At 38.1% G+C, this 62325-nt stretch overlaps 1 protein-coding gene and 2 long non-coding RNA genes across 3 annotated transcripts; 1 reads left to right on the top strand and 2 right to left on the bottom strand.

The window, feature by feature from the left end:
- The first annotated feature begins 13170 nt into the window (after positions 1-13170).
- Positions 13171-32688, top strand: LOC124264569. The gene is made up of 3 exons (XM_046699319.1): positions 13171-13257; positions 28279-29162; positions 32132-32688. Exons 2-3 carry the CDS (start codon positions 28361-28363, stop codon positions 32686-32688), a joined length of 1359 nt encoding a protein of 452 aa, XP_046555275.1. The 5' UTR covers positions 13171-13257; positions 28279-28360.
- LOC124264570 lies at positions 30595-31463 on the bottom strand. The gene is made up of 3 exons (XR_006895170.1): positions 31450-31463; positions 31031-31100; positions 30595-30620 (listed from the first exon to the last, which is right to left on the bottom strand). It is a non-coding gene; the product is annotated as an uncharacterized LOC124264570 (long non-coding RNA).
- Positions 32689-42921: 10233 nt separating the features above from the next.
- On the bottom strand, positions 42922-61707 carry LOC124264553. The gene is made up of 3 exons (XR_006895167.1): positions 61696-61707; positions 54332-54337; positions 42922-43015 (listed from the first exon to the last, which is right to left on the bottom strand). It is a non-coding gene; the product is annotated as an uncharacterized LOC124264553 (long non-coding RNA).
- Between the last annotated feature and the right edge of the window lie 618 nt (positions 61708-62325).

Genomic DNA, 62325 nt, shown 5'->3' with positions numbered 1-62325 from the left:
TTTCTTGTGAGAATTGCATCATTTCAGCTTTCCTGTGAGACGTGCATCACTTCAGCTTTCCTGTGAGAATTGCATCACTTCAGCTTTCCTGTGAGAATTACATCACTTCAGCTTTCCTGTGAGAATCACTTCAGCTTTCTTGTCAGACGTGCATCACTTCAGCTTTCCTGTGAGACATGCATCACTTCAGCTTTCTTGTGAGACGTGCATCACTTCAGCTTTCCTGTGAGACGTGCATCACTTCAGCTTTCCTGTGAGACGTTCATCACTTCAGCTTTCCTGTGAGACGTGCATCACTTCAGCTTTCCTGTGAGACGTGCATCACTTCAGCTTTCCTGTGAGACGTGCATCACTTCAGCTTTCTTGTGAGACTTCAGCTTTCCTGTGAGACGTGCATCACTTCAGCTTTCCTGTGAGACGTGCATCACTTCAGCTTTCCTTGTGAGATGTGCATCACTTCAGCTTTTCTGTGGGACGTCCATCACTTCAGCTTTCCTGTGATGATCGTTCATTGCACTTCAGCTTTCCTGTGAGACATCACTTCAGCTTTCCTGTGAGAATTGCATCACTTCAGCTTTCCTGTGAGACATCACTTCACCTTTCCTGTGAGCTCACTTCCCTGTGAGACGTGCATCACTTCAGCTTTCATGTGAGACGTGCATCACTTCAGCTTTCCTGTGAGACGTGCATCACTTCAGCTTTCTTGTGAGACGTGCATCACTTCAGCTTTCCTGTGAGACGTGCATCACTTCAGCTTTCCTGTGAGAATTGCATCACTTCAGCTTTCCTGTGAGAATTACATCACTTCAGCTTTCCTGTGAGACAGGCATCCTTTCTTGTGAGACGTGCATCACTTCAGCTTTCCTGTGAGACATGCATCACTTCAGCTTTCCTGTGAGACGTGCATCACTTCAGCTTTCCTGTGAGACGTGCATCACTTCAGCTTTCCTGTGAGACGTGCATCACTTCAGCTTTCCTGTGAGATGTGCATCACTTCAGCTTTCCTGTGAGACGTGCATCACTTCAGCTTTCCTGTGAGACGTGCATCACTTCAGCTTTCTTGTGAGACGTCCATCACTTCAGCTTTCCTGTGAGATGTGCATCACTTCAGCTTTCTTGTGAGACATGCATCACTTCAGCTTTCCTGTGAGACATGCATCACTTCAGCTTTCCTGTGAGAATTGCATCACTTCAGCTTTCCTGTGAGACGTGCATCACTTCACCTTTCCTGTGAGACGTGCATCACTTCAGCTTTCCTGTGAGACGTCCATCACTTCAGCTTTCCTGTGAGACGTTCATCACTTCAGCTTTCCTGTAAGACGTGCATCACTTCAGCTTTCTTGTGAGACGTGCATCACTTCAGCTTTCTTTTGAGATGGGCATCCCCTTAGCTTTTATGTAAGACGTGCATCACTTCAGCTTTCTTGTGAGACGTGCATCACTTCAGCTTTTGTGCGAGACGTGCATCACTTCAGCTTTCCTGTGAGACGGGCATCACTTCAGCTTTCCTGTGAGACGGGCATCACTTTAGCATTCTTCCAATGTGATAGAATTGAAGTACCATTGAAAAAGACATTAATCCCAACTCACTAACTCAAAGGCGTAGGATCATGCCCACGATTACTTCAAACAAACTTTAGTTAATGAACTAAAATTGATAATAAACTCAAACTTAGTAGACAGTTTGAGTTTGGTGGATAGATTACTTAAGTTGTTTGAGCTTTTGTATTTTAAAAATGCAGTTGGGTTAAAAATTCAGCTGTTTCAAATTGTCAAACTCATTTTGAAATTTGAGTAAAAATTTTGATTCGAGAAATTGGGGCCTGGATGCATGAAAACACTTTGAAAAAAATATGATATATGTTTTATTAGACATCATGAACAAAATTATGATCAGGTGAAATATAATTGAATTTCCAAAGGGTTTGGGTTAATATTAACAGTCAAAGTGTTATTTAAACAATTATGAATGATTCAGACAGACAGACAGGTTTATTCAGTAATTTAGGCCCAACGTCCATAATACATACATTTGGCAAAAGTAAATACATACTAAGTATAGCTGAGTATAGTTTAGTATTAATTAATGTTATATTTATACATTCCTTATACAGCGAACTTGTGAAAGATTTTACTCAATGATTTTAAAATATGGATATTGTCCGATGACAACAATCGGATGGAGGTTTCAGTTGTCGGTGGTTGAGTGAGATGAATTGAAGAACAGATCTTTGTTGGGAATATTTTGGACATATTAATAAAATATGGAGTTCATCGTCAATGTAATCAAGGCCAGCAGCATGACAAAAGAGGCGTTCATTATACGGGGTGTATGTATGACGGCCACATTCCACTGCGAATCTGAAGTTACAGCACTGAAACTGAGGTATGATTTTAAGTTGATTTGGTAGCAGTTCACTAGTTAAATATGGTTCGAAGCTGAGAGTTGACTTACATTTGGATGACGAAAATAGTGATGCAAGCCAGGTTGAGTGAAGCAGTCGTAAAATCTCTGTTTAAACATTTCCATGAATGTGGGTATACAGTCTGTGTCTTGAGTTATCCATAAGAAACCAAGTCCATATTGAAATAATATCAACCTAATATGAAAATGATTCTATAATATTTCTTCTGCTATTTGACAGGATCTGTAAACAAAGTGATGTGAAAACCACCTCAAAATGCATGATTTCTAGAAATTAAAATTAAAAAAAATAAACGTTAACAGTAGACATGTCAGATTGATTATATGCCACATTTTACCTGTCTTTCTTCATGCTATTGTGAAGACCCTACATGTTATCAACCCTTGTGATAATCTCCTTCATTTCCTTTCTTTCACCCCTCGATGTAGTAAATATGAATATCATCATAGACTTCTTAGGGACAGTGAGGTAGCCTGGAAGTTCAAGTGTTTGCCCATCCGTGACGACTCAGGTTCGATTCAAGTGTTGAAATGATTTTTTTTATTCTGGGTATCCTACTTTGCAGTATTAATACATATGACATTATCTGCATATGTGCAGTGTTCCATTCATTCATGACTGACCCATAAGGTTCGGGTTAGACTTGTCCTTCAGTAACCCATGCATGTCGTAAGAGGCGACTAACGGGATCGGGTGGTCAGGCTCACTGACTTGCGTCATCTTATCCCAATTGCGTAGATCGATGCTCATGCTGTTGATTACTGGATTGTCTGGTCCACACTTGAATATTTACAGACTGCCGCTGTATATCAGGAATATTGCTGAGTGTGGCATAAAAATATACTCACTCAGTCACTCATTAATGATTGTTGATTAGAATCCCAGATTCACCCTGAATAAGAGGCAACTAGGAGAAGCAGGTGGTCAGACTTTCTGACTTGGTTGATGCATGTCATCAGGTCCCAAGTGTGTAGATTGATGTTCGATGCATGTCATCAGGTCCCAAGTGTGTAGATTGATGTTCACGATGTCAGTCACTGTATATTATCATCCAGTTTTGATTATATAATCAAAACTGGATGACTTGGTCATCATATAACTTGAGCAAAAGGTATCTAAATCGTGGCAGCCATTACTAAACCCTGCCTTTCATCATAAAAGCTGCATTGTGTTTTGGCCTTTGGAACTAAGTTGTGGAATTTCAGCGAAATAAAGCTGAAGTTTAGAGTAAGTTTAAAACTATTTTTTAGTCACAACTAAGAATCTGACATACACAAGGTTGGCATGCCCCAGCTTACATAGTGAAAAGTACAGCAAGAGTTTCCCAGACGGGACTTTGAGGACGAGTATGAGATAAATTCAGTTAACGCATCAAAGTCCTAGACAGCTAGATGAACTGTACTTTTAACATATTTCCAGTTCTATCAATTGATAATGAATCTGTTTTATCCGAAAATATTGCTTAGGTATTGGTTGTTGTTTTCTGTTTAATAGTGTACTCTGCAATATTCATGCTATATAATGCTGGCTTGTTAATACTTGAGTCTGGGCCAGACAATCCAGTGACTGACATCATGAACATTGATCTATGTATTTGGGAAACTATGACCTGTACCAACCAAGTTAGTGAGCCTAACCCCTGATCCTGTTAGTTGCATTTTTCCACAAGTATGGGATTCTGAAGACCCACTCTACACCATGGTTCTATACTGGGTATGTTTGATAGTGAGACAAAACACACTGAAAGATAGAGATTACACCAAGTCTTAGATTTAAAGGCTGAAATATTGATGAATGCAGCATTAAACAAAAAAGCACCAGCACTTTGTTATCATCAAAATGTATTTACAACATAACTTATATGATTTTCAACTTGATATACCTGTACTTCAAGACACAAAAAGGTCTCTCTGCAGTTTGTCTGAATTTGTTAAGAGAACCAGTTGTTTTTTGTTATACTGACTTTATATATGAGATTGAGGCTATTGCATGTGTTAATATATTTTACAAGGTTAACTGTATACATTAAATCACAATGAGTATGCTAATGTTGATACTGTTTGTGATGTTAATTGGTTTTACAACAAATGTTACATGTTAACTGTATACATATTGCTTGTAATGTCAACAAAGTTATTGTTTATACATTTACAACACTATACTTTAAACCACAATGAGTATGATAATGTTGATATTGCTTGTAATGTCAACATAGTTATTGTTTATACATTTACAACACTATACTTTAAACCACAATGAGTATGATAATGTTCATATTGCTTGTGATGTTAACAATGTTATTGTGTTTATACTGCATGATTGTTATTGAGAGTTATTCGCAGCTGGTAATAGTTATCAATCCCACTATTCCTGTTGTATGGTTGAAGCATTGAACCTGTGTTTAAAAGCCTGGTTCTTGGCAGTCTATGCACTGCATCACATTCATGATATGTACTGACAGAATGTTTTTGTTATGTCAGATGAATCTCAGTTTAACTATTAACCATATTGGATTTTTTTCTGAGATATCATGATGCATGTAAAATGTAAATAAATGCCAAAAATTGGGATTGTTTTCCTGCATCAAATGAAAATAAGTTAGGAAATGTGATCTTTTTGCTGCAAAATTTACCTGTTTCAGTGATATTGAATTTTATGTTGTGTTGTAATATGCATTAGAATACTTCTTTTGAAGGGATGCCTGTTTGCCATATATCTGTGTATGTCATAGAACAATTGATATTATTAGAAATGGCTTATATTTATGTGAACAATCATATGTCATATTTATAGTCAACCTTGTTATTTCTTTGTGTCTGTTTTTCTATTATAAAATATATGAAAATGACATGTCTTTTGTCTTGTGTCAGACTGACGTGATAATACTTGGCCACTTATATAGCACTGGACTCCGCATGTTCTAAGAGCTTACAACATGATGGACATTATTACCCTGGATATCCATGCTGCCTAGGCACTAAAAGGTTGATATTCATATGACTTTTACCACCGGGTAACCATTTTCTGATGGTGAACAGAGGCAATTTTGAACATACTCACTTGCCTCAGGTGTGACAACATGTGCTTTGTTGTGGGCAGGACAGAAGTCCTAGATACTCTCAGGACTCAAGCTGCTAAACATGGTCACCCATCCATGGACCTTAACTTCACCAGATTTGTGACATGAGCTCTATGCACAAGACCACACAACACCATGCATACAGGCGCACATGCACACTTGCCATAGCCCCCATTCATTTTAGAATATTTTGTATACTTTCTTCCGTGTTGAAACAATGAGCCAAGGTATTGAAAAATTATGTATATCAAAGGACATCAAATGTAATACTTCTTCAACAAAAATGCTCTTTGACAAATGTGCTTGTCGCTTGAGGCAAGGATGTCTTGCAGTGTTAGCCCTTAACCCTGAAAAGCTGCAGGCCCTAAAGACTCGGAATCATAAAAGTTTGTGGGTCCTGATCAGAATGTGTAATTCCCAGCAAACAAAACATGCGACAACTAACAAAATGAATTAACGAGTTTAATTTAACTCTAGTGACTGACTAGTCCTCATTTTTACAAATCTATGCTAAGATCCAGGAAAGTCAGAATCCGACTATTCACACAGGGATATGTCAAGAGTCCTGCAGAAAACAAAAGCTGTGGGTCCGAGTGGTTTCCTGTCGGCTTCGGGCCTAAGGACCAACGTTAATTTCGAACCCTGATGTCTTGACTGACAGGTGTCATCGTATCCCAGTTGCATAGATCGATGCTCATGCTGTTGATCACTGGATTATCTATCCCAGACTCCGTGAGTTACAGATTGTCGGAATATTGCAGAGTGCAGCGTTAAACAACAAACTAAATAGGTTAAATACTTGGGTGTTTTGTTTCAGGGGGAGTTACTCTGTATATGCTCACAACCTTTGGCCAGGAAATGACTTCAACCTCAACTTCAACTTGTTTATTCTCATAAAACCACCATCGGTTACAAGAGCAAAGAATATACAATATTTACAAATGTACATAAACATGCGTCATGATGATGAGTTGTTTGCGTAACGATTTATACAAGTGAGATAAAAAGTGATAAACATTTGCTAAGTTTATAATTGGCAGGCGACATGACCTTGTTAAGTGTTGATAAATTGGCCCATTCTTGATATTTTGGGGGGATGAATGATTTTCTGAAAGAATTAAGTGATGTACATTTAAAAAGAAAATGGAATTCGTCACCAACTAAATTGCAGTTACATAGTTTACATAATCGTTCTTCTCTCGGTATGTTCTGCCATCTGCCGGTTTCAATCGGAAGGTTTAGATTTGAGGTTGTAAATTTCCAAATTGGGATATTTATAGATTTTGGAAATAATATATATTTTTCAAAAGCCAGTGGTTTTTTTTAAAATGAATGGGGCAACTGTGTTGGTGGGGTATGAGTTTAAACCTGTCAACCTGGGTGTCCGGTGGGGAAATGCAGAATTTAGAGAATCTACATCTCAAAATGATCATGATTTCATTTCAGATGATGAAAGTGAGGCGTCTTGTGAAGCAAGGAAATCACAAGATGAGAAAATAAATACGTTTGGTTTGTCAGGGGGGTTCGAAACACACACACACACACACCTCTTGGCTCCGCCAATGCTAAACATTATCTTCAAGGTGGTCTTTAGAAATTCTCTCTCTCTCTCTCTCTCTCTCTCTCTCTCTCTCTCTCTCTCTCTCTCTCTCTCTCTCTCTCTCTCTCTCTCTCTCTCTCTCTCTCTCTCTCTCTCTCTCTCTCTCTCTCTCTCTCTCTCTCTCTCTCTCTCTCTCTCTCTCTCTCTCTCTCTCTCTCTCTCTCTCACACACACACAAGAAATATTTCTTCTCTTGAACAAAAGCAGCCATTGATGACTTTCTTGATTGCGTTCTCGTTAATGTAAATGATGTTGCCGATACATTGTCTACCCAGTTTCACATCGTTTGTGCCTGTAAAGAAAAGATTTGACTTACTACAGAACAACCAGAAATTATTGAGAATTTATTATTGTAATTTTTTTTTACAAATTCACTCATTACTCAGGTATTAAATGTGAATATTAGCAGAACATAACTCCAGATTCAAAGACAGGTGAACAGTTAGTATTTTGTCAAGTCACCATGGGCAGCAATGCAGGCTTCAATGCGGCGGGGCATACTACTGATCAAAGAAGTTAGAATGTCGTGGTCCATGCTGTCCCAATATCGGACCACCTCTTCTTTCATTTCAGCAATATTTGTCAGATTTTTCTTATTGACACTTTCCTTCATAAGTCCCCAAACATTTTCTATTGGATTTAGGTCAGGGCTATAGCTTGGCCAATCTAATAATGTCATATTTTGGGTCGAAACCAGGCCTGTGAATGCTTTGAACGATGTTTTGAGTCGTTGTCCTGCTGGAAAATCCGACAATTCCCATAGAACACGTGAGCAGATGGAAGTAAATGTCCCTCGAGAATATCTGTGTACCGCTCACTGTTCATATTCCCTTCAAATACACCGAGGGGCGTTGCCCCTAACACATATATGCCATCCCACACGTTAAATTTCGGACTGTACTTTGGGCGCTGATACAAAGGTTTTTCAGTTTGTTTGGTCCAGAATTTCAGTGTATTAGGAAACAGCCACACAGAACTTTCATCTGAGAAAATCACATTGTCCCTGGTAAAATTTCTATGCTGTAAGCACCAGTTCAACCTTTGCTCCTTTTGCTCAGGTTTCATGATCGGTGATGGAATACCTCGACTTTTCTGCCAACCCATTGCATGCAGCTCGGTTCTAATTGTCTCCTTACAGACAGCCACAGTTCCTCTAATAATCATATCCAGTCTTCAGTTTTCCAAACTCTTTCGTTTGTTTTTAGAAACAAGAATAGCAAGCCGCCTACTGTCACCGACAGTCAATTTTCTGGGCCTACCTTCGCCTCCCTGGTGTTCAATGCCATATCCATTTGCAATATTTTTCAAAACACGATAAACAGTGGACAAAGGGATGCCTGTTCTACTTGAAATCACTTTAGCTGATCTGATGTCCTTGTTGTAATACTCTAAAATCACCTTCCTCTTCTCTAAATCATCCAAACTGAGGATCACTGAAAATGTCGTCTGCTAGCAAGTAAACAAAGGGGGATAACTCTTCACAAACTAATGAAAAAGGATTAACGGAGTTGTCACTCTTGAATGAAACCAAGCACTTGATAGCTGGTCAAGGTTGTTTATACTAGAAATCCAATTAAACATATTCCTAATATTCTCAATAATTTATCGTCATACTATATAAGGCTACCGACAAACAATGGTTTGATGAGGAGTGTCAGATGGAAAAAACACACGAATTAAATAAGATAAGAGAATACATATTCTTAATAAATCAAAGATCTAAACAAAAGGGGCGGTGGGGTAGCCTAGTGGTTAAAGAGTTAGCTCGTCACGGCGAGGATCCGGGTTCGATTCCCCACATGGGCACAATGTGTAAAGCCCATTTCTGGTGTCCCCCGCCGTGATATTGCTAGAATATTGCTGAAAGCAGCGTAAAACTAAACTCACTCACTCATTCCAAGATAAAATGGTTCATCCAACGTTCTGTAAGAGCTCCGCACTCTTTGTTAAATATACATCAATTGTTACCTGAACAACGAGGAGAGTTCTATGGATATACAACTTCTTTAATATAATATGAGCGACGTTTCGGTGTAGCTACTAACACCGTTATCAAGCAAATGATGTGTTGAGTTTGTTGATGGCTGACACTGCCACGCCTCTATGTGCCCTTTTCAAAACGTAAAAAATGAGTCACCCCATTTTCAACGCTTATGTGTGTGTTGATATTTCGTGTTAACTTGCTGTTGTCACGAAATTGCACACGCGGTATATGGAACTGAATGGCCAGATGAAAACAGTGTGTTACTGTTAACATGACGCCCATGATTCGACAACAAAGCAACACATACCAGCCAGTCATTGACCGAGACCAGGGCCAGTGTATGAAATCAGGCCCGTCTAGATTTCTAACAGACGGTTTTACAGCTAGCCAGCCCTATGGTCTGGTAAACAATTTATATGTTCCATACCATCTCAGTCAATCAATCAATCTTAATTCAGAACTGAAGGCCACAGGCCTATAGTACAAGTATATACAAAGTTCAAAAGCAGAGTGGATTTCTCTTCAATATAGCATGATATATATACAAAGCAATATTTTCAATAAATATACGGTTAGAAGTTGACAACAGATGGATAAATTTATGTTTTGACGGTTGTTTCGTGAAATAACTGGGTATATATTTGCTTCTAATGTTTCTATAATAATCACAAATGAGCAGAACATGGTATTCATCAAAACCAGGGAGACTATATAACTGTATGATATCTTTCAGTGGCATTTAGAAGTTGTACATTGATGTCCAAGATATTTTTATGGATTAAACTTCTTTTTAATTTCTCTCACGACGTTTCGAGACCATTCCAGGTAGTTCGATTAGACAGAGATTCAGATGCTACATGGAAATCTATTGGAGGAGGTGTATGTATGTATATAAATGAAAAATGGTGTCGTAACTTTCTTGTGAGAGAAAGGATATGTTCACCAAACATCGAACTTCTATCAGTGTCTATGCGGCCTACTTATCTACCACGTGAATTCGGTCAGATCTTTGCTGTGAGTGTCTACATACCTCCCAGTGCCGATAACAAACAAGCAGCTGATGTAGTTCATAATCATGTTCAATCCCTAGAGCTGATTTGTCCTGATGCGCCGAAATTCATACTTGGAGATTTTAATGGATGTACCCTGAAGTCTGTGCTCCCCACCTACAATCAGTATGTAACATGTTGTACACGGAAAGACAAGATCCTTGACTTATGTTATGGTAACATCAAAAACGCCTACAAATCATATAGTAAACCACCCCTAGGAGCTTCGGACCATAATTCTGTGTATTTGCTGCCCACATATCGTCAAAAGGTAAAAACAGAGAAGGCTATTGTTAAGACTGTCAAATCATGGAACAGAGAATCTATTGAAACTCTACAAGGATGTTTTGCGTGTACAGATTGGGACATGTTCTATGATGCAGAACAAACATTAGAAGGAATGTGTGACGTCATTACGGATTATATACATTTTTGTGTCAACAACATAATACCAGAAAAAGAAATCAGAATTTTCCCAAACACCAAGCCCTGGATCACAAAAGAAATGAAATCTTTATTAAACGAAAAGAAACTAGCATACATGAAGAAAGATAGAATAAAACTCAAATGCATACAGAAGGACATCAATCTTAAAGCTCGTGGATGTAAACTAGCGTACAAAGAGAAAGTTGAGAGACAGTTTCAGCAAAGCAATCTGCAACAAGCCTGGCAAGGCGTGAACACGATGATTGGCAAGAGCAGGCGACGACAGACAACCAACGCCGGGGATAATAAACCTTTGCTGAGGACCTCAACACTTTCTACGGCCGCTTTGATTGTCACGACTTTACCGATGAGAGAGCCCAAGTTAGTGAAGCCGTACAGGATGGTGAAAGTCGTATCCATATATCAGAAGCTGACATCATTCAAAGCTTCTCCAGAATTAACATCAGAAAAGCAAAAGGACCTGACAGCCTTGACGGCATTGTGTTGAAGGTGTGCAGACTTCAACTGTGTACAGTTTTCACTAGGTTGTTTCAATTCTCAGTGAATACACACGTTATTCCTTCGGTCTGGAAAACATCAGAAATTGTACCAGTTCCTAAAAAGACACAACCTAAAGAACTCAACGACTACAGGCCAGTTTCTCTCACATCTATAGCAATGAAGTCGCTGGAACGTATCTTGTTGAGACATCTCCGTCAGGAAGTTGCCGACATACTGGACCCGCTTCAGTTCGCCTACAGGTCAAGGAGAGGAGTTGTTGATGCCACACTGTCACTCCTGAATAATGTCTATAAACATCTAGAGACAACTAAGTCATACATCAGGATCCTCATCAAGTGGATCGAAAACTTTCTTGTGGACAGACAGCAGTACGTGAAAGTTAACGGGGCTGTATCGAGTAAACGTAGTGTAGAGGGGGAAAAGAACAGGAGTATTACACAGCCTTGTGGTGCACCAGTGTTGGTGGTCCGTTTACTCGATACAGTCCCGTTAACTTTCACGTACTGCTGTCTGTCCACAAGAAAGTTTTCGATCCACTTGATGAGGTATGAGTTAACGCCCATGCTTAACAGTTTCTGTATCATGATATGTGGCTGGATAGTGTTGAACGCAGATGAAAAGTCAACGAAGAGGAGTATAAGTATCTGGGAACCTTCATTGACTCTAAGCTGAACTGGAATTCAAACACTGAAGCCCTATACAAAAAGTGTCAACAACGTCTTCATCGCATGCGTTAACTGAGATCTTTTAATGTTAACCCATCTGTGATGTCATCTTTTCATGTAGCATTTATTCAGAGTATTTTAACATTTTTCTTCCATTGTTGGTACGGGTCTCTCTCAGTTCATCTCAAATCTAAAATAGACAAAATTGTTAACACTGCAAGTAAAATCGCTAGAGTCAGATTTGAATGTTTATCATCAATATATGAGCGGCAAATCGTGAATCAAGCTGTCAAAATCATATCTGACCGTACTCACTACTTAAATTCGGAATACAACCTTCTCCCTTCAGGCCGCCGATACAAAGTTCCAATTGTGAAAACTAAGAGAGCCCGTACATCCTTTATTCCAAGTACCATATCTCTCTTTAAACAAATGTGAAGATGCCTAAATCAAAGAATTTATGTAAATATGTTGGGTATCTCTCTAATGTGTCAGTAGCTCTGCTGATGTAACACAAATTCCTGAAAAGGCATTAAAGTATTATTGTAAACCAAAAGTCACTGTGTTCTTTAATCTGATTGGTTGAAAAACGTGATCAAATGGTATTCGATTCCCGGACATTTGCTGCGTATTAATACATACAAACATCGCTCACACCATTGTATTGTTACGTCGTCAGCTGAGATGACGTCATTCAAATCATATTGTGACGTAAAGTCCGAATGACGTCACAAATGAGCAGTTCCAGATGCTACCATGGGAGACAGCCGAAACGGCCGGCTGATGACATTGCACTGCTGTACCCGTACTCTATGTCAATGAGTGCAGACACAAAAACGTGTGTGGACCTTTTGGTTTACTTTTGTGTTTACAATGTCGATAAACATCATGTGTTGACGCCGTAGGTTCCAAATGAATTCCCGTGCTTCAAATACTCAATAACACCCGGAAATTGGCCAACACATGATGTTTATCTCCTAATTCTATTCTATTCATCAGGTGAACTGGCAGTTAGGACTATGACGTCGTCACTATGACGTCATAACTCAGTTATGACGTCACAATGCAAGTGACATGCCAGTTCACCTGATGAAGGGACCTGGAATGGTCTCGAAACGTCGTGAGAGAAATTAAAAAGAATTTTAATCCATAAAAATATCTTGGACATATATAACTGTATATTATACCTGGCAAAACATACCAGCCAGTCATTAACCGACACCAGGGCACCTGCCCATTTCTTTGCCCCGCCCCCATCGTTCTACGTTGTCAGTCCCATTAGCTTACATTTGCCCATTACTATCCCCCAATCAGTACCAAATCCAGATTGATAATCAATCCATGCCGCGCTTCTCATGAGCTTTAGTTCACCAGTTTTCTTTGGTAGGCCTGTTCACGTTCCCGAAAAGTATCGCTTCGCGCAAACGCACCAACAAATTGTCTAACGCTGAGGCCCCCGTCACACAATTCGGACGTACTGCGCGCTTGACTCCAACTGTTTATGAGGTGAGATGTGTTTCATTTATAAATGAGATTCTTTACACTATTAAGTGGATACTAACTACATGAAGGGTGATTTTCTTATGTTCAAGGATGGTAGTTCAAAACGAAATTGTTTCCGCTTATATAACAATAGTTTGAGTTGCATTTTTAAATCTGCATTGTGAACACATTCTCCAGCCTATATCCAGGCCGATATGATGACAACGGAAAAGTCTATTACCAGAGACCATATAATCTATTATGTGGTCTCTGCTATTACTAGAGTCCATCTGTAAATCAACTTCAGTATGACAAAGTCACAATCAACTCCATCGTCTAAACAATGGACTCTTTCAATCAACTATTTAATCAGCATTCAGTAAGCTTGTTTATCGCTTGTACAGCAAAGCGTCTATCACTCAATATAAGAAGTCATTATCGCTAACGCTGACATATCCCCGTACTGTTTATTTGCATGACATAAATGGCGGCAAGAAGCCCTCGGAGTTCTGCTTAAATATGTCAGTTGAGTATAACCGACATAAATCTACCTGTCCCAAGTTGAAGTTTCTGGTCATGCGTTAATTAACGTAGCTATTATATATTTCCCATCATAACATGTGATTAAAACAATATTTTATTTCCATCAATGTTTACATTTTACATGTTCCGTGATATAGCAAAATGGAAATAGGATAAGCAAACGGCAGGGCAAAAGGCCTATATCAACGCTCCTCCGCATATAGTACGTCATGCCTTATAATCAATTCTACTGAGCAAAGACATTAATGGATTTATCAAAGTAAAAATGAAATAAAAATAAAGAGCAGGACATCAAATGCATTTTATATCCTTAGGTTGTCACTTAAATTTCGTAAAGCGGTTAGTTCGAGGTATGTAATTTTGAACTGATTTTATAATGTTTTCATGGTCTGAAGGAGATGAATCGTCACTGCAGTGAAGTATACATGTAGTGTATTGGTAACCATTTGTAAACGCAGTTTGTAGTCATGTAATTAAATATATATACCACACTCCATTGTTGCTTACAAAGCTGTGGTATGTTATTTACTACTATCTGTTTTAGATATAATATAGTGCCTTGTGTCTCATAGGCCATATGGCCGGATGTTATATTTTATTGAATGTTTTAAAGTTTATGTATGTTTTATATATAACATGTGACACAAAAATAAAAATATTTTCTTCTTCTTCTTCTCATGTAGTATGTGTGATAAGTAGGCTTACTAGTACACTCAATGTTATTTGTAAATTCACATAGCCGAATTGACCGGAATGACGTCATATGGTCATTAGCGTTGTAAGGTCCATCTTATGTTGGTAAGTTAAATTGTTTGGTTTTGGGTTTTTTAAACCTGTACGTTTCTAATGTTATGAAATTGTCATAAGTGTACATGAATTGTCTAAACTATGTGAAAACTTTGAACTTTAACCGATCTGGTTTCTTTATACTTTCATTGGTTTGATATGGTTTCCGTCACATTTTGCCTTTTGCACCCGTAGGATCGTGTTTCGACAGATACCGACACTGATCGTTGGCAACAATGCTATTTCTTGGACGCATATTTCCACCTGCCCGACCATGTCTCCGCGTTCTCATGTTACCTCATTGTGTTTGGGCTTGCTACACACAACGCCCTATGTTGGATCCCCATGAGGGCAAACATCCCATTACTATCACCGGGCGCAGAACGTCTGGTTAGTGACGTTAGGCCACAGGAAAATAGTTTCTTGTTTCTCATTACCGACCGAACATAAAAATGGTCCAACCCTATTTTTTTGTTTCACTGGTAAATTTGCCTGTATAGGAAAGAGAGTATTTATGGATGTCATTTTCTTTATTATGAGGACTGACTGACTGACTGAGTTTGGTTTTACGCCGCTTCTAGCAATATTCCAGCAACATCACGGAGGACATTTTTACCTGTACTTTTTTCACCGAAAACGGCTAATGTACGGAGATATATTAATGATGAACAAAATCCGTTTAGTTACACAATGAGTGAGTGAGTTTAGTTTTACGCCAAGATTCCAGCAATATCACGGCGGGGGACACCAGAAATAGGCTTCACACATTGTACCCATGTGGGGAGTCGAACCCGGGTCTTCGGCGTGACGAGCCAACGCTTTACCCGCTAGGCTACCCCACCGCCCTTATTATGAGGAACACAGCGTTTCGGAGTATGTGTGTTGTGGTCCTCAAAATAAAGAAGATGACATCTCTAAAAACTCTCTTCCATATGTGTATCACTTCTAAATGCCATTCAAAGACCTTGCCTGTGTAAAGCTGGCAGAATTCCTAGATCCGTCTCAGCTTCCGACATTCCAAGTTTTCAACTAACATTGTATAGGAAGTCACAAAAAAACAAAAACGAAAAATCCGCCCTACCTATTTATAGGGGTGGGTATTGCAGAGAATATTCATATTGCGATATATTGCGATGCAAAGCATGTATTGCGATATGCATTGCAATATATTGCATGAAGTATTTTTAAACAAAAAACTACTTATAATCGAGTTACTGCTTGATTTATAGAGCAAAAACACAACAAAATCACTATGCTTGATTAAGCTTAAATGACAAATTTTAATCATGATAAAATAAAAATGTGAATAATATTTGGCACAAATGAAACAAGGAAATATCCGAAGATTTCCGAGTGTTACGATGTTTTCCGAATGCATGTCAAAATACCGGTTTTCGATCGGCGTATCGCAATACGTATTGTTTTCATGTCTGAACCGATAAATACCGGTAAACCGGTTATATTGCGCAGCCCTACCTATTTACTTTTTTTAAAAAGTGATGAGAAACAAGACAATTATTTTATGTGGCCTTATGTTGTACAGCAGTGTTCAGTATATATTTGTCTTCCCACTTAGACGATTCATATTTGTGTCAGGTACGAGAACCCTAGATTATCCCTGGATAAACCACTCACCCGTTATGATTATTTTCACCCGAGTTTCAACTTTCAGAACAAAGGGACCCAACCCCCTCTGGATCCGCCTATGTAAACACCTGTGGACGAAAGCCCACTTGGACCTTGGACAAAACCCCGCCCATGTAGGACAAAACCCCCAAAAGCTCCAAATGCATATGGTTCAGGCTCATTTCTTCAGGCGTGAATGACACCCTTCAAGGTGAAGGTGGTTGTTTAAAGGGTTTAAAAGTGTGTGTGAGTGGGGTGTGGGTGTGGTGTGTGTGTGGGGGGTTGTTAGGAAGCAGAGATGGCGAGTTGGCTTGGTTGGGTGGGTGAAGAAGATTGGGTGAATGGCCTTGAATATAAGTAACAAGTAAATAAAAGATTGTTGGTGAGAGTTATAAGTGAGTCGGGTCGAAATGGAGTGTTTTGGTAGGGGCGCGGACGTCGGAGAAGACAATGTGTGTTGAAGAGATGACGACGACGACGAATTAAATGGTTTAACGTCGGTTTCTGGCGGGCGCCAATTTCGCCGACGGGGCAGGTGGGAATAGGGAGTAAACCAGCATTGACGTAAACCACCATGCCCCAAAAAAATGTAAATGTAGGGGCTTTAACCTAGATGAATTTGGAATGAAAACGTTGAAAACATGAGATGAACAGAAAACTAAAAAGCCTAAGTTATAAAGGGAAAGGGATGAAGAAAACAGTAGTATTTGTTAATAAATGAGAGATAGAGTGAAAACTAAAAATAGATGTAAATGGGGGCCATGCATGGGATGGGGGGTACTAAATAGGTATAGCAAAGTGGGACATATAAATGAGTGCAGGTAAGCTGCAGGGGCTTATAAGAGAAAGAAAATGGGGTTAAATTGGTGGGGGGTGGGGGTATGGGGAGAGCGAAGAAGGCAGGGGGCGTGGCTGTTGATATAAGGCTGCGACTGAGCTGGCTGGGGTGAGTGGCCTTGACCTTGTACTGGAGAGGTTGGACTGGTTTGTTTAATATTTAGTGGAGGCTGATTGAGTCCCAGGTCTAAATGAGTAGGCTTATATTGGTGATAGAGATATAGTATGGATAAGTGAAATTTTGAAGCCTGGTCTAAATGTATGAGCTAGTGAGCAGTGGTGTTGTGGAAATTTGTTTGGAGGTTCTAAATTTTATGAAGTGGGTTAGAGTTTTGTAGGAAGGTGGCTATGGCTTGGAAGATAATGTGCGGATTGTAGGGGTTGAGGAGTAGGTGTAAATTATTATGGTATTTGGGTGGTATATTGCTGTGAACCTGCCTAATGTTTGTTTGTTGTAGGTGGCATTGTGTGAATATGTGGTTAATGTCCTCTGGTGTGTTGCAGTGGGTGCATAGTCTATCTGGGTGTCTATTTTGTTTGTATAGTGTATAATTGAGATTTGTGATGCCTGTAATAAGCCGGTTTATGCATGTGTCAATGTTTTTGGTATTGGAGAATGTAGGACATTTCTTAATAGGTGTTTTGATGATGTTTTTAACCCATGTTGATTTGTTGGTGTTTATGTTGTGTTGGAAGTTTGATTTGGTTATATTTGTTTTAATGAGTTGTTTGATTTCTGTTTTGGATGTGTGGAAGTTGATACTAGGTGAGTTGTGTGTGGTGGCAAGCTTAGCAGCTGTGTCTGCAGTGTTGTTTCCTGGTATGTTAGTGTGGCTGGGTATCCATAGGAATGTTATGTTTTTATTTAAGCGTTTAAGTGAATCGGTTTGAATAGTGATATTGTGAATTAGATTCGGGCGAGATTTTGAGTACATATTATGTAGCTGTCTGATGGAGCTGAGCGAGTCAGAGAGTATGACGAAGTTTGTTTGCTGTAGAGTGGGGATTAAGTGCAGTGCAGTGAGGATTGCGGTTAGTTCTGCAGTATTGATGGTGGTATGGTTAGTATAGTGCAGGTTTGTTGTTAAAGGGGGAGTTTGCTGCACATGGATGCCTATGCCTGTTTTGTTGAATATGTTTATGGATGCATCTGTGTAGATGTGAGTGCGGGAAAGGTAGTATGTGTTGATGTGGTTGTCTATTATGTCTAATTTGGTGTGATTATCAGTGTTGTCTGGTAAGTTTTGTAGAGTGAAGGCTAGGGTGGTGTCTGTATTTAGTGGTGGTTTGTCATGGATGTAGCTTGTAATAGGAGGTGTGTGGTGTATAGTGTTTAGCTGTTGTGCATGTAGCAGACTGTTGAGGTGGGTGAGGCATGGAGCTTTGGATGGGTTACTTGGATTTTTTGAGTGTTGATTTTTTAGTGTTATTGTATTTGTTTGTGATTAGTTTGAAGATAGGGTTGTGTTGGGCCCCAGCCCTGTAAGTGAGTGTGGTTTGGTTGATTCTATGGGTGATTGAAGATGTGCCTGTGATGAGGAGAAGTGTATTGAGGGAGGTACCACTCCTCGTGCCCGTTGCAAGTTTGAGGGCCTTGAACTGCACTGAATTTAGTTTTATATATATACCAACACTGCATATGTTTTCCCCAATGTCAAGCTTCCAGGGGCGGTGGGGTAGCCTAGTGGTTAAAGCGTTGGCTCGTCACGCCGAAGGCCCGGGTTCGATTCCCCACATGGGCACAATGTGTTAAGCCCATTTCTGGTGTCCCCCGCCGTGATATTGCTGGAAAATTGCTAAAAGCGGCGTAAAACTAAACTCAGTCAGTCAGTCAAGCTTCCACTGTAAGTTGTACGTTGTATTATGTAATAATATGTTTAATTGTATTTAGGGAGAAGACGATCATAAGTGGTGCACTTGTGCCTAATCCCGTTGTCTTTTGGACAATAAAATATGTTTAAACCAATTTAATTTTTGAAGGTTATTAGGGGAGAAGTTATGGAGGACCGGGGCAGCATAATCCAGTTTCGACTGTATGAGCGTTTTATATATATTGGTAAGTGTGTGTTTGTCGCCACCCCAGTTTGTGCCGCTGATGGCTCGCATTAAGTTTAAATCTTTTTGACATGAGTTGACCAAGTTATGAATGTGGGGTGTCCATGTCATATGGTGGCCAAAGTTTACTCCTAGGAATTTAGCTTCTTTTTTTAACTCAATTTCTTGGTTATTTAGGTGTAGTTTGGGGGTGTAAATTCGCATACGCTGAGTTTTGAATAATATGCCCACGGGTTTTTTAACATTTATGTGGAACCCCCATTTTGGGGCCCAATTTTGTATATAATTTAGCATTTTTTTTATTTTTGTGGATGTCTGTTTTACTGCAGTGGACGAAGTCCAAAATGAGATATCATCAGCAAATTTAGCAGTTGAGATTTCAGGCCATTTATCTGGAAATATGTCGTTAATCATGAAGTTGAATAAAGTTGGGGATATTATGCTCCCCTGGGGGGTTCCATTCTCTAGAGGATAAGGGTCCGAGATGGTGTTGTGAGATTTGATTGTTATTTGTCTGTCGTTTAGGAAAGAGTGGTTGAAATTTAGAATTTGACCGTGTATGGCATGCTTTTGGAGTTTTTGTGCCAAACCATGTCGAATGTTTTGCTAAAATCAGTGAAAATGGCCATAGTGTATTGTTTCTGTGCCTGAGCTACTTTGATACCTTGTTCTAAATGTAAAATGTGGTCTAAAGTTTTTCGATTGGGAGTGAAGCCGCTCTGGTCTTCTTTAATGAGGTTTTTACTTAGGATTTGCTGTTTTAGCCTGTTATTAATGATGGGTTCAAGAGTTTTGCAAAGGTGGGATGTGAGGGAAATGGGGTGGAATGAATCGGGGATCGTTGTTAGGTTTGCCGGGTTTGAGGATTGGTACCACCCTGGCAGTTTTCCATGTTATAGGAATGTTTCCTGAGGTCCAGATGTGGTTGAAGAGTGAGAGCATGAGGTTTTGCATGTTTGGTGTGAGTTTGTTTAGTATGGTGTAGGTGATGGTATCTGGACCAGGGGCTGAGGCTGACTTTTTGTTTCTAAGTGCTGCTTGTAGTTCATATATGTTTATGATTTTGTTTATTGGGAGGTCTGTATGGGGGGGGTTGGGGAGAGTAGGGGTGGTGGTTTTTAATGGTGTTTTGAAAGTGTAGTTGGTAGTTGGTGGAGCTACTGATGGCCGAGAAGTGGGCAGCAACTGCGTTAGCCTTTTCTTTGTTTGTGGTGAGGTCTGGTAGGTTAGGTGAAATAGTTTTTTTGGAGATGCCCTTTATGGCTTTAAATTTATTCCACATTTTCCGGGTATTATTTTGTTTAGCCTCAGGGGTTGTACAGAATTTTTTCCACTGTTCAATTTTTGCTGCCTTTATCATTTGTTTGGTTTTATTTCTTAGTTTTTTAGCCAAATGTAATTTGGAACGGTCTCTTTTGGATTTATTAAGAGCCTTTTTTCTTGCCTTTCTGGCATTAATAATTTCCACCAGGGGACTGATTTTAGTGCAGGGTTGGTCCGAATGGTGGGTATGCATTTTTTTGTGATATCTAGGATGGCGTTTGTGTGATTGTTGTTGAATGCGTTTATATCTTGGTTGTGGATGCTGTTTGTGTCAATTTGGTTGCAAAGTGTTTTGAATTTGTGCCAGTCTGCTTTTTTTAGGTTGAATTTAAGTTCGGGTGTGTGTGTTTGGGTGTTGTTTATGTTGTTTGTTGGAGCGGTGGTGTCGTGTGTTGTAATTGTGATTTTGATGGGGCAGTGGTCGCTGCCCCAGATGTCATCGTGTACCTCCAATGTACAAGATTGTGTTAGTTTGGTGAATCCAGTGGCCATTCCATATATTTAAACCAAAGATATGAGCAGTGTTCAATATTGGCATTCTGCTAAGTGTTATTGTAAACTTTTCAATCAATTGGAAGTGACATATGCCACGAGTTCACCTTATCAAAACATCTACAGTAAACTATCCGCAACGCTAATTAAGCCTAATCAGAACCTAACCTTCAAAGGAAACCGCAGGTCGGCGTCCTGAGACTAGTGGAAAATCGAAAGGTCGGCGTCCTGAGACGACACCAAAAAGAGTTATAAATATTTGGAGCCATATTTTCATAAATATATGAACTATCAGCCAAAGTCATGCCATTTATATTCACTACAGTTCTCAATACTAAGTTGATTAATTAAACTTTTTTATACTCTTTAAGTCAATTAATCCTCGTCAATAATAAAACTTCACCCTTAATAATGTTTACAGACAAAACATGAAGTTAATTAATGAAGGCTGTTAATCCCTGTCACTGATAGTCTCTTTTACTGATTCAATCAAAACATGTCACTTAAAGTCAATCACTCAGTAGTTGAAACATGTTTGGGAGTTTTGTCCAAAGGTCCTCATAGGGGTTTTTGTCCTAGGGGGCTTTCGTCCACAGGGTTTTTATCCTACAGTCTTTGATGAGTTGGTGGTCAGCTTGGGCTGTGTACCCTTGCCAGGGATGATTGATGGTCGAAAAACCTTAAATGTAGATGGCCTCTTAGAGTTTTCTAATTTTGAAGTCTTTGTGGTCATTAGTGAAGGCTTTGGTTTTGTTCAATGCTGTGATGGAGGCTGGTGCTGATATGGTCATATAAAGCGGATTTCGGGTTTCGACACTGAGCTGGGATGTTTCATTAATTCGGGTTTGGGGGATCTGGGCGTTTCACCCGTGCAAGGGTGTCCACAAGACTTCCCTTACTTAGTGCTCCAACGTCTATGTGCCTCTTAAAGAAAGTTATCTCCATTACAGTATCAACCATTACAATCCATCAGATCACATGGCATACTCCCAATCAGGTATGGTCATATCATTTGCATTTGTCAATGCCATATGGATCGGAAGATTGATGAATCCCATGCAATAATTTTGGTCATAGTATATTTGCACTGCAAAATCTTGAATATGAGCATGTGTACATATTTGAAAAAATAGTTCGTTCTCAAATTCATAAAACATGCTCATGACACCGATTTGTCTGCAAGTTAGTATTAATTATGAGTGAGTGAGTTTAGTTTTGCGCAACTTTTAGCAATATTCCAGCAATATCACGGTGGGTGACACCAGAAAAGAGCTTCACACATTGTACGCATGTGGGGAATCGAACCCGGATCAAAATTCGGCGTGACTAGTATTAATTATGATTCGGCACCATTTCTAAATGTGTTTGATTAACATACGTTAGTAGGTGAAGGTTATTTATTGTACTTAAGGCCTCCGGTCCATAAACAAGTAATACAAGTATATATATAGTACATGTTACAGACATTTCACAAAAGAGTGAGTGAGTGAGTTATTATTTAACGTCACATCGGCAATATTTCAGCCATATTCACAAAAGAAATTACAGTTCAGATAAGATATTGTTTCTAAGGTTAACAGCATGTTTTACATAAAGCGCAAGATTAGGTATTACATTTTCATTTTTGGAGGATAGAATGGAAACAAAGGCAGCTAAAGGATACTTTGACAGGTAATTATTTGGGATATATTGTTTTCTTAAATCAGCATAATGTGGGCATACAAAAGCGAAGTGAATTTCATCTTCTATAGCCCAGTTACATAATGGACATATGCTTAAACGTCTCTCTATTGAAAATCGTCTGCCCTTATTTATTGATAAGTCTAATAAGCCCAATCGAAAATTGACAAATGTGCGTCTGATATTTCTAGATGTCAATATAGATAGATATAGTTCTGGTTGAATTAAGCTCTTATGTGATCTACATGTGTACAACTGATATCTTGAACTATTGTTTGGACAGGAATGTCATTCTTGATAATACATGCTAACAGATTGTTCTCGAAATTGCTTAAGAAATAGATTAATATTACCATCTGTTTCATTTAGCCACACAAATCCAAAGCCATGAGAAAATAAAAGATTTCTAATATGAGACGCCCATGTTGTCTTACGCCTATCATCTAAATGTACAAGCATGTTATAAGCTAGTTTTGGGATTCTTTGTTCGTGCATTCCAAGGATCTTTAACCAATATTTTGAACATCTGATTTGTGAATTTATATACATCGGATATCTACCGCATTCTCCATAAACCATACAAGTTGGTGTTGCTTGCGCTACATTTAAAAATCTTTTACATGCTAAAAGGTGTAGTTTCTCTAGACATTCATGACGTTGAAATCCCCAAATTTCAGACCCATAAAGCATAATCGGTTGGATTTGTGCATCAAACAATTTAAAATATATTTTCGGGATTAAAATTCCAAAATTCTGGGAAACTGACATAACATTAATAAGAGCCTTCTTTCTTAGCACGTGATTTCAGATCTATAACACTCTTTTTAAAGTTCATGGTATGGGAAAACACTAGTCCGAGATAGGTATAGTGATTAACAATAGATACATTTTTCCCATTCAAAAACATTTTTCTTTAGAGGCGACAGGCCCACCTCTTCTAAAGATAACTATGTTTGCTTTTTCAAAATTAACAAATAATTTCCATTCATTTGTATAACGTTGCAAAATATTCAGGTTGGTTTTGTAGACCAACGATATAGTATCTGACACTAAAATTACATCATCAGGAAAAAGGAGGATAAAAATTTCAATCATATCTGGAAACATTTGCACACCATGTTTACCTGAATTAGAACACAGTTCGCTTATAAAGACTTCCACTTCCCAAAACAATCCTATAGGGCTTAAAACATAACTCCTCATCACCCCTATTAAGGTAATACTCCCCGGGATGGAACTGAAACAACAGATAATGATATATCACCTGACCTAGTCGGTGACATCATCACAGAACAGTTAGTTAATAAATCATGATTTAGTAATATCAATTCGTTTACATAGATTTGTAAAATTTTGTTATATTATTTTACCTTGAAGTGTTGTTTTGGGATGTGGACCAGGACTTACAGTTCGCTTAAAAGAAGGAAAATAATATAGGGCCATAATTTACAACGATCCAACAGGGACAGTCAAAAAATCTTTGACATCATCACCACAACAAATGATTTAATATAAAAGTTTAGTTTTAAAATAGAATACATTTTCCCTTGAAACTTTTTCGTAAGCAGTGCCATAATTTACAACGATCCACAGAGTCAAAAGCTTTCTTAAAGTCAATAAATGCTACATAAAGTTTGTGTTTATTACGCGATAGACACTTTTGTATTATTGCATATAGTGTAAAGATATGGTCAGTAGTTGAATAATCTTTTCTAAAATTAAAGCCGCCTGGCATTCAAGAATTAAGTTTCTTAGATTTGACCAGTTTGAGATTCTGTTGTTTAAAACAGTTGTAAATATTTTCCCAATAACACTCATTAAAGATATGCCTCTATAATTATCTGGATTGTCTTGAGCCCCCTGTTTATGTATAGGGACGATAATTGAACGAGACCAGCTTTCTGGAAACGAACCACTTTCAAATACAATAATAAAACACTTATGGAGGAAGGGCATTAGCTCGACTTGAGAACATTTAATCATTTCGATTATAATAATGTCGGGACCAGCTGCTTTTCCGCTCTTTAAGTTATTTATAGTATTCTTTATCTCATCTACTGAAATTTGTGTTTCCAAAATCATTTGATCAACAGTGTCATAGTCATTCGAAGAGATAATATCATCATCGAAGGAATAACCATCACTTGAAAAAACAGCATCATTAGAAAAAACTGTCTTAAAATGTGTCATCCATTCACATTTTGAAATATTACTTTTAGGATTTGATCTCTTTCTAAATGAACAAACTTGTTTCCAGAACACAGCAGGATTGTGGATAGAATCATTCAATCTGTTCAATCTTTGATTACGCAGGTTAGATTTGAATTTTCTACATGAAGCTTTGTATTTGTTTCTAGTAAGTTATTCATACATTATAGCCCGTGACCATACTACTTGATTGATTCATGTATAACTATCCCGATTTATAAAAAAAATAAAAATAAAACGAGTCCAGTTATAAATTAGTCTTTTTATTACAATGGGTGTATTTCAGACAGAAAAATAGTAGATTTCAATTAAAAAAATCCATCGGACACAAACATAGTAACATATAGTATGATAAATTACGTACTATGGGGTAATTTACATATTTCGGACAAATTTGAGATTGCGTTGATCTCAAGTCCTTAAAGTGGAAGTAAGAATAACATAGATACGCTAAACTCCCAGGCATTTTGAGGTATTGAGGAAGTTGCATATTTGGAGTTATTTAAATATATATTTCATTATATTTTGACAAACAAATATACACACGCTGATCGCTGTTCAGACAATGTCTGTGGCCAGGCCACCTTCAGAAAATGTCCAACTCGACACAGTCTGGAACAGTTTCTCTTTTTATCATTTCATTTTTCATGTGAAACTATTATGAACAAATCTCTCATGCTATCTCATTTATTTCCATCATCTCGTCCGAAAGGAAAAAAGAAATGTCTTCTTAGAATATCATTTCTATCTCTCTTGCAGACTTGCCCTGGTTTGCCCTGCTCTTCTATTACCCTAAATGTTGATGAGTGTGCTCTGACTAGCCAGACTGTGTCTTTATTAGTAAATTATAATAATCTGTTATTATCATATATTTATATAGCGCCGAGTACCAGCTAGGTATTTGAATCGATCATTGGATGTCAATCTCAACGGCATCTTGTATTATGAATCTCAACTCCCTGGGGACCATACAATTCTTGCAGCCACCAGGCACACCAAGTGAATGTGGCTCTCCCATTCTTACGAGGTACCCATTCATAGCTGGGTGGACTGGGACACATATCCATAGTTACTGCACGTTGCTGTACTCGCAACTAGGGTTGTGTACTGTACACTAGGGGTTGTGACAACACTGAAAGAGTCACAAAGTTGATACCAAGGTCGGACATAAAATCAGGTTGTGTTGAGAGGCAAATTAGTGCTCAGATCGGCTGAATAAATATTTGACTGATAAACACTCTTCATTATTCATTTGGAGCTTTTTGGTTTTTTGTCCTACATGGTGTTTTTTTTTTGTCCTAGGGTTTTTTGTCCCAGGGGGGTTTTGTCCACAGGGGTTTTTGTCCGCACCCCGTTTTTACACCCGGTCACAGGTGGGCTCGATCCCGACACCTCAACCTCGCTGGATCACTAGCCTGGCGTCTGAGACAGTTCGCCCACCACGCCCCGTAACTGATTATGACTAACATCGAATTGCCCTTTATCTTCATGAGTTGTTCTGAATTTTAAAATGCTTACAGTATTAATAAGTTCAGATTAGAATCTTGAATATATTTAAATAAAGAAGGCTGGGAGAGGATTCAGCCCTCGGCTATACAAACAACGCAGGCCATTTTCTAAAGGGATTAAAACTCAGACATATACAATCCGCTCTCCATCTAAGAATGACACGCTTTGACCCTGTATTCAATTGTCCTGAAACGTTGTTTATTGATTTAAACAGTATTTTATTTCCCGAAAGACATGTGATATACATTAAACATGATTAAGTTACAAAAAAGGAAAAAGGATCAGCAAACAGGCTGCATCAGCCTATGTAAATGCTTCTCCTAAACATAATCTTGCAGAGAATGATTTTATAAGTACATTTGTGGAAATAAGTAATTCAATAATTTCAAACTAAGTAAAGCATATGGTACCACACTTTATGGAAAACGGTTGGTATCATTTAAGAAACTGTAAACCGATTTTATTATTAATTCGTTTTCATACTGGGGCAAAGATTCATCGCCGCTTAGAATAGCATGTAAACTTATATTATTTTGAAAGAAGTATTAAATAAATCTAAACCTATCATATAGAGACACTGAAGGAAATAATGGTAAGCATCTTCTCGAGTGTTCCCACAGGAGCAGGTTCGGCTGTCTGACAAATATCTATCAAACAAGTGAGAATTAAGATCACTGCAGCCCAGGCGCAAACGACAGAGAAGAATTTGACCTCGCCTGGGACCATACGATATATAATTCTTAAATGTTGGGGATAATGTCATGTCACAAGATATACATTTCTTAAATTTTGATAATGATTCTCCATTTCTCATATTGATGTCTAGCGAATTCCATGCCTTAACAGTAGATGGGAGAAAAGAATTATTAAAGTAAGATACACGCCCTGCATTACACTGTTTATTCATAGGTGACGTTGATTATCAACTTTGGCAATGGTGTGAACAAATTTGAAAAACAGAAAATTGCTCAAATATGTTACATGAGATATTGTATCAATCATTAACATATATTTTAAAGAAAAATGCATGAAGTAATAAAATAAGGACAAAAAAACGAAATAATATACCAACGGGTGCACAACGTGAGTAACTTGCAGGCATTTGTATAAGACAGAGGTGTATTTCAAAGTGTATCTAGCAAGCGAAGCAACAGACAGAATACATCCAATTTTTCAAATGACAATTGACCAATTCATGCCCGTGTTTGAACATTGTAAAAACTTACCTCGACAGGAAAACATGCCTTGAGGCATTGTCCAACACATCATTTCCTTACTATACATAACAACAACGCCCATACTTGATTACTTTGTCATTGTCAACATGTCCATTAAGGCTATCAATGTCATAATGTTACGTAATAAAATGCCGTGTTAGACAATGACACAATTAGTTGCCAGTTAATCAGAACTAATTTGTTAACTCACAGACAAATACAATTACGTCAAAGACCAGGAAGCTTGTTTATATAGGAACCGAGCTAAATGTAAGAGGATTAAACATTATAATATCTAACACAAGGTGTATTCTCTTTTTTGCCTGCACTTTAATTGGCTATAAGCGGATTAGGATTGACAGTCGAGTGCTTGCACAATATAGCCTGTTCGAGTAAGTGGAGTTCACTCCCCACCAAGTTCACTCACTGATAACAATGTCACCATATTTGTCAAATGATTCATACTCGTGTATTTATTGTACTGGCGGATGTTATATGCCATAAACAAAACTTACCGTTTCTCCTTATTTGCTGGCATACTTACATTTCTAATAGGGACTATAGCATTAATCCCAATTGTTCTAAGGATTAGTTCGGGCCACTGAGATTAATCCCTAAACAATACCTGCCGGCAAAAAGAGAACACCCCCCAACACAAATGCTTTAAGTTTCTCGCTTTGATATGTAGTTACTGATGAAATTAGTTCATTGTTCACGAGATTACGTCGGCGTGCCACTTGATGCTCTTCACCTATATACATGTATATAGTTTCAGGTGAGGTGCATGCTGCTCACATCACATAGAAGATTCTACTCAGTTCTTATGCTTGTGAGGACGGTATTGTACGACAATGAAACTGCTCCATCGCTGCTCACATAACATGGGTTATTGTGGTTCGTTAAGATCTGGAGTAATCATTATCAGTGTTCTCAGCGTTGCCACAATAATGCTGAATAAAGTCACTGTGGATATGTATTCCGGGAACGCTCCATACACAGCGCCGTCAAGAATCTGGGAGCGTAAAGTTCATATCATAGGATCAGATCGTGTACAATCTGGCATCCAGAAATCAACTCCAAACAACCGGAAGCAGAAATCAACTCCAAACAACCGGAAGTCCAAAGTGATCCCCAGAGGTGGAACTCGTTGCCCAAGTGTTTTGGACAATATGTCAAAAGGACACTGGAAGCAAAGGGTCATGACAAAGCAAGAAGTGTTCACACAAGAAAAGTTCCTGAATCATTCTCGGAAACAACTAAATATAATTAGTCCTATATCAAGACCAGATGGGCTGTGTGGAAACTTTACTCTTCCCTATAACCGCCAAGCGAGAGCTCTCTGTTACCCAACCAGCAAAACACCTTGTTGTTTTAATAATAGATGCGTCGCGCTACCAGAGGAAAAGTGTCGCTGCAAAAACTGCTACGACGTCAGACAACGTGTACACGCGGAGTATGCTACGTGGATACCGGCGGACAAGAGGTGCTCGTTTCATGTTTTCACGGGAAAGGAAGCCTGTCAACTTTTGGCTAATTCGACACTGTTTCTGTTTGGAGATTCTCATTTTCGTCATTTTTATACTGCGATGCTTATGTTATTGCGTAACGATCCGATCGGCGGTGGACTTAAAGATAAAGATAGAAATAGCAACGGTAAGTTGACGATATTTCCAAATTTTCGAGGAATATTCTTTTATTAGAGAAATTAGAAAGTATGTATTTCGTTCTACTCTACATGGTTTAACAGGAGGTTTAAAGTTGGTGTGGGTTACGATTTAATTCATAAATAGAATATTCAGTTGTTAGGGCATCCACAAACAAACAAAACCTACACTACTTTTTAAAAAGTTAGGGTTTTATTTTTTAATTCTTTTAATTCATGTCAGAGTTCATTGCATTGTATAGAATAGTATATCATTGTATATCATTGTATATCATTGTAAGGAAATCAATGGATATAGAATGTGGACAAAAACAGTTTGAATATATGTTGAGGATACGTCATGAGACCATATAACCTATGGCTAATTAAGCTACAGGTGAGGAAATTAACAAAGAAAAACTTCAACGTGTTATTTAATCATATTCTGCCAAGTGTTTTATTCAACCAGATAAAGGTTTTATTCAAAATTGTGCCTACAGATAAGGTTTCCATTTTCAATATTAGAGTGAGTGGGCTTAGTTTGACGCCGCTTTTAGCAATATTCCAGCAATATCACGGCTGGGGATACCAGAAATGGGCTTCACTCATTGTGCCCAATCATTGTTAGACATCTGGTCACATCTTTTTTCTTGAAGTGATATTATGATTCTTTCGAGTTTTTGTTATTAATGGTCAGCGGTTTTGGTGTTTCGTAAGGAATATTATTAGTAAGTTATTTTTCTATTGTGACCAAAACTATGTTAGGTAGTGGCATTCTGCATGACATGAATCAAAGATTCTTGTTCATATTCACAAAAGTAGTCACCAGCAATATTCACTCTAGACAATTCAGTTTGGACATAAATAGGTAGTTGCTTCTCTACTCTTAACATTGACTGTGTCGTGAATTGTGAAAATTTGTTTGTCAAATGCCACAGTTCAGAACATTCCACCTATATGGCATTGGCAAGACATGCTGGATTTAAGGAATTGAATAAGGAACATGTATATTATCTGAACTCGATTATTCAAGTCGATTATACAAACTGATGGTATAAAAACCGAAAGAAATAATTCAAGACCCCAAAGGTGCTCTTAAGTTAATATTCTAAAAACCTTCAAAGATAGGACTTTTAAATTTGGACACGGTTCAGGATTATCTCCATATTTCATCATGGCTTCTTTAATATACAACTTATATGGCAGCGGTATGTAAATAATGAAGTCTTCAAGTTATCGATATCATGAGCATCGATCTACTCAGCATACCATGGCATGCATCTCCCACGTCAGAGAGCCTGACCATCCGATCCCCTTGGTTGACAAGCACGTGTTTCTGAAAGTCAGTTCCAACCTATCTCAATGCATGGAATGATAATACTTTTTGCAATGGTGTGTAATAACAAGAAACGAGTTGATCAATCAATCAATCAATTTTTATTCCATGTTCTTTGAGTGGCATGTAGAACCTGAAATGATAAAGAGGAACAATTTTTATGGATCGACAAACATTTCTGTGTAGATGCTAGTTTATGAATTTTTACGACACGTAAGCTGCATTAGAAAAACAAATTTCATATTCTTACAGCCTTACTTTTCAAACTACAAATGAAATCATGTTCTCACACACATACATCTTAAACACATTATACTGATAAAATAGAAAGTATATTGACTATTGATATAAAAGATAAACACTTACAATAATTTACATCATTTATGAAATATCCAACAGGTAAGTCGGAATTCTATAGAGGTAAACATAATGTAAATAACTGGAGTTACATGTTATGTATTGTGTAAAGTTATAAAAGCATTGTGTCTCAAATGTGTAAAAATCTTCTAGGGAAGAAAGTTGTAGTTTTACAATGCTAATCACCTAGGAAACTGAAAGCTATTGTTTTGAGGAGCTTGATAGTTTGAGACAGGAATCGCCTAAGCCGTCCACCCTTTGATAAAATCGACCAACTGTTTTGACTCAAGCACATAAAATGATGCTACAACGGATAAAGATAAAACAATTTGAAATGTTAATTCTAAAACTATATCACAAAAGCATACACACTACATCCCGCTACAATATGACAGTGGCTTGGATAATGTATTAAAGGCTGCATACGAGGCAGGCATTCATGGTGTACAATGCACCCGAATGAAATGCACCCTAATTTTGTGGTAATCTTTCAACCTACATCCTTACTATCTGCTGAAACACGGTCATTGCTCAATACAACCCAAGTATAATGTCTGACCTAGATACATGTATTCACTGGATGAAAGGCTGCTTTGTGTAAATACCAATCCGGGTATCAGGTCACCCCGTGTCTCAGGAGGCGCGCAGCAGTATGGCCACCTCCAGTTTTTCGCCTCTAGGTAGTTTCATGGATTTGTCCCTTTGTGACCAATGACAAAAGATGTGAATGACCACAAAAAATGACCCGTGCAGTTCGATAGCAAGTTTTACTTTATTTAATACATCCGTGTCTAGGAGAAGTACAATAAGTAGCCGCTTAAGTTTTTGTGAGTGATAAACATCGTTAGCACGTATTGTATTAACAATACTATTCACACAGACATCCTTAAACAGTCATTTTTTTCTACTTGCTCCCGTATACTTTCTTGATTGTTTGCGCCCTATAAAACACCGCCATCATCTGTGAATGGTCAAGTTACAAATAATGTTTCCCTATTCATGTCTTTCCATTTCCGCCACTCAACACGTTCACCATTTATAATAATAATAAACATAATAGGCCATTTATATAGCGCCTTTTCACGTCACAGGGATATGCTCAAAGCTTTATCGGAGGTTAGCTAGAAAAGGTAACGCCCCTTATTCATATCAATTCATAGCTGGCAGATGTATGTGTATTGGGTGTGGTGGTGAGTTTAGGAGAGAGAGGGTGTGGTTCTCTTTTAACATTAGTGCATCTACTGTACTTAAATTCGAACCTTATTAACCTTTTTCTTCGTGTTACAGTGACTCTAAAGAATTGTCCGGGTCCCTACCAGTTCGGATCTAAGGAATGCAGACCAACCCTTGAACTGAAGGCAAAACCTTTGTGCAATGGCAGTTTCAACCTGAAGTATATCAGTCACACGAAGGCTTCGCAGGGTCCGGATCTATATAACAAAATCAAAGCACCTGGTCGTAGAAAGAAAACGCTTGCTATGATTTCACTTGCAGCACGCGAAGGCAACAATGTAACTAAGTTTATGGAATATCTAAAGCCGGCCTTAAATTTTGTGAAAAACACTTCCTTCAAATATCCGAAGTTAATGTGGGCAAACGGCCACGCACCTGGACTTCTCAAATCGCCAGTATATGAACGTCAGGGGCTTCAGTATATGAAAAAAGCAAACGATAATATGCATAAACTGTTGAGGCCTCTTGGTATTCCTGTGTTTGATACATTCAATATGACGAGTACCACCATCAGTTTTGATGGTACCCATTATGGCTACGGTGCAACGACAGCCAAAGTTCAGTTACTGCTGAACTACCTGAAGGAGCTGCAGGGCAAACATCAGTGGTGAATGGTGATTGGGGATGAACTACCGGAAGGAGCTGCAGGGCAAATATCAGTGGTGAATGGTGATTGGGGATGAACTACCGGAAGGAGCTGCAGGGCAAATATCAGTGGTGAATGGTGATTGGGGATGAACTACCGGAAGGAGCTGCAGGGCAAATATCAGTGGTGAATGGTGATTGGGGATGAACTACCGGAAGGAGCTGCAGGGCAAACATCAGTGGTGAATGGTGATTGGGGATGAACTACCGGAAGGAGCTGCAGGGCAAATATCAGTGGTGAATGGTGATTGGGGATGAACTACCTGGGATGAACTACCTCAGTGGTGAAGGAGCTGCAGGGAGCTGCAGGGCAAATATCAGTGGTGAATGGTGATTGGGGATGAACTACCATGGAAGGAGCTGCAGGGCAAATATCAGTGGTGAATGGTGATTGGGGATGAACTACCGGAAGGAGCTGCAGGGCAAATATCAGTGGTGAATGGTGATTGGGGATGAACTACCATCAGTGGTGAATGGGTTTTAGATGGAAGGAGCTGCAGGGCAAATATCAGTGGTGAATGGTTTTGGGGATGAACTACCGGAAGGAGCTGCAGGGCAAATATCAGTGGTGAATGGTGATTGGGGATGAACTACCGGAAGGAGCTGCAGGGCAAACATCAGTGGTGAATGTTTTTTGGGATGAACTACCTGATGAACTACCTTTTTAGGAAGGAGCTGCAGGGCAAATATCAGTGGTGAATGGGATTACCATCAATAGTGATGGTGATTGGAGCTGGGGATGAACTACCCGGAAGGAGCTGCAGGGCAAATATCAGTGGTGAATGGTGATTGGGGATGAACTACCGGAAGGAGCTGCAGAACAAACATCAGTGGTGAATGGTGATTGGGGATGATGAACTACAAACATCAGTGGTGAAGGAGTACTGGAAGGAGCTGCAGGGCAAACATCAGTGGTGAATGGTGATTGGGGATGAACTACCGGAAGGAGCTGCAGGGCAAACATCAGTGGTGAATGGTGTTTGGGGGTACCAGGAACTATCAATGTGCAAACTATCTTCCATTACCCAGTCTGTAATATACTCATTCTGTTAGACCAACTCGAAACCAGTTTCCTATGCGACTTCACCATTCCCAGGGGCGGTGGGGTAGCCCAGTGGTTAAAGCGTTGGCTCGTCACGCCGAAGGCCCAGGCTCGATTCCCCTATGTGGGTGCAATATGTGAAGCCCATTTCTGGTGCTTGAAAATTACTAAAAGCGGCGTAAAACCATACTCACTCATTCTCTCACCATTCCCACGTTCTAACGAACGTAGCACTGAATTTCTTTGATCAGTATAACTTTATTTTCATTGATACATTGATACAGGTTTCACTGCTTTAAACCCGATGGTATGTGTTAGCGAATGTGCGGAGCGTATTAATCCTAACAGAATGACGACATTCCACCCTGGATAAATAAGGATGAGAAACTGAGAAGATTGTGCTCTCTTCTGTGATGATGGGATGCTTCTTGTAACGGTGTAAGGGCAAATATCAGATTTGGTGTAAGATCATCCTAGACTTCCCAACATAAGTGCAATATATTATAATTGTCTCTGTCAGTGTCCTTGTAAGCAACACAATATACTGCCTTGGCCATGGCCACGTTTGTGTCGATATGCATGTATGAAATTATGAAAACATTTTCAAGATTGAAATCACTTTACTAACATTCACACATTTATCTAAACGTTTTACATCATCTTCACATTTTGCCTCTACTAGGATTTTAATCGTATATTTTTTACACACTGTTTACACACATGCTCTTGACATACTAGAATAGAGAATACTGACATATTAATTCAGTAATGTGGGCTTAACGGGCTATAATACAATTGAAAGATACAATATTTTACAATGCCACGTGATATTTTCATGTATAATGTTTAAAGAGATGTCTCAAAAACAGAGCAACTGATTTAACAGTATTAGAATTAGAGTGTAATACATTTATCATGCTTTATTCACATTGGGGCATGGCATTCAGCTGTGGCAAGCACTTTTGCCGAATTTCATTATATTTTGTACATTGCATAAAAACATGGTATTCATCTTCAATCGCTCCAAGATTACAATTTATACAGATACAACTAGTTATACCACTGTCTTTATTTCTCCTTTAAGTAACAATTCTAAAATTATCCAGGGATATTCTAAATTTACAAACTACTCTTAGAAGAGACTTATCATTCAGTTGTAAAATATAACATTCAGGCTCCAAATCTGCTTTCAGCTTACAGTAGTGCGTTAAGTAATGCGAGTTACAAATAGAATCATGCCAAGTTTGTTTGTACATGTCAGTTAATCTTTCTCTACATTTTAGTATAAACACATTTGCATCACCGACATTTTGTAATATCCACGCAAATGAGAGACCTGTTCTAAACAAGATTGTTCTAATGTTTGACACCCAAAACATTTTACATTTCATGTAAATTTTTAAGTAATACATAACATTGATATGGATAACGATTTACATTCATTTGCAACAACTTAATCCAATACTTAATGCATCGTATTTGAGTTAATATAAATATATCATACCTACCAGTACGTAGTAATGCATTGAAGAACGGTTACCACTATGCTGACAGGGATATACGGATAGGGATGGTGAATCGGCAAAGGTGGATTGTCTGGTCTAGACTCATGTATTTACAGACTCCCAGCTTAAAGCTGAGTGCGGCGTCCTACTACCAACAAACATTGTCGCGTAGGACGTCAACTGAAAAGTGATCCATGTAAATAAAATATATTTCTAAGAAGTAATGTTGTGTTGTACATACATGAAGCATTTTCAGTATTAGCGCAGCGGTACCACAGATATGTAGTGAGTGAACGTGTGGTGTGGTACCACCAGCTAAGGCCTATATACTGTCACTGACGGGGTCTAACCACCAGCTAAGGGCACGGAGCCCTATTTACCACAGGAGATTGTAACGCTAAGAACTGACATCAAGGTATATATTGTCACTGACGTTAACTTAGTACTATATACTGTCACTGACGGGGTCTTAGTACTATATGCTGTCACTGACGTTATCTTAGTACTATAAACTGTCACTAACGGGGTCTTAGTACTATATACTGTTACTGACGTTATCTTAGTACTGTATACTGTCACTGACGGGGTCTTAGTACTATATGCTGTCACTGACGTTATCTTAGTACTATATACTGTCACTGACGGGGTCTTAGTAGTATATACTGTCACTGACGGGGTCTTAGTACTATATACTGTCACTGACGGGGTCTTAGTACTATATACTGTCACTGACGGGGTCTTAGTACTATATACTGTCACTGACGGGGTCTTAGTACTATATACTGTCATTGACGGGGTCTTAGTACTATACTATATATATACTGTCACTGACGGGGTCTTAGTACTATATACTGTCATATACTGACGGGGTCTTAGTACTTCTTAGTACTATATACTGTCACTGACGGGGTCTTAGTACTATATACTGTCACTGACGGGGTCTTAGTACTATATACTGTCACTGACGGGGTCTTAGTACTATATGCTGTCACTGACGGGGTTCTGTACGTTATCTTAGTACTATATACTGTCACTGACGGGGTCTTAGTACTATATACTGTCACTGACGGGGTCTTGGTACTATATACTGTCATACGGGGTCTGACGTTATCTTAGTACTATATATATACTGTCACTGACGGGGTCTTAGTACTATATACTGTCACTGACGGGGTCTTAGTACTATATGCTGTCACTGACGGGGTCTTAGTACTATATGCTGTCACTGACAGGGTCTTAGTACTATATACTGTCACTGACGGGGTCTTAGTACTATATACTGTCACTGACGGGGTCTTAGTACTATATACATGTACTATCATTGACGGGGTCTTAGTACTAGACACTGTCACCGACGGGGTCTTAGTACTATATACTGTCACTGACGGGGTCTTAGTAAAATAAAGTACTAAGATCCCGTCAGTGACAGTATATAGTATTATATACTTTATAGTACTAAGACCCCGTCAGTGACAGTATATACATACCTTGAAGGCAGTTTTTAGCGTTACAGCCCCTGTGCTATTTACAAGGGTCGCCACATTTAGCAATATTCCAGCAATATGACGGCGGGGGACAGCAGAAATGGGCTTTGTCACACATCGTACCCATGTGGGGAATCGACTGATCATATTTTTTATTATTTTTTTTATTTTATTTTTTCCATATATACATGGGAATGTCCAAAATGGATATTTCAACCATGGTTGAACCTAAGGAAAACTGATGTGTAAAAATATCTTGGACTTTTTTTGATAGAAAATTCTTTCAAATTATCTCTATGAAATCTCTGTCCACACGCTACTAAAGCCATGCATTTTGTTTTACGCAAAAGTTGAATGTTAAATTTATCAATACAATGTCAACTATATATCTTTGATTCATTGGTGAAACCAATTTTGTTCTATTGTTGTGAAATTTGAGGATATTTTAATTCAAAACAAATTGAAAATTACATATGAGAAAAAATTTTACCTGTAAAGAAAAGTACCCCATTGCATATGCTTTATGGTGAATTAGGTAGAGTCCGACTTTCTGTTGATGTTAAACAATTGAAATAGTTGGGTTTTTTCATTCTTTTGTTCTATTGTATATAATCTTCAAAATGAAGGTATTCACAGCTGTAGCTGGATTTCATGTACAGAGAATATTTCAATAACATTGGTTTAAGTGATGTATGGCTTTCACAGTCTCCTATTTCAACTTCCTGGATCAAAAATACAGCTCATTCAATTCTAATCTGGAGCTCAGAGAAGGAAAATTAAAAAAAGGTCAAATATATTCTCTAAATATGTTAAAATTTAAATCACTCTTTATATGTAAAAAGGTATCTGTTATGAAAAATCTCAGTACATTCTGTAAATATATCATGCAAATTGTAAAATTGTAAAAACTATTATTATACTACTACCATTATATTATCATTAATACCTTATATGCCGATGATTATCGGCCTGGGTGCACGTGTAATAAAGTTATGTTCTGTTATTTATTTTATGGGCCATTCAAATTTCATTAGAGGCAACAGGCAGGGGATTAGCTGTGCACTCAACCAGATGGTTTGTTTGTTTTAACCTGTCTGACTATTGGGATGTCTGACAAATGGGAGGATACCCGTCACTGAGTAGGTATACATGTAATAGGTTAAAGGCACCCCAGTCACACATTTTTGACAATATGTTGGGCTATATTTTATATATTGGGGCAATATGCACTCACTCTAGTGATGCAATGAAAGACTTATTATCCCTTACGACTTGTCTGAAATTGATAATTGAAACTTTTTAATTTAATATTGTAATCTAAATGCGTAATTTGTGTTTGGAATAAATTATATGGTAGCTTCCCTGAGGGATGATACTATTATTGAGAGAAATGCATTATGTATTTTTAGAGAAGTGTGTGTAACATTGTGCCTTTACACCATATGTTACTGGCGCAATTCATTCAAATTCAAACTTGGCCATGCAGTAGATTTCAAGTGAAAACTGACTGACTGACTGAGTTTAGTTTTACGCCGCTTTTAGCAATATTCCAGCAATATTACGGCGGGGGACACCAGAAATGGGCTTAACACATTGTACCCATGTGGGGAATCGAACCCGGGTCTTCGGCGTGACGAGCCAACGCTTTAACCACTAGGCTACCCTACCGCCCATCAAGTGAAAACTATTCAACTGAGTCGTGTAGTTTCAAGGTGTCATGACACAGGTGATACAGCGTTATTGTAGTTTCAAGGTGTCATGACACAGATGATATAGCGTTATTGTAGTTTCAAGGTGTCATGGCACAGATGATATAGCGTTATTGTAGTTTCAAGGTGTCATGACACAGATGATACAGCGTTATTGTAGTTTCAGGGTGTCATGGCACAGATGATATAGTGATATAGCGTTATTGTAGTTTCAGCGGTATTGGTGTCATGACACAGGTGATATAGCGTTCTTGTAGTTTCAAGGTGTCATGGCACAGATGATATAGCGTTATTGTAGTTTCAAGGTGCCATGACACAGATGATACAGCGTTATTGTAGTTTCAAGGTGTCATGACAAAGATGATACAGCGTTATTGTAGTTTTCAAGGTGTCATTGCACAGATGATATAGCGTTATTGTAGTTTCAAGGTGTCATGACACAGGTGATATAGCGTTATTGTAGTTTCAAGGTGTCATGGCACAGATGATATAGCGTTATTGTAGTTTCAAGGTGTCATGACACAGGTGATATAGCGTTATTAGTCATGACACGGGTGATATAGCGTCAAGGTGTCATGGCACAGATGATACAGCGTTATTGTAGTTTCAAGGTGTCATGACACAGATGATATAGCGTTATTGTAGTTTCAAGGTGTCATGACACAGATGATATAGCGGTATTGTAGTTTCAAGGTGTCATGGCACAGATGATATAGCGTTATTGTAGTTTCAAGGTGTCATGGCACAGATGATATAGCGTTATTGTAGTTTCAAGGTGTCATGACACAGATGATATAGCGGTATTGTAGTTTCAAGGTGTCATGACACAGATGATATAGTGTTATTGTAGTTTCAAGGTGTCATGGCACAGGTGATATAGCGTTATTGTAGTTTCAAGGTGTCATGACACATGATATAGCGTTATTGTAGTTTCAAGGTGTCATGGCACAGATGATATAGCGGTATTGTAGTTTCAAGGTGTCATGACACAGATGATATAGCGTTATTGTAGTTTCAAGGTGTCATGACACAGATGATATAGCGGTATTGTAGTTTCAAGGTGTCATGACACAGATGATATAGCGGTATTGTAGTTTCAAGGTGTCATGACACAGATGATATATAATGTTATTGTAGTTTCAAGGTGTCATGACACAGATGATATAGCGGTATTGTAGTTTCAAGGTGTCATGACACAGATGATAGAGCGGTATTGTAGTTTCAAGGTGTCATGACACAGATGATATAGCGGTATTGTAGTTTCAAGGTGTCAAGACACAGATGATATAGCGGTATTGTAGTTTCAGGGTGTCATGACACAGATGATATAGCGGTATTGTAGTTTCAGGGTGTCATGACAGATGATATAGCGTTATTGTAGTTTCCAGGTGTCATGACACAGATGATATAGCGGTATTGTAGTTTCAGGGTGTCATGACACAGATGATATAGCGGTATTGTAGTTTCAAGGTGTCATGACACAGATGATATAGCGGTATTGTAGTTTCAAGGTGTCATGACACAGATGATACAGCGTTATTGTAGTTTCAAGGTGTCATGACACAGATGATATAGCGGTATTGTAGTTTCAAGGTGTCATGACACAGATGATATAGCGTTATTGTAGTTTCAAGGTGTCATGACACAGATGATATAGCGTTATTGTAGTTTCAAGGTGTCATGACACAGGTGATATAGCGTTATTGTAGTTTCAAGGTGTCATGGCACAGATGATATAGCGTTATTGTAGTTTCAAGGTGTCATGACACAGATGAGATAGCGTTATTGTAGTTTCAGGAGTTTTTCTCTGTTAAATTGCGAACGACTTAATGTTTTTTCATGTTTAAATATCTACATAATCAAAGATTTCATTATCACTGTAGATTCCTGTTTTTATGGTGTATAGTACTCTCATACCAACCAAACAGCAGACTTTGCTCTTGTAGCATCCAATTAATTCAAAATGTATTTCTGAATATGATGATGATGCACACGCGCGCACACACGCGCACGCACACGCGCACAAACACACACATAACCACACAGGTATATCTTTTCATGAAAGACAAGTTGTAACAACGTCGAGTGAAACTTGGCATCAAGGCAACATCAACAGGATCTTAATTTCAAGTCGTCTTACAATCGTCTGAGATCAGCTTGTTCAAGCGATGTGCGCATGACAGTTACATGGTGATTGTAGGGGCCAAAGATCGATTTTACTAAGTTGTTCTATGCAAGTTGGCCCAGATCGATAGCTTCGTGCTCTTTTATTCCAAATTCTCTCCATTCAGTCAACACAACACAACCCTTCACCGGGCAGTTAATTGAAGACCTAGGGTTTCTGCAAATGATAATGCCCTGAAAAACAGCGTTGCCCCTATATTCAAGCCGCGAAAGTCGCAGTTTCATGGGCGAAGTGTGAACAATGACACACACCCCATTTTCAGCACCGACATGTACGTTGATATTTCGTGTCAGCTCGCTAGTGTCACACAGTACTATACGAGATTTTATGGATTTTAAAACTCGTATTTCTGATGATTTACGAAATACACGGACTTGATAGATATGATAATTAAGAAAAAACAGAAATAGGACCAAATGTCAGTTCACATTTCAAGGGGCTGTTTTAAGGGTTATACTAAAAGAGTAATTGTGTGGGTATGTTTACGAAACGCACAATTCATTGATTCAAATCTTCAGCACCCATATCTCAGCGGGGATGCTGAAAAGACCTGAATGTTTAGATGGATAGATTCCTAGTTTAACATTGTCATTACATAGGACAAAATGACACTCATAAATCATGAGTAAAATTGACATGATATTACATGATCTGCAAACGCTTGTTTACTACATTAGATTGTAGTAATGTAAATGTGATTATCGCATAGAGACGCACAGACAATATACCACACGTATACATGTATTTAAAGCAGTACAGTGCGCTCGCCCCATAAGTTTTCACATGCAATACAGCAATTAATACTCCCTTGTTGAAACCCGTGTTAGGTGGTATAAACCTACACATGTTATTTGTCATCATTCACTTGATGGTCAGTTAATGAATTTATAACAGGTATAATTAGTGGTAACACACTTAGATTACCCGACAAAGGTTCCCATTTGGCATTTCTTGTGTCTGGAGTAAATATTCAACATTATAAACATCGATCAAAGGATTAACCGATAACACGCTGATTGATTAATTACTTTTATCTTACACAGCGGAATTGTCAAAGGTAGTGTTTATGTATGTAGATTTACTAATTTATACTGAATACACTCTGTCGTGTCGGTGTCTGCGTAAAAACAACGCCCTTCTTTCAAAGGATTTACCGGCAATACATTGATTGATTGCCCATTATTGGCTAACTAAATTACTGTTTTTAAAGAAAGGCGGACATTATGCAATTAGTTACCAGGTGTGCTATCTTGGGTGACCAATGAGACTATACACCAATACCTGAAAAGATTTATCACTTTTTCGTTTATTAAACTGTTAAAAGACACATCATTTGGAACAGTTTTGTGGATATTGATGGATACATTCCTCGAACAAGGTAATGGCCTGATATTGTTCCTATAACTTTAATCTGTTTTAATTTTAATGTTTGCATTTTGTTTTTATTCATTTGTCGTAGCATTCAACAGAATCATTGTTTTCGCCGTGAAGTGTAATGAGACAGACAACATACACTAGGGTGTGTGTGCGGATTATGATTCACATTGGCAAACTATAAAATGTCTAGCTATTACAGTTCTGTTATAAATTCACTTTAAGTATCAGCTGATCGTCTGCTTTTTATTTAGTTTCAAAATGCATACAAGTATGATAACAAACTAATTAGGATTATAAGACCAAATATAAAGACGCACATTGACTAGTATCTACATACTGGTGAGTGGACATTAACCATGGGAATGTAGCAAGAAAGTTATCGCGCAGTATTGTGACTTCGACCCCCACCTCGCTTCCGTTGAAGAAATCGTTATGTTATAAGTTGTGTCATGCAAAATCCGTTTGGTTATGATTCCAATACATATTTAACTACGAGTAGAAAGTAGTCTTGATTTTCTAACTTGATGAAAACAAACTATAATCTCATTAATTCTAACAGATTTTATTATTTTTAAAAATGGCGGCGCCCTGTCGGGAACATCCGCCAGTCTGAGGATAAATGGTTTGTTTTCACCGAGTTACAAAATCAAAACTACTTTCTACTGGTAGTAAAATATGTATTTTATTGATGGCCAATAGGATTTTGCATGACATAGCGTATAACATAACAATTTCTCTCGTGGCAGCGAGGTGGGTTTCAATATAATACTACTTACAATATTACTGTTACTTCGACCACAACCTCACTTCCGAGGAAGAAATCGTTATGTTACAAGTTGTGTCATAGAAAATCTTTATGGTCATCAATCATATGCATATCGACAGGTATTTAAAGAAGTACAGTTCGCTCTACGCAAGCGTCCTCGTTATAAACTATAATAGTTTAGGGCGAAAGTGTGCTTTATTACACTATACATGGTGGTAGAGCGAACTGTATTTCTTTTCTAAGATGCCAAATTTAATACTTTCTAAGGATAATTACGATTCATATAAGGCAGAAAACAGGCGACTTTGTCGGTGACCTAAATTAAGAATCCTCGCACAGGGCTAACTGACGCGCTGTTCTATCATCCCCCAACCCCCGGACACATACACACATACGTTAAGACGAACGTTTTCAGAAAAAACAAATGATAAACAGTTTGATGACGGTTTACTTTCGGATTAAATATCTTCTCTGAATTATTTTAATTACATATGTGATTCATGTAAACCATATAAGGCAATATGAACATCGCATTCTAATACCAACCTAAGTTTAGATCAGTACATCCAGATGAAGCTGAGCAATCAAGCGACATTCAACAATAATTGTAAGCTATGTGGGAATATAAACATTGTGAACGTTACCGTGTCGCTGAAAAAATGTGAGTCGAATTGAGACATTTTATCCGTGGGAAAACATAAACGTAATGTTAGCTGCGTGAAGCAACTGCAAACCAAGGAGGCATGACAGCTGACATGCATCGTGATGTCGCTTACATTGTGACGAAATGCAAAAGTGTTCAATTACGAGGGAGCTGACTAGTGCAACAGATCATAAACTATGTTGTTATAAGCTGTATGGGTAGTGGCATGTAGGGGTAATGGGGGGTTACCGAATGGCGCAGTGACGCCAATACATTGTGACGTAATGCAAAAAGTGCACATTATCGTCTGATAAAGTACTGTCGGCGCCTTTGATCTTTCAACGCAGCATCTTAGAAATCACAGTAACTGTAAATGATGTCCGTTTGATAAGCTGATATTGGGCATCGTGTGTCTGGGCCTATGATTTCATTCGGAAAAAGTCAATTGATAACGACAGAGTACAACTAACATGCTGTGCCATTGTGCATTCATCGTTGTGTTCTGTGATTCGACAGTTAACCTTTATTGTAGTCATCGCTCTGATGTTGATAGACCCCCCTCCGTGGTGTAGAGGTCAGATCGTCCGCCCGGAGAGGGGAAGGTCGTGGGTTCGATCCCCGGTCGCGTCATACCAAAAGACGTGGCGCTCGGCATAAATAGGTACAAGGACTGGTCGGCTCAGAGTCAGTGAAATGTGTCGGAGTGGGGTATTCATATGAGCGAAACATTCTGAAGTACGACGTAAACCCCATTTCATCTCATCTCAGATGCTGATACCATTACTACGACAGAGTCGTCACTATTTGTGCTACTGTTAAGATACATATATTATATATTTTTCTTATTCTTTCATGAACATGTGACACGTGCTTACAAGAAACTTAACGTCACCTCGGTCATATCTCAGCAAAATAGTGATGAGTTGGTGTATTCCCATACTGCCTACATTTCCAAACTGCCTACAGGTTAAAACAACATGATACGGTCTAGTGATCAGGAAGTGAATACACCGATCTGGCCCCGATTTCTCGAAACAAACTTAAGTCTGAGTTTTTACTAAGTAAGAGTTTTTACTCAACTTTGATAAAAAGGAGGAAAATGCATATCCCAGAATGAACTGAAATCGATATTACACTCAAACATAGTTGACAATTTGAGTTGGGTAGATAGGCTACTTAAGTTGTTTGGGCTTTTTATTAAAAAATGTAGTTAAATGTAGTTAAAAATCAGCTGTTTCAAATTGTCAAACTCAGTTTGAAATTTGAGTAAAAACTTAAGTTTTTTCGAGAAATCGGAGCCTGACCCCTACATACCGTCTTACCTACATACCATCTGTGAAAATGAATGAAAGCTGTGGTTCATCCTGGGTTTCTAGAACTACAACAAGCGTCCAAACGACTTAGTGTTAGATACACAGATTCCAAATGGTGCCTTGGTACCTTGGCTTATCATCAAAACAATGCCGAAACAATCAGACCAGTGTTCTACCAGCGAGTCTTTAAAATAGTTGCTCCTTTACTGTTAATTAGCGTGACAGTTCACATAAACTATCTGCTTAAGCTGGGATTGATTGAAACACTGAATGTTCATAGACTGAAACACTTGACACAAATGACTATGTTAACATTGAATGTTAACAATTAATTGTTAATGTCCATCAAAGAATCATGATGACGAATTATTGTTAATTCTTATTTAAATCTTGATGATGACAAATGATGATCACTTTTCCTTAAAATCATTCTCTCAACCTTTTATTTGTGTGTTGTTATGTCTCTTAAGTGGATTAGTCCATTGTGTGGAATAGGTAACAGGCAGTGGATTAACAGTGCAACAGACCGTAAACTATGTTGTTATAAGCTGTAGGGGTAGTGGCAAGTAGGGGTAATGGGGGGGTTACCCAATGAGTTAATGTTCTTCGGCACCATTACAGGCATAAAGTAACGAGAACAATTTCTACATTAAAAATGAATAAATGTAGAACATGAAAACCCGTCGCCAATGGACAAAAAACCTGCTTGAGTATCAAATATTTTGACTGAAAACTAGCATGTTATCATAAAGAGACATCACTATAGAGAACGACTCAATATAAAATGGGCTGTAGATCACCAGCAACTGAAGCTTGATCGCTATACTAGGGACCAAGGGGACTTACAATACGAATGCTACATGTATGGGCCCTAGCTGGATTGACATCATCCCTTTAGCTGTTGGCGAGTTTTGCGCAAATTAGTCTTATGAAAGAAAATAAACTGTGTATATTCTACGATTAAATCATGAATGGAAACTACTTTGAATGAAAAAGAATTTCCTGATGCAGACTGAATAATATTGCTTACATGCCGCCATCTTGTAGTAACTGGAATATTGCTGCGGTGTTAAACAACAGAAAAAACTGAAATCAACAAAACGTTTCAGATTCAGCTGCTTCACTCACTACTGCTGCACATGCTGTTGATCACTGGACTGTCTAATCCAGAGTTTTTATTTACAGACGGCCGCCATATAGCCGAAATGTTGTTGTGTGCGGAGTTAAACAACAAACAAAATCATTCACTTCTGCAGAGACTTTCCGGCACAGGAGGCACCACGAACTTTCCACTTGCTCTCATTGGTCTGGTGTCCATCGAAGGGATGTTGCTGGAATATTTCTAAAACGTGGTGTAAAATTATACTCACACTATAGTCTGTTTGCAGTGAAAATGTACCGATGAATTTCACTTTAAACAATAAAAAGTAAATCAAATAAAGTGAAATTAAGATTACCAATCCTCATAATTTTACCTTGCCAATTGAACATTTAAACTTAGGATAAACGTTGTTAAACAAACGATCATAGTTTCAAATCGCTATTATTGGTTGGTATTACAAGGGGGTAAGCGCAGTAGTTGGAACAGTGAAACAAATGCACGTGCAGTACGTAATGAGCGTTAACTCAGACCAACCCCACTTGCTCTCGGTGTTTCATTTAATGTGCATTCCCCTTGTAATACCAATAAACGAGAAACGGGTCTTCAGCGTGAAGAGCGGCCGCTTTAACAAGACAAAACAAGATTTTTATTAGGTCAAAGGCCAATACAGTTTGTTTACATATTTCTCGATATTTTGACAAATCAAGAGTACGTGGTACTCATCTTCTATTTCGTTAGTACAAAAGGGACATAATCTATCAACAAGTGGGATTTTAGGCACACTCCATCTTCCTTTTTCAATCATAAGCATATGTGAACTGAGTCGGAAATGTGTACATGAAATTCTGTACTTCTTTACATCAATATAAGTTAAGTATTTCTCGATGCACAGTGTTTCTTTAATATGATGATACAATCTAGTTTCACTGAGAGTTGATAACTGATGTTATCACATTTGAGAATAAATATCCTTAGCCCTTTGTGCAAATTATATCACAAAATCGCTGCTTTCAGGAACATACTGGGCAACCCAAATATAACCAAACGAAACCTGAAGAGCGTATCTCTCAATGAACTTGCCCAATTTTCAACATCAGGGTTCTCATTTGAACTATCCAATAATGAATTGTATATCAAAACTATATATCTATCCTGGTTTACTTCTCAGATGAATAAGTTTCAAAGGAGGTTTACTTCTCGTCAGATGAATACACTTTCAAAGGAAATGTCACCCAAACTTCTCTCATGAATACCTTTCAAAGGAAATGTACCCAATTCTCCATAGGAGAAAGCTGATGGAGTTGACATTTTGACATATAGTATATGTTTCATAAATTTCAAGTGTACCCTTTCAATAGCATTAGCTTCCATAAAGCCCCATACTTCACAACCATATGATGGACCAGGAGAAACAACTGATTGGAATAACTGATACTGAATATCTGGAGTAATGTACACATTATCATTGAATATATTGTACAATGAACCAAGTGCCTTCAAACCTTGTTCTGATAAGATTTTCTGAGCTATTAAAAACTGCCACCTGTTGAAAATACTAAACCAAGATATTTAAAACTATTGACTACCTCAAGAGGTGAACCATTATAAGAACACATTTCAGCCTTGCCTTGTCTACCTCCTTTACGAAAAATAACAACCATTGGGTTTTTTTCAGTATATATGGTCAAGCCCCATTTCGTGCAGTAACCATCACATCCAAACCGTCTTGTAAATTTTTAATACTAATGCTAAAGAGCACCATATCATCCGCAAATAAAAAGAGAAGTAAACGTACATGAGAAATAACAACTCCCAAGTCATCAAAAGAAGAAAGTTCTTCTACGATATCATTTATAAATAATAAAAACAAAATTGGCGACAGATTTTCTCCTTGCCTGACACCAATAGTGAGTGGGTTTAGTTTTACGCCGCACTCAGCAATACTCCAGCTATATGGCGGCTGTCTGTAAATGATTGAGTCTGGACCAGACAATTCAGTGATCAGCAGCATGAGCATCGATCTGCGCAATTGTGAACCGATGACATGTGTCAACCAAGTCAGCGAGTCTGACCACACGACCCCGTTAGTCGGCTCTTGCGATAAGCATGGGTTACTGAAGATCAATATTCTAACCCGGACCTTCACGGGTCCTGACGCTAATAGACGATATGAAAATATGAAAAAGTTTGAATGAATATTACTGGACAGTCTCACATAAGACTTAACCTCCTCATACATACTTCGAACTAAAGTTAGAAATTTTGAACTTATCCCAAGTGAAATGATTTTCGATAGTCAATGAATGCACACTATAATTTAACTTTATTTTGAATTGCAATTTTAATTAATCCTTGTAGAACAAACATACAGTCAACAGTGCTGTAATTTTCAATAATTAAACCATACTTTTCACACCAAGAAGAAATACTCGAATGCAAAATACAAGTAAACAACTTGCTCAAACACGACAGTAATGTGACGCCTCTATAATTATCCGGTAATGGGTATTACATTGCAACCCTTCTTATGTACATAGGAACCATAACTCCTTTAGTCCGTCCTAATGGGAAATACCCTGATCTAAATATAGCATTGAACAATTTCGTCATTACTGGAATCAATATTGATGCGCCATGAACCAGAATATCATTGATAATGTCATCATAACCAGCTGACTTACCCAACTTCAACCTTTTAAAAAAAACAGCAGTGGAGACCTCGTTTTCACTAATATCGACATCTAATTCCTCTACCCACACTTGTATACGTATTAAGATCTATTTCTCTAAGAGCATCATTATCTGTTTCCGAGTGTACCTCAGGATTAAACAAATTCTTAAAATGATGCTCAAAATTACAATTGCCAATGCTAATTGACTCTCTGTTTTGACCTTTAACTTTCTTCCAAAACTGTATAATATGTGTTTAACTCAGAAGTGACAAATCAGTTGCCGCCTTCTTCTCATAAGATTCAACCGTGGTTCTACAACATCGTCGATAAACAGACCGGCGGTGTACCATATCAACCCTGTCAATATCACTCCCAGATTGTGTAAATCCTACCTCCGACTCTTTGAACTTTGACCTCAATGGCCGACACTAATAATCAAACCAATACTTGTCACGTGGTGCACGTGAAGCTGGGTCACTACCGTGATCACTACCGGCACGAAGCATAACATCAATGATTGACGCAACACAGTTGTCAGTATCAACCTTGTTAATATTTGCTTTAACCATAGGGCTGCCACACCTCCAATGGTTGCCAGTTGTCAGTTCACTTGTCTGTTATGAGGCTGGAAATACAAGCACCCCGGGACTTGAAGCAAGGCTAGGAAACACAAAGCCCTCTTACCGGTACGACCTCGTATAGCAGGTCGTAGACCACCTCTTACTTATTTACCCTGTTTCACAAAGACCTCGTATATTTACACTGTGCCGTAAACAGCCCAAAATTTAGGACCCCGATTGACCTGTCGTAAATGCTTTAGGAGGTCGTAAACACTACAACGATGGCGTCAACGATTATGGCACTGCAAGTGAATTAAACGCGCTAACAAAGAAGACCTGAGAAATTTTGAGACAGGTCGAACGTGCTCGACACTCATGTTGTTTTCTAATTGTGCAGAAAGTTAATTAGAGCCCCAACTGAACAAAGCTACAAGGCGTTCACATGCTATTCCGACCTCCCTGCAAGTGTTGTGTACACAGAGGTATTTGGCAAAAGGGGTTTTCCTCAGTGAATTCGGGGATCTCCATGGAGTATCCCGAGCTAGTGTGTCAAGAATACTCCGCGACACCGCTAGTGCTCTGGCCGTGTATCTGGACTTGATTAAAAAAACCTGGGTGCCACAGGGACATATGTTCTCCCTCTTCAACCCTCACTTTGAAGTCCAATAAAATTCTAAATATGTCAGACAAAGCTAAAGTGCTTAAATAACCTTTCAAGTAGGCTTCATCGTAAATGTCGTCATTTATATTAGGGTCGCGAGGCGCTACTTCCGCTACTAGATTTCCGGTGACAAGCGAATACGCAAGAACCAGTTGTGGTGCCAAATTGCGCGACCGCCTAATATGACCTTACTAGACCGGACCAAGTGTACTACCATGCTTGGCTGTCACAGCTGGTGACAGTCGTAATAATTGGATCATTTGGGGACGATAAGATCGAAAAATTATTATTCCTTCAAGGATTATCGGTTCCTTACTGACAACCGACAACCATGAGTCAATTCGAAAACATATGAGTACCTTTTTTTAGCTATAATATATTTTTGACAACCGGTGCAGTTCTATCGCTAAACGTTTCTTTTCAGTATGGCGGACAGTGTTTGTCACAAAACATATTTCGGAAATCAATTACATGGTTAACGTAAAATGCATTTGAGTAATCCGTATTCATATTGAATTAATAAAACTATTAATTAATATACTGCTATTCATAAAACAGCCATGTGTTACCAACTTTATCAAGTTGATGTTCTATTCATATTTGGCCAAATTGACTCTGTCATTTCCCTTTTCAATTAAGTATGTAATTCCAAATTCCAAATTCTAAATACATTTGTTATGCTGCAGCAATATTTTGTAACTATTCCAAATTAAAAACTATTTTTTACATATTCAATATATTTATATTTGTTAGGAACTATTTGAGATCAAATAGGTCCTAACAAATATCAATATTGATATGTAAAAAATAGTTTTTTAATTTGGAATAGTTACAAAATATTCAATAGAGACAATTGGCTTTATGCAATGTAAAATGCATGTGTATAAATACTTGAGGTACTAATATAAATACTTTGCAAACTAGTTGGTAGGCTTAATAATTTTACTCTCTTCCAAGTCCAAGGGATGACTGTATGCAAGTTCAGGTGACAGAATGACTCAAAGATACAAGAAATAAATTGATTGTTGTTTTGCAAATGTGAAAGAAAATGCATTATAAATTTTATTTTGGATAGATGACTGGGATCTGCATGTGTCAAATTGTTTCTTTGCCATGCTGTAAATATACTGATAATGATATATTGAATACAGGGATTGGGATGAAGACCTTCGACAATTTCAGGATTATTAGCCATTTTCTGAATTTAGAATGGGCCACTGCCCTTGTTTCAATAGTAAACTTCAAAATTTTAATGGGGCATTTTTATTCTAATGTGCAAATTGGCCCCTGTCTTTCCCAATGCCTGGAATATATAGCAGTTCTTGTAACATTATAATTTTTTTTATAAATATATGAACTTTCCCATTTATGGTGATGTTTTTATTCACACAAGAAGTCATAGTGTCACAAATCAATCAACAGCTCGACAAAATAACCTTGATGGCATGGTTGCAATTATTTCGGTTACTACTGTCAGATATTCAAAACAAAAATGTGAAAACCCTCAGCCATATGAATATTCATCATGAAACAATTATTTATCAAATTATGTAAACATTATTTAGAGGTGATATATAAAAACTGGTTGTTGGACAATATTTATTACACTTTGTACTAGATGTCTTGGAGTGAGTGAACTATGTACTATGATCTAAAGTACATGAGTGTTACTTAGTTCTTGGTTATGCAGGGGTGAGGTTCTGCTATGCTGTAAGCAATATATGAAGCAGCACACAGCACCTTCAAGTCACAATTGGCAAAAATGCAAGACCAAATACACTCAAAATATGGAGTAATCACTCAAAGACATTTCCTGTATTGTAAAATATACTGATCAATACATGGGGAAACTAAATGTGCATATATACTATGTCATGACTGTAGATTCTGCAGACACTGGATGATAGCAGCAGGAGTATGATTACTTGTCATGTAATATAGTGTTTTTCACCCATTTTTAGTAACTTATATATTCCAAATATTCTGCCAATGAGGCCAAGGTTGGTAACTGGCATTCCATATTTTCCACTATACAGTTAGACCAATATGTTTTAAAATAATGGAAAAGAATAATGTGTACTGGTTATTGTGCTATGAACCAGTGTTGTAATCTTACAGCAAATAAAAACAAAGAATTTCATATTTCAACAAAATTCCATGTCACGTAGAATCACATGCCTATGCCATTGATTAAGTTTAACTTTTCATTGGTAAGCATGTTTTTTCATAGAAACTGGAGTAGTAGGGTAACCTAGTGGTTAAACTGTTGACACTTGTCACACTGAAGGCCCGGGTTTGATTCCCCACATGTGTGCAAAGTGTGAAGCCCATTGCTGCTCTCCCCAGCATGATGTTGCTGGAATATTGCTAAAAGCGGTGTAAAACCCAACTCTCTCACTTGGAAACCTTTGTTATATACACTGAAAATCTAATCTCCTACATCCATCGTTGTATATTTACTGTCAAATCAATGTCATGGCTAAAAGCAGAAATCTTCCAAACCATTCAATTTGTGCTTGCTTTATCCACACTTACAAAACAATAAAACAAGTTTTAGAACTATTCTGCAATTTATTCCAAAGACATAATTACTCATAACATATAAAACATTCTTTGCATTTCCGAGATGCTAAACCTGAAAAAATACTGTAACAGTATCATCTGGAATACAAATGTTCTTTCATGGTCACTCATCTAAATTCTCACTGAATTATCTGAGAGTTCCAAGATGTCACAAGACTTTCCACAACACCTTGCTGGTTACAAGCATTTCCTGTTCCAGCAAGTGTCCGAAGGGTGTTGTGTAGGGCTTTAATATGTTTTATAACTGTATATACAACACTTCAATGACTTGCTGTTTCTTCATTAGCAATGTATATTGCTTGACCACCAGATGTTAAAAGAAATCTGAAGATCTGTTTCAGTTTGTGTTGCTCTTGATGTCAATGGTAATTGTGGTGATAAAGAAATCTATTCCTCCTTCTTTCTCCTCTTAAAGATGTGCATCTGTTCCAACTGAAAAAAATACATAACACACGCGAGACCAAGTATGATATACTTAATAAAATGTAAACAGTTCCTTACAATGTTGACATCACGATATTATTGATAAATTAAGCATGTGGATGTTATGTTTAACTGAACATGCTGCACCATAACCAAATGCTAAATGGGGTTGTAATAATATATTAATCAAGCTCATATTACAGAATACATTTGTGAGGGTTGTATCCCATAACCCCTACATGCCACTACCCCTACAGCCCAGTACCCCTACAATTAGTTAAAACAACACACGGCATTTAACTGTCTGGCATAATGAACTGACCCAAAGAGAGATTAGTGCATAGAGTATACAGATGAGATCAAGGGAGGGATTAAACTGTTCTTTAGTGTTTTGTGTCAAGGAAATTTGGGATTAGCTAAAAGTTGTTTTAGTTTCATGATGAAAGATAAACCTCTAGTGAGTAGAACAATTTTACAAATTGAATAATGTGTAGGTTGTTAAATGTTGAAATTAAGTTGTTTTAGTGCCATGATAAAAGATACACAGTATTATTGAGAAGTGGAGGCAAATGAGAAGGTGAGACGAGAAAGTAAATTGAGATAGTTCGGTATAGTATATAGCTGTTGACAACAAACTAACATGGCATCAACATGGCTGGTCTGCGTAATGTTGAGTTTGTTATGTCACGGAGACTTGAACATGCTGAGAGGGTGAAGATTTCACAAATAGACTTTGGTGCTGCGACAAGAAGCAGAAAGCGAGTCTTCAGGGAGATTGACAATCGCCTGTGTAGACTCAAGGAGCAGCTTGAGCTCAGACAGAAATCACCTCTTCAGTTCTTGGACGCCGTCGGCTATCTGCTTAAGCTGGGATAGATTGAAACACTGAATGTTCATAGACTGAAACACTTGACACAAATGACTATGTTAACACTGAATGTTAACAATTAATTGTTAATGTCCATCAAAGAATCATGATGACGAATTATTGTTTATTCTTATTAAAATATTGATGATGACAAATGATGATCACTTTTCATTAAAATCATTCTCTCAACCTTTTAGTTGTGTGTTGTTATGTCTCTTAAGTGGATTAGTCCATTGTGTGGAATAGGTAACAGGCTAAAGAAATCATGGAATCTGTGAATAAATTAAAGAGTGGAAAGTCATCTGGTCCAGATTATATAATACAAGAATTAATAAAATCATCACTCAAGTATATATTGCCTTACTTAGTAAAACTCTTCAACAAAATCCTTGATATAGGTGTTTTCCCCAACGGCTGGGGAAGTGGCATTATTGTTCCTATACATAAAAGCGGCTGTTTCAAAGACCCGAATAACTACCGGAGAATTATCTTAAACAGTGTGTTTGGAAAGGTTTTCACATCTATCCTTAACAAGCGCCTATCGACGTGGACTGAAATTAATCACAAGATATATCCTGTCTACATTTTGTGACACATGGGGCCTGTCAGTTAACCTACAGAAGACAAAGGTTGTCGTCTTTAGAAGAGGGGGAATCCTTAGACGTTGTGAAAAATGGTTTTACAACGGCAAAGAGATCGAGCCTGTGACAACCTACAAATATCTAGGGATCATGCTAACACCATCCCTGTCTCTGCGCCAATCCGCCCTTCAACTAACGGCAAACGTTCCTTAGTGAACATCTTACGTATAATGTGGACATATGGAAAGTTACCATTCAAGACCTATTTGAAAATATTCGACACCAAAATAAAGCCCATCCTGTTATACGGAAGTGAAATATGGGGACACACACGAGTCGAGGCAATTGAGAGAGTTCAATATCTTGCTTGTAAACGCTACATTGGAACCGGTACAAACACACCAAATGCTATGGCCCTTGGAGAGTGTGGACGTCATCCTCTGTATGTGGATAGTGCCGCCAGATGCATCAAGTACTGGATCAGACTCCTTCATCTCCCGTCTCATCGACTACCACGCAAGGCATATGTCATGTTGCATAATCTGGACAATGTAGGTCGACATACATGGTGTTCCGATGTTAGAACCCTACTACAAAATGTTTGAATGGGATATGCTTGGGCTTCACAAGATGTTGGTGTTACGGAATATTTTGTTAAGGACTTTAAACAGCGTTTAAAGGATATCAGTTCTCAACAGTGGCATGACGTTTTAACCAGCAGCTCAAGATATGATACATACTCAACATACAAAACAACTCTTGATGCTGAAGAATACTTATTAGAATCTTCACTACGAACTTTTGCGCGCCAGTTTGCTCTTGCAAGAGTTGGACATACATGTCTACAGATTGACAGAGGCCGGATATCAAATATGCCCCGTGAGCAACGCATCTGCCCACACTGTGATCGATATGAAATCGAAGATCTTTATCATTTTACTTTGATATGCCCTTCCCTTGACACCATCAGAAAAGCTATTCTACCAAGTTACGTGACCAGGAACCCATCAGTACACATGTTCTCAAAACCTATGTCAACAACTTCACACTCTGTGCTTACAAAATTAATGGCATTCATTCATGTTGCTTTTAAGAAGCGAAAATGATTGTGTATAATATCACCCATATTATTATTATTGTATTATGTATTTGGGCCTATGGCCACACATGCATTATGGAAATAAAACTACAGTGGATTAACAGTGCAACAGACCGTAAACTATGTTGTTATAAGCTGTAGGGGTAGTGGCATGTAGGGGTAATGGGGGGTTACCTTTCAGAGCTATTGGTATCAATCAAAGTGTGGATATAATCATCATTGTTTACGCGCTATTAAATTATTATTTAATTCATAACATTTTTTTAATAGAATTACACCTGGATTTTCATTGCACATTAAGTTATCTTCTGGATAATTCCAACTGCAAGATACTTTTGTTTAGTAACACAGTTTTTTGGGTACACATGCATTATACCGGATACCTGCCTGCCATATTTTATTAGGTCCCCTCTCCGGGGGACAATAAAATCCCACTGTAAGATATCAAATGCAATCAAACGATTCACCAATCTGCACCCATGTCAACTCCACCCTTACTGTTCGTGCCATGCTTAAACAATACCAGCCTTTAAATGAAAACAAAGAAATCCATGTAACAAACTTAACTCGACTAATGAATGGGCCAGCCTGAAGACGACGCTGTGACAACTCTGCATCTGTTTTGCAAATATTCACGTGCTATTCATGCAACATTGCCTTAGTGCTTTAGCAGTCCATAGTCCGTTACATGGCATACGTTTCTGATTCACACAGCCAGCGCTTTCCGCCATATTAGATAGTGTTTACAAAATCACGTCTCGCAAAGGCCGGTATTGAGACGCCTATTACATCACGTATATTTCATAGTCAGCTGCGACAAATGCATCACTGAATTCCCCATACATTTTAAAATCAAATCACAGTTGGTCTTTGTTACAACTGGATATTGGGTGTGAAAACAAACGCTGTGCTCGGAAGACTGCGCTACTGTAGTTTGAAATGTAAACAAAGACAAATTCCGATTTATACTGCGTAGCAGCCGGCTATTCATTGCTTGCAATGGCTCAATACCTTTAGAATACGTATTGAAAGAGTATCATAGCAAGAAAGAGGAAATTAAAAATAGATACAATACATTGGGACTAATATTGCAGTTTCATATGAACAAGTTAATGGACAGCGATTTAATTCAAACCTTATAAGTTAAACTGATAATATTAATGGAAATGATTTATACATTTTATCTTGTAATTTTCAATGGAATTTAGTGAGAGAATCCAAAATAATTCATTTACTGATATTTTTGTTACGATAAGATAACCTGTACATTGAATTAAAAACATAACATTTGCATTGTTATTCAAACTGTAATTCTATTTTGAAATACTTTGGGAATAACAAGATAAGCAGGTGCCCGTTCGGTCTCGCTTTATGCGTTGCCTCTTATACAATGTACGACATGGATTTAGGACCGCGTCGTACGACATGGATATAACGTCTTTGTGAAACGGTCGTAAAGGAGGTCGGAAGACGGTCGTAAACAAGGTCGCATGATCTACGACCTCCTAAATTTAGGAGGCTTTTGTGAAACGCGAGCCAGGGTATTATTTTCAGAAATAGCACGACGTCGTGTACAATAGCTGGTGTAACCTATGCTGTATCGCAATATCGTTGTATCGCCATATCGCATTACTGTATTGCAGTATCGCCATATCGACTTCATCACATCATATCGTGTCGTGTTATCGCCATTTCGTGTCGTGTTATCGCAATATCGTGTTGTGTTATCGCCATATCGTGTCGTGTTATCGCCATATCGTTTTCTGGCTGTATCGCAATATCGCTGTATCGTGTCGCCGTATCGCAATGTCGTTTCGTACTGTCGCTTTGTCGCGATGTCGCCTACATTTTTCAGTGCGATAAAGCGATGACCCGAATGATCCACCATAGTAACCCGATTATTCAAAAGCTTTAAATCTTGTCGAGCACCAGCGCATTCCTTGACACAAGGGTCACCCTAATCTTGTAGGGGTGGGGAGAGACAAGATGAGTATTGTTTTGGGATCGCTGCGTTTGGGCGAAACTGTCTAAAACCGGGAACAACAAAACCCTTAAAACTGTGTTACATTTGGCTGTGTTACATTCAAACCTTATAAGTAAAACTGATAATATTAATGGGAATGATTTATACATTTTATCTTGTAATTTTCAATGGAATTTAGTGAGAGAATCCAAAATAATAGGAGGCTTTTGTCGACAAATCGGATCTGAAATCTGCAGTTTCTCCGCTCATTGTGAATAATCCTAACCATGAAACTGACTGGGAAACTGAAGTTCTCGCAAAAAACATTTATGACTGGCGGAAACGCAAGTTGATAGAAGCTATGTTCATCAAACATATAAAACCAGCAATAATGAGGGATCTCCCGAATGCATGTTTCATAAAACAACAGACAATATCCTACCTTCGTCACTGTTTCATAAGAACACTGTACCCGTTTATAAACGGACCCGTATTAACCATAAATTCTATGTATACACTGCAATAACTTTACATTCTATACAAGTATAAATAAGTATATGTACATTTCTAAATTAATCAAACAAGTTTGTATAATAAGTATCTGTACATTTCTAAATTAATCTAATAATTTTCCAGCAAACAATATTTTATATATCCATAACATGACATAAGTGATATTTTGCCCTAGGGCATCGTATGAAAAATATGAACCCCGATATTTTTGCTCTCGTAGGTAATAACAGCATGTATTCCTATTAGCCCTGCTAGCTGTATCCATTATGACGTCATAAGCATTGTGCCGCCATGCCAGTTAACTGTTTATTAGTTTACCTGGCCGCGATTTCTCTAAACAAACGTTTTGACTTAACACCCTGGGTTTCACAGGGACATATATGTCCTTCCTCCTCAACCCTCACTTTGAAATGCAAATAAATTCTAAATATATCACGCACACTAATATACCTCACAGTATCGAATTCTGCGGGAAATTTCCCGTTTTCTGATACCACCAACTATTATCTTAGACAAAGCAAAAGTGCTGTAAAAGACCTTTCCAAATAGGCTTCATCGTAAATGTCGCCATTTTTGACACAATACGAAATCGCGATTCACAGCGTTATTTGCTGTATGTTTTCAAAAGTGAAAATCGGATAATTACTGGGAGTATTGAATTTCAAAAACAGCATATTAATGATCACTAATATCATTTTTTCAAGAAATCACTAATGATAATTGACCTAGTGTTAAGCATAACGGAGTTATGCCCCTTATCTCTATACGCATTATAGTCCGTTTGGTTCAAAAGCGGACCAATGAATTGCAATCTAACTCGAAAACTAATAAACATATAATACTCAATGAAACGCTGATCACAATCAAAACATCAGACCAACTCTGTGATTTGTTTGCAGAAGTTATGTCCTAAAATTTAAAAAGTTGTTTAACAAACTATCATTAAAATTTTTACACAGTTCACTATCCACAACAAATTCTCTCCAAGTGATCTGAGTTACATTGACCTTGTGTTAAGCATAGCGGAGTTATGCCCCATATCTTTATATGCGTATGACCCCTGACATCAGGCTGTAATTTCTTCGCTCACACTTTCCGTAATGGTGCGGTCCCAGTACCGACCTTACGCTACTCGACCTTCTCGACCTTGGGGTCGAGTTGGTCGAGTTTCAGAACGAGTGAGGTCGAGTCAGGTCGAGTCAGATCAAATCAGGTCTTTTTTTAATTTTTTTTGACATGTCAAATATTCCCCGACTTCCTCCTCGACCTTCGGTCCGAGATGGGGTCGAGACTAGGTCGGGAAAAGGTCGAGTTTAGGTCGACATTAGGTCGAGTTGGCCTGATATGCCGATCGTCTTATAGTCGATCTGTACTCGGCCTCGACTCGACCTTGAGTCGACCAACTCGAACTGGACTCATTTGGACTCAACCTGGAGTCGACCGACACGATCTGAAGTGAACCTTTCTCGACCTCAACTCGACCTAATCGAGTCCGCCATCTTCCTAATTGCATCGTAAAAGCCAAACGGCAGCCAGTGGTAGCACATCATCTCCACACCAACCTGCTGCCACCCAGAGGTCCACCCTGAGCACACCACCCGCTCCAACACGCCGCAAAGAAGCGGAACAGGCTGGTATCTTCCCCAGCTTTGACTCCAGTGCTGCAGCAGGTATATCTATGTGCCTGCCAAGCGGTCTCTTGGACCCTACACACACCTCAGAGAATCAGTCACATGTTCAGGACTCTCAGCAAGGACAGTGAAACTGAGAAGTAGAACTTGATACTCATATATTGTTATGAGCACTTTATACTGATGTGAAATGTTACCTTCAGATTATTTAAATGAGTTTCCAATAAAAGATTTAAAAGCTTTTTTCATCTGATATTTTTTTTTATTTTCCATCCATTGCTAAGTGTAAATGTAAATACATCTTATACGATTGTAATAAAGTTTGTTTTGTTCATCATGTATATAGTTAGTTTTCATTGTTTTTTCTTTCGCATTTACCAATTGAAAATAGTGTAAATAAAAAAATGAACAGCTCCTGGGCCCGTGAAATAGTCCTTCAAATAGTTTCTTTGGTTGGCGCCATCTAGTGACTTATCATTAAGTTGTAAAATATAACATTCAGGCTCCAAAACTGCTTTCAGCTTACAGTAGTGCGTTAAATAAAGCGTGTTACAAATAGAATCATGCCAAGTTTGTTTGTACATGTCAATTAATCTTTCTCGAAACTTCAGTATAAACACATTTGCATCACCGACATTTTGTAATATCCACGCAAATGAGAAACCGGTTCTAAACAGGATTGTTCTAATGTTTGACACCCAACGACATTTTACATTTTCATCTATATTTTTAAATAAACTTTGTTTGTTTTTTACTCTTTTAACTATAACATATGAAAGATTTGTGGTCAGTCTTATGCAGAACACCAATTTCATTCTTTAAAAACTTGTGGTTAATTAGTACCGAGCGATTAAAAGTTGCCAAAAAATCGCCTGCTTCACTCTCGCCCGCCAACGAAACCACAGACAGGTTACGTAACTCTGTCGCCAGAGCACTGCAGTGACGTCATATGAGGAACGATTTTCAGTTAGTTGTATAGAAAGTGTGTAGCACGCTCGCCATTTTGATGATTTCTCGACATCAACGAAGACATGCCGAATCGTTGCGCTGTCGTCAATTGCTCCTAGAGGTCGGGCGATGGTGTCGCCATGCACAGATTTCCACAGGACCCCGCAGTTCGTGCAAAATGGGTTATGTCTGTGAGTGCGAAACGAGCGTTGTGAAAGCCTGAAACGATATCTTACTTGTGTTCAGATCGCTTCACGGAAGTTAAAGAATCAAAACTACTTACTAGTGGTAGTAAAATATGTATATGATTGATGACCATAAAGATTTTCCATGACACAACTTGTAACATAACGATTTCTGCCTCAGAAGCGAGGTTGTGGTCAAAGTAACAATAATATTGTGAGGAGTATTATATTGACACCCACCTCGCTGCCACGAGAGAAATTGTTATGTTATACGATATGTCATGCAAAATCCTATTGGCCATCAAATACATATTTTACTACCAGTAGAAAGTAGTTTTGATTTTGTAACTCGTAGAAAACAAACTTAAATAGCATTTATACTCAGACTGGCGGATGTTCGCGACAGGGCGCCGCCATTTTTGAAAATCGTGAAGTCACGGGCTAAAGTCTGTTAGAATTAATGAGATTATGGTTTGTTTTCATCAAGTTAGAAAATCAAAACTACTTTCTACTCGTAGTTAAATATGTATTTGAATCATAACCAAAAGCATTTTGCATGACACAACTTATAACATAACGATTTCTTCCACGGAAGCGAGGTGGGTGGTCGAAGTGACAATACTGCGCGATAAATTTCTTGCTACATTCACATGGTTAACGTGCACTCACCAGTATGTAGATACTAGTCCATGTACGTCTTCATTTGGTCTCATAATCCTAATTAGTTTATTATCATACTTGTATGCATTTTGACACTAAATAAAAAGCAGATGATCTGCTGATACTTATAGTGAATTTATAACAGCACTGTTATATCTAGACAGTTTATAGTTTTGCAAGAAGTTGATCTGTATCATAAATTGTAACTGCGAAATGTAACAACCATAAATTGTAACTATGAAATGTGACTAACAAATTGCCTGCCTTTAAATTTGATGCTATGACTTTCTCTGCTTTTAAATGACAATGTAATCAATATATGTCTTTGAAATAAAACTCATTCCGAGTATGTACTTACAATTTTTTCTAATGCAAACTTGATCTCGTCACTATATGGCTGGAATAATGCCCATGTGACGTAAAGCCCAACTCAACTCAACTATAGTTTGCAAATGTAAATCATAATTCGCACACACGTCCTAGTGTATGTCTCATTACACTTCAGGGCGAAAACAACGATTCTGTTGAATGCTGCGACAAATGAATAAAAACATAATGCAAATATTAAAATTAAAACAGATTAAATTTATAGGAATAATGTCTGGCTATTACCTTGTTCGAGGAATGTATCCATCAATATCCACAAAAACGAGTGATGTGCCATTCATCTGCAGCTGTTCCAAGTAATGTGTCTTTTAACAGTCTAGTATACGAAAAAGTGATATATGTTTCAGGTATGTCACATTGGTGTATAGTCTCATTGGTCACCCAGGATAGCATACCTGGCAACTGATTGCATAATGTCCGCCATTCTTTAAAAACGGTAATTTAGGTAGCCAATATTGAGCAATCAATCACTGTATAGGCAGTTAATCCTTTGAAAGAAGGACGTTGTTTTTACGCAGACACAGACACGAAAGAGTGTATTCAGTATAGATGAGTAAATGTACATACATAAACACTACATTTTGACAAATTCGCCGTGTAAGACAAAAGTAATTAATCAATCAGCGTGTTATCGGTTAATCCTTTGATCGATGTTTATAATGTTGAATATTTACTCCAGACAAAAGAAATGCCAAATGGGAACCTTTGTCGGGTAATCTAAGTGGTGTTACCACTAATTATAC

Source organism: Haliotis rubra, unplaced genomic scaffold (assembly GCF_003918875.1).
Source record: "Haliotis rubra isolate DU_JTF1 unplaced genomic scaffold, ASM391887v1 Scf93, whole genome shotgun sequence".
Classification (NCBI taxonomy): domain Eukaryota; kingdom Metazoa; phylum Mollusca; class Gastropoda; order Lepetellida; family Haliotidae; genus Haliotis; species Haliotis rubra.
This window is presented reverse-complemented; position numbering and strand designations above follow the sequence as displayed.

Bases quoted from the DNA above. Each gene is read 5' to 3' on its own strand.
- LOC124264569 (XM_046699319.1), top strand. From the start codon at position 28,361: ATGAAACTGCTCCATCGCTGCTCACATAACATGGGTTATTGTGGTTCG. The intron at 29,163-32,131 runs GTAAGTTGACGA...TTCGTGTTACAG, and splicing joins TAAAGATAGAAATAGCAACG to TGACTCTAAAGAATTGTCCG.